Raw genomic sequence first — 72,089 nt, 5'->3', positions numbered from 1 at the left:
ATATTGGAGAACTATCGAGAACTAACAAAGAACTAACGATTGGTATATAGATATAGTCATTTATAGTAAAAAAACTGTGCCCGCTGGAAATTCTATAACTGTGAAGTTGGCGTACCCACTTTTTATACTTCGTAACTTTTTTATTTTTTGAGAACTAACGTTAATTTTGGAGAACTATCGAGAACTAACGAAGAACTAACGATTGGTATATAGATATAGGCATTTATAGTAAAAAAAACTGTTCCCGCTGGAAATTGTACAATTGTGAAGTTAGCGTACCCACTTACAATCGGCTATAACTTTTTTATTTTTTGAGAACTAACGAAAAAATTTGGGAACTATCGAGAACTAACGATGAACTAACGATTGGTATGATCAAAAGTGGATACGCTAATATGGGTACGCCAACTTCACGGACCTAATAATTATAACTGTTTAATTTTACTCAAAAAGAAACACAGATTTTTTTAAACGCCAATGACTGAGAAGTCAAATAATGAATATTGACGAATAACACTTATTTACCTTAGTGAAGATACAATGTGTATGATCCTTTGTACATTCTTGCCACTAAGGCATGTTATAGAAGTTAAATATTGTATTACTATGTCTGCCTTCATTCCTTTGGAAGATCAATAAGATAATAGGCAGACAGGGTATGGTATTCTTAATTTTGTTTCAACAAAAACCCGTTTTTGACTCTGACGTATTTCTAAGACTGGGACGGGTGGCGTCGTCCTGTAATCCGGCTACTAGGAGGTCACGAATTGTGGATATTTATAGGCATGCATGTGGGTGCGATACTCTCTGGTGTGGATTAACGTCCGCACGAGTGAGTACTACGACTATCCGCAGTACTATCCTGATAATTAGACCAATTCGTATAAAAAACATGTGTTTCGGATTCTACTAGGTCCCTTAGTTGCCATTAGCTGTATGGGCTATTAATTAACAGCTGTGTCTAAGGAATATGTCGGCCTTAGTCAATAACAAGACTACAAGATCGCGACACTCATCCTACACTCATCTCTATTCATACTTGGCTTAAAATACCTACTACGTATGGCCGTAATTTCATCGAAAAGAATAAAGTAAGTATAAAGTATAAGTTAAATAGGGGCCTAGATAGATAAAACTCATTAGTACCTTTATAACTAACGTGTAATTTGTTTGTCTGTACAGAGTCCAGTTGTAAATTCTCTAGGGATAACTGTATCTCCAGACATGTGTCATATAACACCCTAGGGAGGAATTCTGTAACCTGCCTTTTTTCATCAAACATACAAATCCCTTTTGGCTTGATATTAGTATCGAATTCCTTTTTATATATTTTTCATGTAGGTTTTGAATAAGAAATATGTTTTTTTTTCAAATATTATTGAAACTATCAGTTAAGATCCAAAAGATTGGTACTACAATACACCTATCGTTGGTACAATTCATAGGATTTTTTACTGTCCCACCTTCAACGTCCTAGGACGCTATTTTCAAGCATGGAACTGTTTTACAGATTACTTAAGGCTAGAGGATCGTGACATTATGACATAGATGCAATCCATTGGTGATTGGTGGGATTTGAACCAGAAACCTCGGGTTCTGAACCCCGACTACCACTAGACGAGCTCACTACCCAATTCATAAGGGTAGAAGGCAGACGAGCTTACATTTCAACACATCCACACAAATAAATATTTATACATGCTAAGAATATGATTATGTAGATAAAAGTGTTGATTCTGTTTTGCAATGTTAGTTTTTTAAGTGTTCAAAATTTGTTCACCTTTACTGGCATATTTTAGTACGTTTGATGTTCATATTTATAACGGATAAAAGGTTAAAAACGATATCAAAAGCTATTACAGTACAAGAAGGTTCACCAGACCTTCTACAGGATCAAAAGATCAAACATATCATTATATCAAGGGATGATATCCTTTGGCAAATATCAACATATAATGCTCAATGGGATTTACTTTGGGAGAATGTTCTTAATTTACTTTTACGTTAGAGATATACTGGTATAGTATACTATAAACAAGTATAGTTATTATGTTACTTATCGCATTATAGTAAAGGTCTATTTTCTGGGAGAAAGTAAAATTATTCGTAGATACATTAATGTATTTTAAAATCATATTGTTAGTTTTACGTAAGCTATGTGATGTTTAGTTATAAAATCATTAGCAAAATGTATTAAACATGACAATAAATAGGAAAATGGAATGAAAAAAATATGGGGAAAGTCAAGATGATGGTAATGATAAATTATTACATTTAAGAAAACTACAGTTCTAATCTTGTAAAGCGGCTTAAGTAAAATAAAAGGAATCACATTAAAATACAAACTAAATATTTAAATCAGGGAACGTAAATAGTCCGACAAATGTTCTACAATGTAATCTCACTTTCATCACAGTAGTAACCAATCAGATTTATTAAAATTAAAAACTTAAAACTAAAAAAAAAACACTATAAAACTACGTCTACATTCTTTAGCAACGTCCAAACTTGTAACATACATACCCTCAAGATATCAACCAGATATTAAAAATGTTTACTCACTAATATTTACAAACGGCACTTACTAAATTTAATGCTGTAAATACGAGTAGTATAAAAGAGAATTGAACGATTTGCAACTAATTGAGGACAGCGAAAGAGAGTTATAAGAGAGATTATGTAAATTACCTTGAAGTAAAAATATGCACCTTATTATTTTAGAGGCAAACCTCCAACACAAATGTAGGTGTTTTACACTTTAACTTCTATACCGACAGCAGAACGTCACAAATTGGTTCAGCTTGTAAAGTTAGCAACGATCCATCGTAAACGTGACCTGTGCAGTAGAGTAGAGTAAATGGCTGAGGGAAATGTTGTAAGACATTCGAGGAAATGCTGCACATGGGTGTGTTTGTAAAATGGTGGATACAGTTTATAAAGCGGTTGTAGCTTGTAATACAACTTATAAAATACATTTTCACCACACTATGATGTTTTTGGCTGTATTACATACGTTAATTGGTGGCTGAAAGTTACGTTTTGCTGGCCATTCAGCTGTCATCGTAATTTGGGGACCGAGCAGGTTTTTACAGCCCGGGGCCGCAAAATCAGCTGTCTGCTTCCTTACTTAAAACATGAATGCATTTTAAATACACAATCAAAATCCATAGCATTGCAATAGAATTTTGTTATTGTCACCGTTGCCTAGCAACAATTTATTTTTATTTTTGCTGATTCCTCAAATTATTTCTTTACATAACCTTAAAGTTGTAGTTGTGTTGACTATCAGTGTGCATTATTATAGTGGTGAATAGTGGTAATAGGGTACAGTGTGGTGAAAAATAGCGTTCGTACCACGGACCGAAATAGTTTTGCAGCTCTCGATCGATTTAAGTTCTCGACTTCGTCTCGAACTTAAAAACTATCTCGAGCCGGCAAAACCTCATTTTCGGCCCTAGGTACGAAATATACTATTATGTCCTTAAATCAATTAAAATTCTACAAAAAATGTTAAAAAACATTGATTTTTACTGATTGAACTCTGTTATACACATTAAGAAGAACGTCTTTCATTTCGGAGCACAATGTTTGTATGGAGAAATTAAATAATATTCATAATTGTAATGAGGATTTAAGAGTTTTCATAAAAAAGATTCAAAATATGATAATATACCTTAAAATCAGACAAGCAGCTATATTTGAGTTTTTCTTTATTATTTTCATGACATTATAACCCAATTTACGTTAAACCAATAAAAGTGGTACCTTTCATTACCTAGAAAAAAGTGCTTATAGCGCTCTTGTATCTTTATGAAATACAGTCAATCTTATTTACAATATATTCTTATTTAAATACAGACTAAACTTTACATACCTCGTCTTGCAGTTCAAATATAGACGACGTACGTAAAGTTTAGTCTATACTACGCATTTCAGGGGCTACAAAATGGAATTTAAATAGCAGAGAATTGTTTCAATCATGATAAATTTGTTGGTTGTCTTATCGGAGATAGGTTCCCTATATTGCTCAAACGTTTGGACATTTAATTAAACTTGTCCCGTTCTAAATCAGACTGACATGACATGAATAATCACACCTTGTGCCCTTGTACTCTTGAGTTTAATACTTCCTAGCAAGACCCACCAGTGATGTAGAAGTGTGATATCACGAGCAGATTATATCAGTTTAACCCCTAATTTCGTTATCATGGCGCTCCCGCCAGTCACCCAACCAGATAATATTGGATATGAGGCTTAGAGCATGTGTCTTTTTACATGGATGTATTTTTAAAATATTGTGGTAAAGAGTTTCGTGTAGGATGTTTTAATATTAGAATTTGGTTGGGATACAGAATAATGAGAGGCAAAAGTTTCGGGATTATTGTAATGATAACTCAATTTCGTATAGTGCTGTAACGTATCGTTTGCAACTAACTACTGTAGAATAATTTGAGTAATAATAACGGTAATTTAATTTTTAATAGCCATTGGGAGATGAGCATAAACAATCGTATGTCTTAGATGGAATGGTAAGAGATCTACAATCCACTATTTTCTTTAAGAGATATCGTCATGTTCAAGCGGGTTTTTCAACTTTTAATAACCAATCTTATTCCGTGATAGAATGAAAGTCTAATATTGTAGTCAATACGATATGGCAATTATATTTTAGCAGGTAAAGGAATTCGATCCCTGGATGTTATGCCTGACTTCTTACGTTCAATTAACTGCTAAACCATCTTGCCCACCTTTTAAAGAGACTTAGCAAAACCGTCTCTTATTAACCCATTATACCCAGGATAGTTTTAATATTTCAACAATTTGCAATCATTTTTTCGGGTTTTCTTTTCGAATACGCATACTGTTGTTTTCAAACCGTTACAGGTCACAACCTTACAAAACCTTTTCGTGTTGAGGTTCCCAGAAATAAAATCCTCATTTAAAAAATAGTACATTGTCTTGGCGAATAGTATAGTATTGTGTGGCGAATAAAAAAGATTTTATTTGTTAAAGATCTACAAGTTTCTAAATCTAATTTTAATAAAAATGGCAAAACTAATTACGGTGAGTGATGTAACATTTGTCTCATGACGTCACAGAGCTCCAGGCAATTACTGGACTTGACATTGACTAATTACTGACTTGTCTTGTAACTACCCTGAGCTGAGGAATTTGTGTAACGGAATTAATTACTTACTAATCGTCTACAAGCGGTACTTTGAATGGAATCTGCTTGTTGAAAATTAAGTGTATTGTGCTGTAAAATGGCTGAGATCCTCGAGTAAATTAAATCGTTTTACTTACAGAAGTAGGTAGAGTTCTACTGGACAAATGTTATTAATTAATGGGTCGTTAGAAAGCTTAATTCGTATAGATTTGCAAATAATTATGAAAGTTTGGCTTTTTTATGATTTGTGGTAAAATATTTAAAAAACATATTTTCCATAAGAAATACGGGGGTTTTCACATTTTTTTATTTTGGTGCAGCTTTTGGCTGACTTTTGGAGTATATTCCAGAAATGCATTTCATAAATTTTTAGGAAATTCCAGAATATTACCTTCCAATTTCGTCGATATCCTTACCATAAAAAATGCATTTGCAAAAGAGCTAAGCACCCTCCGAATTTACAGTAGTAAGAGATATTTTTGTTAAACTTTGTACAACTAAATCTAAACTTGTTCTAAAGAATATCTTCCTTTACTGTTCTGTGATGAAAGCCGATCCGTCCATACTACACCGAGGCTAGCATTCAAACCCATACATTAGTTTTCTGACACTCTTTGTACTAACTATTACAATAAAATACAAAGACATGAGAAAGTAATTACTTAAAATTAGTTTATCATCTAAAGGGTGTATATTTACGAAGTTTCCCATCAGTAAGAAATAAAAAAGGCAAACAAGTTCGTAAACTAGACAGATGATTAGATTGAAAGTATAAAGCTGTTGTCAATTCCCACAAGTCCCCAGTGTCATCAAGTTGAGGATTCCACTGAGAGAATCGGTTTAAACAATGTACAGAATATACGAGACGAGTTTGATTAAATGTCCAAACGTATAAACTAAATTATTTTAAAGCGTTTGAATAACACTGTAAGGTAGCTCATTTTTGGTGATGATATGTTTATGTTTGTTTATGAAAGTCATGTTTTGAAAAGGCTTACGCTATGGACGACATATTCCATAACGATTAATAAATACCCCTGCCGCAGTAAATCTGCAGACTAAGCGAATTACCATTTGCCTGATTGGATTTACACTAAAATGTCTACTTAAAAATATAACATTTATTTTCTATTTAAATTAGTTTAACAAGTACTTAGGTTTGCTGCATCAGGGAGGGTAAAACTTGTTTTTTGTAGCCTAAAATGTTAATAGTTAGTAAGAAATAAAAACATTTTCCAAATTTGATCAAAATATGATTCATAAACAAACAAACTACTACAGTTTACTTGTTCTCCATCATAAGAATTACATGGGCATTTTTTATTTACCGTTTTTTGGAATTTTCTCCGTAACCATTAGGCGCATAATAACGCTTCAATATACTAAATTATTTGTTTTTAAGCTCTACAAAATGGTTTGGAAATAAATTGCTAAATTTTATTTTTTTTGGGTCAAAAATGGGAAAACCCAAGTTTTACCCCATAAAACCCCCCGTAAACCCCCGTTCCTATAGTCCGATCATGCTGGTTTGCGAACTCGTTCGAATAAATGTAGGTTTACACCTTTATACCAAATTTCATCAAAATCGGATCATTTTTGCTCGAGTTATCGTGCTAACCTAAATGGATACTATACAACAAAATGTTGTTTTCAGAGAGATTTTGTTATAGAATTAGGATTTTACAATTTGGAGGATGACATTATCTCTATGTGTTTTATTTGAGTGAATTGCAGACATCAAAATGCATTATACAGGTATGTAATAACTGTTATAGATATTGTAATATACAAACATGTTTTAAACGGTAATTCAAGGTAGGGTATCCCATTAGACTAATAAATTGTACAAAATAATAACTAGAATATATAAATATTGGCTATTGCCCCTACAAGCAACTAGTATATATATATCTCTATATATATGAATTTCAACGGATGGTGTTTTTGGCCTCTAGGGACCTCAAAACGAAAAAAATCTGTCCCGCGTCCAAGTCTTACCATGAGTACTACACGGTAATAGCTTATTCCCTATAGGCTATGGGAAATTCGCTAAAAAGGCGTTTCAGGATCTGATTGCTTCTCTATATGTGCCTAACACCTTAGTACCGGTACACAAAACGATCCAAAATTATAATTTTGTTGAGCTCTAAAAAATTACCATATCACGCTTCAGAAGCTTTATTAATTATAAAATACAGCTTAGCTGTGCTATTTTAAATATATAGAAAATATATTTCAACATGGAGTAAATCTCTACACGCTTTTGTCTAAAATATTTTGCCGTAAAAACTTTCGTATACATCTCACCCATTGCCTAATACTGCAAACTCCATTGAAATACAAGTACACGATCCATGAAAACAAAAACAAAATAACTTGGCTTAAAAACACTGGTAACCGATGATTTGATGGCCATATACAAGGATCAGTAGTGTTAGCTGATAGTGATGGTCTTAGGGTTACTGTCACTCATGTTGAAGATTAAGATATATGATTTGTCGACCAAGTACACTGTCAGGTAAATACAAATCCTTACACGAACTAATCTATTTTCCACATGAAGGTTTAGGAAGCAGTTCACTGTACACCAGTAATATTATTCTACACATGGTAAAAATTTGATCCAACATTAGTTTTATGATATTGCAAATAGAAAACTACGATTTAAAAAAAGGTCCGATATGTGGTACATCGTGTCAGCTTATAAATGTAAAAATCCGATTGTAATGGACGCAAACATAATAATAATAATGGATACACATTTACCGTTTTTCACATAGTAATAATTTTAATTATTCTGAAACGTATAAAATAAATAATTTTGAAAACTTCGTTATTCTACAACTATTGTTTTTTTACAAGACTAGTGCTCATTTTATTGTTCTCCAAAAAGTAGTTTCATCTCGCAACGTCTCATACAATTTACTAGAAAAGCAAACCACGACTTTCAGACAATAGCTTCAAGGGAACGCATTTTAGTGAGAAGGGATGGCATGCTTTCATCTTCTTCTCTCAAAATAAGTTGTGTGTTATGTTTTCATTGAAATTGTTAATAAAATAGTTAATAGAAATAAAAAGGTTTATTTTAAATGATCATTATATTCTAATCAGTTTCAGTTAAAGGAGCGCTCTGTAAATATAGTTTAAGCTTAGTGATGTTCTATGTTATTTTGACATAACCAACCAATGTATGTAAATATTGTAATTACCATTTTTTTACGTGTAGGTAAGTGGAATATATATTTTTTAAATTCAAGCAGGCGCTAGGGCCCCTCTGTTAGTATAGCAATATTTTCTCGTGGCAGGATATCTTATATTTGGTATACAAGTTTTTTTTTTTAATCACCGTAACTACATGGGCATTATTGTGCGTGGAGTGAAAATGTTGAAGGAACAAAATTTACGTATAAATAAAGCTTTGACCAAAACTCATTCTAGATGAAAGACAGGTTTGTGATGTAGGGGGGTGTAATCCTTTGTTGCTGGAAAGTCTGATTTATAACTCTATCGTACCAGCTAGATACGTTAACGGAAAATATACATCAACATCACCCTGGAAAAAGTTTGGGAAATCTATATAATGGTAATTACAAATATTATAACAGAAATGGTATGTATCATGACATAACTAAACGACGTCATTGGACCAATTCTTGTACTAATAACTTCAAAACGTTTGACTTGGACGTTTTTTCATGGTCCCATTTAAATAATAAAACATGTTTACTTTAGAGCCAGTAACATAATTTTTTTTTGTTAATGGTATTGTCCATACTATTTCTGCTCGTCCCTGTTAGTAAATATAAAATCTACATTCATTAAATTGCTAATATAACATCTCTTAAAGCTGCACTTTAAATTTTAAAAACCAATACAAGGTTCACAATGCAGCTGCTACTTCACAACAGTTCACTTGTAAACTCGACCAACATCAGGCGATCTGATGTGTTCTTTCAGACAAACTTGGAGCCTTTATTGCATTACAAAGTCACAAACATCACCTCCTGGACGTTCTTGGACTTTAAATCAGTTGATTCTCCGATATTTAATATGGTTTGTGACTAGCCCTAGTGTATTAGCTCAAAACAAAATCGTAAAATATTTGTTGATTAGGTTTTGTTTGGTGCCTACTGTTTTTTCTAATTGTTTTTTGATTACCGGCCACAAACTCTGGTCTTAGGAATATTTAATGTCGAATTACGTCAGGAAAAATTTAGAGTATTTTTTAAATAAATAAATAAATTATAATTTCTGTTTGAATGTTAGATTTGCTTCTTCAACCACACAAATAGAAAGGTTTTCGCCTAAATCTGTGTTTATTATGATAACCTAACAAAAGGTTTATTAGCTTAGCAACGAACACCAGCTTATTACTAATATAAGCCTACCTTTCGTGGATTCTGTAAGCCCACCCCTCTCTAAGCTGATTTATTTCTCAGGGGATGTAAAAACCCTTTTGTAGAAAGGGGTTGAGATCGTTACGGGTGTTGTGATGACGGAAATATGGTTTGGCTATGGTAAATTTAGAATAATAATTTGGATTGAGATGCGTCATTAGGTAATAAGTATGATCCTAAGTATGATATAATAATAAAAAGCATGATAATAGGTTAAATGCAGAAGTACAATATACCTCAATTAATGGATTGAGAAAACGAGAAAGAATAATCTTTCAAGCTTAGCTATGAGACTTTAAAAGCGTAAATATAAAATAAAATCGTTTACATTAGTAGTTTTAATTTTTAAATATTTTTAATGGAAGCTATATTTTATGCAATTTAAAATCGAAGAATGAAAATACTTTAACCTAAATAATAAGTTAAGTTTTCTATTTATTTGAAAAGTATTCATTACATGTTTTATTTTGAATGCTACTATCTCCGTATAATATTCTATAAGCAAACAAATATATTTACCTATATATAATTTATTACGTTTAAATAACAATATGTAAGGGAAACTTTAATTTATTCGTAAAACAATTAATGTAACATCAGCAAAGAAGAGCATCTTAAATATCATGAAACCAGTTCTACTTGGCACCAGGCTTCACAAAAATAAAACCGTTTACAATATAAATTATTCTAACCACATTTGTTTAATTAATTCACAAACTAAATTGACAACTTTTGTTTTATATAATGTCATCATCATGGCCCCCACATTCGAATGTGGGCCCTGTATCTTTGTTTTAAACATTTAATTCGCTGTTAGATTGTTGGATAATCAAATTCCACGTTTCGTTGATTGTGTTTGTAAGTTAATAATCAAACCCAACAGTTACAACCAACAACTAATCCAGCTGATTGTTGGACGTCATCTGATTGGGAAACTACAATCATCTGTCACGTAATGCTCTTTGTTGTGCAATTCCCACCAATTATTGTTTGGTATTGTTTATAGAAACGAATTGCATTAAAAGCTTCAACGACGAATATCTAGAGATTTATTATCGAACATTTTCTTCTATTTTAGACCTCATTACAGCATTGTTCCAAACAGTATGTAACGGTAAATATAAAGTGTGAATATAAAGTTTTGGAAACTGACGTATTTTTACTCTGTGGGATGCATTAGAAATAAGTAAAAAGACCAGATAATAGTTAAATAACATTGCCTAAGACCTGCAGAGTGCAGATGTTACCAAAATGTATCTAATGGAGCAATGAAAAGGCTGACAAATTTATATTTACAATAATATGTGTTATTTATTTTTACTTTCTGGTTTATGAGGTTGATATGTATTTGTTTTACAAACCAATCAATCCATAAGTTGGTTATTAATGTGGAATATAATAAATTAGGTATAAAATTATTAACTATATCAAAACATATGCTGCAATTATTACTTTTTATACTAAGAATCTGTTAAACTGAGATTTATATCGAATCACTATAAAATAATTTCGTTCATATCTTTAATACCTAATTTTCCTTAGAGAGTATTGTGTTTATTTTAGTGGATTCTTTTTAACGTTTATTGTTGATATTTTGCAACATGCATAACTTATAAGACCTAAAAGTCTTCGAATATCTATACTATTATAAAGAAGAGGTGGTGTCTGTGTGTGTGTGTGTGTGTGTGTGTTTGTATGAGCTAATCTCAAAAACTACTGAACCTATTGGGCTCAAATTGCACACACATGAAGCTACAGTTCCGAGGATACATATAGAACTATTCCCGCTTCAATATTGTCCTAGGGCTATGCCCCGTGGGCTTTCAAAAATCGGAGGTGAGATTTTGAAAATGTAAACAAGAAGTACTAACTGTCAAATTAATTTTGATTTCACAATTCCATACAGCTGGTTCAAACATTCATTTAAATACTGCATGAATATTAGAACAGAGAGGGTAAGGATCATATTTAAAATAATGATGTCACTATCCTGAATGTAAACATTATTTAACATTACTTAAATGGAGCTGTCAAACCACACGCTAATGTCACTTTATACTTACATGCCAACCCCGTACGGAGGACGGGTACTCTGCTAGTATTTAAATAAAGTTTAAGTCGTATTCATGGTATAATAAAACACTGTAGTTTTAATTTTAAAGTAAGATTATTTGCTGTTTACAGCTTGATTAAGATTTATCTTTATAATATATATATATATATTGAGTAAAAAATTAAAACCCATTTATACTGTAGACACCGTAAACATGTAATTTGCTTTCTGCAATATTGACAACATGATTTCATAGAGTAAGTCGGAGATTTTAAAAATGAACATCTAGTAACACTTAAAACACTACAAATGTTGAATATTTAGTACTTAATGTAGTTTACTTTCAAGGTAGTCAATACAAAGATATGCAAAAGCTTCTGAAAAATTAAAGATATAAGTGGAGATAGATTTCGAACAAACTCTCTAAGAAATTGACTTAGAAACCTTACTCAGAAATACCAGACCCAATAAAACAAGAATACTGTAATAAGAATATACGCTTTATGTACATAGTCAATAAATGTTAATGTTAATGTATACCTTCTATAAGCCTGATAGTGTTTACATTTGCCTTTCACAGTCCGTGGGTTGAATATACAACATTGGATTTGGTTAACAACGCTAGCGCTGTGTTGGTGTTTTGAGGAATTAATCTGGAAATCAAACTAAAGACTCTAGTAGTGAAAAGGAAACTTGCTTCAAAATGACTAGGATATTTAAAAAAATAAATCCATACACACCTAAATAAAATAATTTAATTATTTTAAGTTTGATTGGAATTTGGATTTTCTGCCTACAAGTTTCAAGTTTCAAGTTAGTGATAATACTAATCGAGTGTGTTGTGTATCCTATCGTCTGCATATACCCAGTGGATCGTCTCGTGGTCATAGGAACACAGCTTCTGCTTGATTAACCATGTGTTCTTTAGTCACCAAAGGAACTTATTTAAGGAAATGTGTTTTTGTAACCACACTAAGTGATCGGCTTTGATAAAAATTAGGAGAATGAATAACCTCAGGGTAAAAATGTAACATACAAGAATGTCTCAGAATTATCTTTACTTGAAGTTTTCTTAAATGAAAAACGTAAGTTAAGACTATCTATCTAGCAATTATTTTGACATTCTATAGACTGTGATTTACTTCTAATTTTACCACATTGTTGCAAATCCTTGACATCTTGGGGATGTTTGTTCAGCTTTATTGCTTAATCAAACATTCATCGCTTCTTTGAATTCCGCTTCAAGACTTTCAGCCATGTTAAACCCCGTTGTGAATCCAAAGTTTGAAGGATTTACTTTGCTTCAATCTTATTATTCAGCTTTGAGAAGTTTGCCTTTTACGATGTATTATATCGTTGTTTTTTTTATTTTAACCTCAACATACAATGTATTTGTAATATAATCAAATCCCATGCTCAGTCTTTGTAAATCACCAATCAAACATTTCAAAAAGTTTTCAACAACAACAAAATTCACCTGTTTGGACGTATTTTAGATATTTATTTCTCTCGATAAAATTTCACTAAATGCTATTTGCTACATTCCCTAATAATTTTGTTACATTAGTTAAATAAAAAAGTATAATTTTTGGAATTAAATGCCTCAATAAACTGAACATTTTACCGATACCTACAATTTCCAAGTTTTCCAACAAGAATGGAGAATTTAATTTAGAGTTAATAGCATTTGAAGTGGTCTTGAAGGAAATTAGAAAGGGGTGTATTGATTGGGTTACTGTTAAATTAAACAAAAAAGCAGTCTAGAGTTTAATCAAATGTTTTTTTTGTGGAGAGAAACGTTCTTAATTCAAAATGTTAATGTACAATCAAGCTTATTACTCACATTTTAAAGGTCAAATAAAAAACAAAAACTCTAAGCTTAAATTAACAAACTTAAATAAAAGTGACTAAATAATTTATTTTTATTTTTATAATTAATTATTATACATGTTTATGATTTAGTTTCAATATAGTCTCTAAGTTGTATCACAGAAAAAATGTCTCTTTTTAAGTTAGGTCTTTAAACCATGTGTTAATTAACATTAATATGTAGGCTACAAATTACAATTTATTTTCTGAAAATCTTAACACATTGTATTATTTAAAATCTAAGATGGCCATACGTTTTTATTTACTTCAAAGTTAAAAATTGTTGACACAATTCTCAAAGTATAAGCGCTAAAGGCACCAATCAACTACTTAATAGAGCAAAGTATTGGAATAACAAACTATGATTACCAATCTTTGCTTACAGCGAGTAAAAGTAATTAACTTTGTCATGAACTTCCCTGAGTAAGTCATCATTGGATGTAACGCCGTGATGTAGCACAACATCCAGATTGTAAAGTAATTAACTTTTATGACATTATATAATCTCCGAAAATACAGATCCAGTAAATGTGAAGTGATCAGATGTACAGTTATAACATTATGCTTTTTGTTTCTTTAACAATCCCTTTCAAAACATATCTATGTTCTTTTAACTAACAGGACCATTTTACTGCTAGAAATCCTTTACAGTCATTTTACTTGCTTTTTATTAATATTTTAAGTTTAACTCGGAACACTAAAATACAATGCTGACTTTGTATGTTATGAGGGATATTATAAAGATGTTTGTACTAATTGTATGTTCGTTGATATAGATTCAAGTATGGAAGAAAATTTTAGTACTTTATAAAACTTATTAAATCTAAAGCATATGTTGTTTTATTTTACAGTTATAATAATTTAGAATCGTCTAGCGTTAGGTAAGATCAACGTATTTAGTTTGATTCTTTTAAATATTTATATTTTTTAAGTTCTTCGCTGCTAATACATTCTTCTTTCTTAGAAATTTACATTATAACCAAGCGAAAATATTTTGGGAACATCCACAAAATTGTAAAATATTACTAGTATTGAAATATATTATCACAGCTTGGCATACCGTACACTTGCCGTTGGTACAGCTTCAGTTTATTGATCAATACAAAACCTGGTTTGTTATATTTTTCTTGTCAAAACTTAAAGTTACAAATATATTTTAAGGGTTTATACAATTAAAATCTTTCAACAGTGAGTCATTTGACCCAGGTGGAGTAAGCAATTTTTCAAAGCTGTGTGCTGTGTTTTTAGCGAATTTCCCATATAGGGAATAAGCTATTACCGTAGGTCTAATGGTAAGACCTAGACCCGGGACCGATTTACTTTTTCGTTTTGAGGTCCCCAGAGACCAAAAACACCATCGGTTCAAATTCATATATATATTTATATATGTGTCTGTTAGCGCGATAACTCGAGCAAAAATGATCCGATTTTGATGAAATTTGGTACAAACGTGTAAACCTACGTTTATTTGAACGAGTTCGCGAACCAGCATAATCGGACCATGGGAACAGGGGTTTATGGGGGGTTTTATGGGGTAAAAATGGGTTTTTCCCATTTTTTACCCTAAAAACAAAACAATTTGCAATTTCTTTCTGAACCATTTTGTAGAGCTTAAAAAAAGAAATAATTTAGTATATTGAAGCGCTGTTGTATGCCTAACGGTCACGGAGAAAATAAAAAAAAGTGTAATTTAAAATTCCCATGTTATTCTTATGGAGAAAATGAAAACTGTTGTAGTTTACTTGTTTATGGATATATAGGCCTATTGATAAAATTTGGCAAATTTATTTATTTCATCCTATTCTATTGACATATGGTCAAAAAACACTTTTTACCTTCCCCGTAGCAGCAACCCTAAGCACTTGTTAAATCTAATGTTATTCAAATTGGGAATAAATATGTCTTATTTATGGAAACATTTTAGTAAAAATGTAATCAGACAAGTTGAAATTCGCTTAGTCTGCAGGTTTGCTGCGGCGGGGGTATTACATGTTAACATAACAAGGAAGTGTAGCAATGTAAATAAAGCTTAGCAAAACTGGACAGGAAACCAGCAATAATACCACAACACATGAGACTGGTCAGGGGCGAGGGTAATCCATTTGTTTTAGTGAAAAGGAAGATTCATAAGCGTTTCATTTTAGTAAAGGTTTATAAGGCCCTTTACAGTGTATTATAAATGTACCAGTGACATAGCGTAGAGAAAAATATTTCATTTTACTGTAAAAATGACAAATGTAATGTAAAAGTATACAAGTAGTAACAATTCAGATGATAACCGTTTGATACAATTCTTGAATATTGGTTATTGTTAAAGTTTTACCAAAATAGCACCAGTAAAAATAAATGAACACATTTTTCTGTTCGACAAGATAGTTTACTTCTTTCGTAAGCTAAATCCTTTTTGGTTTGTAATCTATATATTAATGGGCAAGCATGTTTCTTTAAAACCTTTTTTCTCAGCTAGTGTGCATCGCAGGGAAAATCTACGCATACTGTTAGAAAGATGTTTTCCTGTTGATGTGCAGAATCCCTATATAAATTAAAATATGCTCAAAAATATCCACGACAAATTAATTTCAAACGAGCTGTTTGCCCGTTCTATGTACGGGAATCGAGTATTCCATTAAACTGTATATAGTTATATGAATATTTCTATTCATAACTCAAGCATAGTTTAAGCAGGTCAAAATTTATTGTAAAGAAAAAGCTGCCAAGATGAATTAAAACATGTGATCATTGTTATTTCCCAGCCTTTCCTCAAAAAGTTGAGTAGCAAAAATAAATTTTCATAAGCTTTCTTTTAAAAGCTTGTGAGCTTCGATTCGTATACAGCAATGGTTATAGAATCTTACTTATTTTCTATAATCAATGACGAAATCGCAGAGTAAATAAACTAACCTCATAGTTCTATAGAATATGGAATATTTTAATATTCAACCAGCTGTACGTTATAACAAATTATATTGCACTAAAACAAACTAAAGATTTTAAAGACTGCTCAAAAAAATAAATTAGAACATCTAGGTAGTATTTTACTATGTATATTTAAATAATCTGCCATCCTCTTACCAAATAAATGAACGTATCAATAATTATAGCATTACATATACTATAAATAAGTCAACCCTGCGTATGTAATTTCATTTTTATCCAAATGTTGAATTTGGTTCACAAACGCTAAATGTTTACAGCTGTTACGTTAAAGCGAATGGTATTTTACTAAAAGCTAGTTTAGAATGTTAGCGTCGGCTGCTAGACTTTTTGAAAATTTAATTTAATTTCTAAAAAACTAAAACCCTAAACTAAAATTATAGCTTCGACATTCCCTAGTTCTCAAAATTATCTTTCTTTCAACACAAAAATCGTAAAAATCCGTCGAGTGGTTGATTCAGAATCGTGAAGTAAAAAAAACCTGTCACGTTTTAATATATACAAGCTGTTGGCCCGTCCTACGTACGGGAATCGAGTAGTCCATTAAACTATATATAGTGTGTCTATTACTAATTCAGGCAGCAAAAATTTAAAAATTTAATTTAATTTAATTTAAGCAGTTCAAAATTGATGGTAAAGAAAAAGCTTCCAAGATAAGTTAAAACATGTGATCATTGTTATTTCCTAAACCTTTCCTCAAAAAGTCGAATAGTAAAATAATTTTCATAAGCTTTCTTTTGAAGATTCGTGAGTTTCGATTCATATACAGCAATGGTTATAGAATCTTACTTATTTCCTATAATCAACGACAAAATCTCAGAGTAAATAAACAAACCTCATAAATCTATAGAATATTTTTTATTCAACCAGCTGTTAGTTATAACAAATTAAATTTCACTAAAACAAACTAAATATTTTAAAGACTGCTCAAAAAAATAAATTAAAACATCTATTATTTTACTATGTATATTACATAAACTCTCATCCTCTTACCGATTAAATAAACGTATCAATGGTTATAGCATTACACATAGTATAAATAAGTCAATTCTACGTATGTCATTTCATTTTGATCCAAATGCTAAATTTGTATCGAAAACGATGAATGTTTACAGCTGTTACGTTAAGCAAATTTTACTATACCAAAAGCTGGAGTAGAATGTAAGCGTCGGCTGCTTGACTTTTTAAAATTTAAAACTTAATTTCCAAAAAACTGAAACCCTAAACTAAAATTATAGCTTCGACATTCCCTAGTTCCCAAAATTATCTTTCTTTCAACACAAAAATCGTGAAAATCCGTCTAGTGGTTGATTCAGAATCGTGAAATAAAAAACCCTGATAAAAATCGTGATAATTTAAAAAAATTACATGGGCCTTATGGGTTGCCATTCTGGTGACGAAATAACAACAAAATATAAACATCAAATCAAAAGAAATCTAAGATATTACAATCATATGTTTTATTTACAGCGAGAGGTTGAATAGAGAAGCCTATAATATTTCTTCATTACAATCTAACAAAGATCTGATTCCCACTTATGTGGGAATTAAATAATAAATAATTAATAATTATAACTAATTATATAACTATAATATAACTATAATTATTATAACTAATTATACTTATTATTATTACCATACTCTATAAAACCTTTCCTAAGCTATCATTGTTTAGTTTTTATAAATCTATGTGTATGTGTATGTACAACAAAAATCTAACCGTCCTTACTATTTGTAGATAAACTATTGACAAGAATCAAACAAAAATTAATAACAAGGCAATTCTACTTAGGAGTAGCATTAGCTCAGTTGAAACCAGCTCATTACGTTTATTATCATTATATTGTTAAAAACGGTTAAAATGTAAATAGAAATAGTCAGGCCACATATTTATTGTGACAACTCTATGTTATTATTGAACTAAAATTACGTAAATATATGAATAACATTGTGATTTTAAAAAGAGAGAGAGATATGTCTTATGAAATGTTGGTGATGAAAAACCCCTGCTAGCAGATGGATTTAAGAGAGAAGTATTTCCAAAGGCTCTTCTGAGGTTAATGAGAAAAACGACACACCTACTTATTGTTCCAAACTGGACTGTTTTTTTTGTTTTTTTTTACATTTCATATTGCTTTTATTTACATATATCTTAACACTTTTCTCTATTCAACTTTTTATGCCAGAATTTGTTTATATTATTAGATTTTTAAATTTGTATCTGTAAAAATGTTCGTTTTAGATATAGCCTAATAATTCAGTTTTATGTTAGTTAATCGTTAAGAGAAGGGTTATTACGTCCGACAGTCTTATTATGCTGCATTAAATATAAATGACTAGACACGAAATAATTTATGATAGTTTTCTTTGTGATCTTTTCTTGCAGGATTGTAGGTTTTATGATTATAAACCTGTAAATATTGGTAATTCTATGGGCCTTGTTTGAATTTTGAACCCAAATTCATGCTTCAGCTTCGTTTATTAACGTTGATTCTTATCAACATAATGTTAAAAAAGTATGAGTTACTCTTGTTTATATCATTTACATGTTTTACCATTCATTGTTAGCCCAGTTAAGGTGTTTTAGTCATAAACATGTATTATATCCTATTCCTTAAAATAATATTTCTTTTTACTAATTTTGTTTATTTCTACGGTTATTACTACCGGCTTGGATGTAGTAGATGTTATCATAAATGTAGTTAGGATCGCGTAGCACATCCAGACATTACATTTGCATACATATTGGAGTCTGAGGCATCAATGTATTTTCTTAACGTCCATATTGTTAATTGAATGTTTTCGTGTTCATCCTGGTCATAAAATTAATACATTGGTTTCCTTTATTTATTTTTATGTAAAAAATCTTATTTTAACGACTATACAGGACAAGTAAAAGTGCCTTTAAAGCAGACCCAGTGTCGCTGAAAACATGAGACTACGTCAGTTCACTAGCTTAGGAATATAAGTAAACTAGCTGTACCCGCGGGCTTTGCCCCGTTTAACTTCATATGAGCTCGTTCGCATGGCTCAATCACGTCCTGGTTGAAGTTCGTTCGCTACGCTCACTCACTTTTGGGTTGGAGCTCGTTCGCTGCGCTCACTTGCCTTGAGGTTAGCTCGTTCGCTACGCTAACTCGCCTCAAGGTTGAAGTTCGTTCGCTACGCTCACTCACCTTTTGGTTGCAAATTAGCTGTTGTCATATGTAAAAGAAATAATAGTGCTGCACCCTGTTGGTAATCCTTGTAACTTTAATGCTATTGAACATCATAGAACAGAACCAACTTGTTTAATTGAAACAGCTGTTAAGATTCATTAATTCCATTTAAATATGAGTACTCATAAGGTTATAATGGGAAACTCTAGAGCCACTGGGGCGGAGCCCGAGAGTCCGATCAGAATAAAAACAGCTTAGTTTTCCTATTTAATGCCTAAAGAATCAGTGTACCAAATTTCAGCCTCCTAGGTAAATGGGAAGTAAGAGAATTAGTGATGAGTGAGTGAGTGAGTGAGTCAGTCAGTGAGGGCTTTGCCTTTTATATATATAGAAGATTAAGATAAACTAACTTATCACCAAAGCCCAAGTGTTATAACGTCCTAAAAATACGCTTTTAATTAAACCCCATAAATTGATATCTAGTCGAATACTGTATCCAAAATTGTTGGTAAAAGTAGATGGTGGAGGTCAAAGACACTATAATGTCTTGACAACTCCGCTCAATTTCATGAATAATTTATTTTTTTTGCTTCTAAACTGTATTTGAGTGCCAACAACAAATTTGAAATAGAGTTCCAAAAACTGTAGAGGACTGACAGGATTGCGATGGAGGGAGATGTAATCCTTTGTTGCTGTGTAAAGTCTGATTTATAACTCTCTCATACAAGTGAAGCATTTCAAGCTTAAATATTATCACTGAGAGAAAACAGCAAAGGGAAAAATGATTTTAATTTTTGTAAGGATATTTTGTTGACAGATTCTTTTACTTTTGATGGACACTTATTGTGATCATAGATATGGAAATAGATAGATATGGATAAAGAAATTTTATGGACGTAGCATTTTTAGATAAATAGGCTACCCAATTTACCTTTACTTGATTTTCCACTTATAATTTAAATTGCAAATAATTTGTTTGGTATTTTTATTTATGTTTGAATGGTTTAATTTTACCTAATAAGGAACGTAATTGATTATTCTTTGGTTGAGTATAAAAAAAGGGTCATCGAAGCATTTAAATTTGGCTGTTTTTAACATAATATGTTTGACCCTTGAAATCATCGTTAAACGTAAACAAATCAAAGAATTACCGTTAGTAAATTATTCCTCCATTACTTAATGAGTTATTGTTCACAACAGCAGTAAATTTAAAAATTACCAATATACTTTAAGTGAAATCAATTAAAAATAGCTTGTGACCAAGTAAGCGAGTGTAAGCCGATCAGATCATTAAATAAGAGTTTAAACAGACGGAATTTCCCACGGGGATGCCTTCAGTAATCTGAGCTGGTAATATCTACTTGGCTTAACTCGTAATCACTGTTTGGAAATGGTATTCAATTTTGTAATAATTTACATTTATTTCAAAATTATTAAAAAACCATATTCTCCAAAGGAATATTTATAATATATGTTATTGTCGATTGAAAAATATTATTTGACAGCAAGCTTTGTTGCCAGTTTTCTTATAAACATTGTACCACAACGTTATACAACTTCGTTGTGTTGTTTTACAAAATTGTTTTTTATTTGTTTTACAACATTGTTGTGTTGTTTTAAAGCATTGTTCAGTCAAACAGTTGCACAAAATAGAACCAACACACTTTCTTTTTCTGACGAAATAATTGAAAAAAATTGACAAAAAAGAATAACATCTTCCCGTTGTTGAAAGGTTTTTTAAACCTCGCATGACCATGATTGGAAAACACGTAATGAAATTTTAACTACAACTTGGACTTGGAACTACTTATTATCAACACAGAATAATTAATGTTATTAAAAATCATTATGTAGTATCATAGACAAATGCATGGTGATACTACTTTTGAAATAGCAGCGTAAGTTGTAAATATGATTTTAGTAAATACGAAAAATATTAAGTATAAAAACGGACCGAAGGAAAACTTGTTAAGATTTACTAAGGTAAAATGATGATGAACAAATTGCAGCCCAAAGAATTTACCTTCGATGACCAAAACGGTTAGATTTTAGGAAGGGTCAAATTAACTTTTTAGATACCATCTTCATTGATCCAATAATATGATTAATGTAATAGGTAGCTGTGAAATTACTTGTATTACAACAATATTGAGTTTTCCAAAGTTATTCTCCTGAATTAACATTGTGCTTTGACGTTATTGTGTTTTATCTTGATTTAATTTAGTAAACAAGTATTAGGTACTTTCAGGAGGTTAATATATACAAAACATGCGTATATGTTTTAAACATAGGTACCAGGAAATATTGAATGATGTGTCACAGTCCTTGTGTGGTATGAAATCAAGAAGTAAAATTATATAGCAGTCAATAATCATATAAACTTGTTAACGCCAAAGGCTTATTTATTTACGCTCATTTATTTTTTTAATAATATATGGAATTTCTCTTTAAGAGATTTTTGAAATGTTTTTTCCTACGTGTTGGAGACTTAAATTCACTAAATCGAGGTCAAAACCAATGTTAAGAAGTTAGAATAAAGGAGATAACTTAAAACCGGGGTAGGAAAACGAGCGTTATTGTGTTGTTTAGAAATAAATATATTATATATAATAGACTGAAGTGCGTAATTAGTTTTATGTTAATAATATTTATTTGAGAAGTGCATTTACAGTTTGTGGTACAAACAAGGAATGTGGTAATTCAGGAACAAGTACAACAATGTGTAAGGTCCAATATCGGGTCAAGTAGTTCTAAACAAGCACCCATATCCTAGTTATTAGCCTTGTTCTGTCTTCCTTCGAGTACTAAATTACTTTCCCGGACAGTTGAAGAAAATGCAGTTTTGTTGTGTAAGCTATTTTATGTACCAGTTACAGATAAGTCGTATGATAAGAAACAGAAGCGTTTTAATCCATATATTTTCATCATTGATGGTTACCGAATGAAGCAAATTTATATTGTGAAGTGTAGTAAAAAACAAAATTTTTATTTTTATTTTATATTTAATTTATTTTTAATTAATTTTATTGTTTTTTATTTGGGGAGTCACATTTTTTATCTTGGGAAGTTAAAAATGCTCTATTATTATAGACACATAATAGACATTTATAAATTGAAAAAATGTTATAAGAAACTAAAAAATTATAGGAATGTGTATGTCAAAATGTCGTGAGGAATTTGTAACAGGAATTTTTATGACATACTGACCAAAATTAGTTGACGCGACGATACTTGGTGCTTCTGAAGAGTCATCAGACATGAGGAAATATGTGGTGTACAGACAATCTGCTTCAACCAACAACTAAAATTGCCTTAAAAATTGGATAAAAGTATATATATTACTCATGAATTCAATTTTAACTCAAATAAGTTACGGTTTAAACTACAAAAGTAAAAACCTACAAGGGCTAATTGTGAGACACTTAATTATACAATAAAGAATTGCGAAATAAACGTTTGTCCAAAATAAAACTAGTATCATGTTAGTTGAGCTTTAACCTCATAACATTTATTTTTTTACGCCACACTACATTATTTTTATGAACTTTCCATGCAAGGATTTAGTCCAGAAAACAGCTGTTTGCCGCCAGCTTATTCAAATGGGGTTTCATTGCGTAATACTGTTCTGCAATGAGTTTTACCGGACACCAATCAGCTGATTATACTGTATTTTCGTGGCAATTAGTGGTTATAAACAAAAACATAACCTCTCATGACTAGTGATTTTTAGTCCTTTAGTTGGTGGAAATATATAAGGATTTGTACGGATTAAGTAGTATGGCGTAAACTATCGTACGTAACTCGTCCAAAATGTGTGTACCGGACTCGTATGGTAATCCCGTACTCGACTTCGTCTCGCACGGGAACGACCACACTCGTCCGGTAAACACTTATTTTCAGGACTAGTAACGTAATATACTATTCCAACTGCATTGAAAAGCGTTTATATTAACATAGTATGTTTTAAAAGTATTTTTTACCGTCCGAATCGGTAACTGTATGTGTTATATGAATGTTAAAACTACTTTAACCTTAAATCCGAATTACCTTCAAATGGATTGTTCATTTGCAAAAAACAACATTGCCTTTGAAAGCTTTGTTATTTTGACAGAAAACACATTCTTTATTCGTTGTTTTTGGCTTTGAATATTTTCGAGTGTTTCTTTATCCCTGAATAAAAGGTTCCCTTATTATTTTAGCAGAATTATTGTTGATATTATTTCAGTTCACATTGAAAAATTAAATATTTTGAATAATAAATTATTAGTTAGTAAACCGTAAAACTGTAATCATTAAAAAAGTTATGTTCTCCCAGCATATTGAGTATAAAATCCATATTATCTCATATGAAAATGTTGATATAAATTTTTTTATCTTTCCTAGAAAATCTTTACTCTTAGTGGAAAAGAATATTGCACTCAAGTCTAAAGCATACTTTTTCCTGACACATCAAGCTCAGACCAAGATGTTCCCATCATCCTTAGCCAGAGTGACACAAATCCTACGTATTTTTAGTTTTTCACGCTTTTCCTCTACAATTTTTCTTTGTAAAACTGATTATGTGGGTATATTTTAGCATTCTTAAAAGATATATGAGTTAAATATTTCTGATCAATTTTAAACTCAAGAGATAGTCTGTATGTTAAAAAATAAAACTTGATAAAAACTTGGATAAATTTGATGGTGAAACATTACAAAAACATTTATTTCTGCTCTTAGAATTTAATTTATTGTTATTCTTGTAATGATGGTTTGCACATTTTGTGACAGCTATTTATAGGTCTGTTTTATGGTTTTCTAAATTCTAAAACTTTTCCAGATATGGTAAAGTGAATCCTAAAGATGCTGTGTTCTAAATGTAATCGCGATTCGTTCATATGTTTTAGTAAAATGGCTCAAATTGACAATAAACTCGTCATCTAACTTTTGAAACAGTATTAATTGATCTACGAAAAAAGGTAATTCTGTAACCAACATGCTATAAATATACAGTTATAAGTCTACGATATATTATTTATAATGTATATGAAACTTTTGATACCATGGATCTGAGAGAAGGTAGTTGACATATGGAGAATAAGGGCCAACATGGAACTCAAAGCTCTGTATCAAGATCCAGACATAATAGCTTTAATCAAAAGTACAAGATTGAAGTTAGTAGATTGATAGGGCTGGCCATGCAAATAGAAGAATGCTGAGCTCCACACCGAGAATGGCAGCGGAAAATCTTCCACGAGGCAGACGACCATTGGGGCGCCCAAGACTGTGATGGAAAGATCAGGTGCAGAAGGACATGCAGAGGCTCAACCTAACACCAGATCTCATGCAGGACCGAATTGAATAGCGAGCGACTGTTGGTGTTTGAGTGGCTTTGTAGTTAAGGTAAGATAATGTAGTTATCATATACGAGAAAAGTGTTCGTCCACTAAGATATCTATATGTTTTAAAAAGGTTGACCTTAATCCTGTATACATGGTTTTTATCTTTAGTTTTAACTACCAAAATCTATTTCTTTTGCCTACTTTCTAAAGAATGATTACGTTAGAGAAGGAGAACATTTTCCGCGTTATACAACTGCATTCGTAACACATACTATAAAAAGTAAAAATTCAAATGACTTTGTTAAGTTCTTTTAATCTATTTATTACAATCTTGTTAACTGGTAGCAGTCCTGAATACACAGTGGCATTGAAAGTTAAAGTTACCTAAATGTCAAGGGAGGAAACACACGTCTAAGTACCGCAACAACATTACAATGCAAATGTGTTCAGTAAGCCGTTTAGTTGTAAGGGATCCTCTTTGAGGGTTGTGATTCTGTTTTGCGTATCAACTACCTGAAATAGCTTTCGAAGAGAGGAGATGTGAGTACAACAACATACTTTGTACACATGAATTGTGTAAAACACTCAGGAATAATATGCAGATGTACGTCTCAGCACTTTAATACATTAGGTAATCAAATTCAAGGAAATTATGTTCTGTTCTTAATTGTAACACTTTTTAGAAGGTTTAATGCTAAAACCACTGTACAATAGTTGCAGCAATCAGTTAATCTTCTAATTTTTACTTTCAACCATTATAGTGGGGGAGCTAAAGTAAAAAAACCATAAGAAAACTGCAAATTGTGATAAGAGAATGCCCTTTGGTGGGAATGTAGTTTAAGGTTAGGCGATGCAAATGAGATGGGGAGGCACCGACCAAAGTTGCTATAATCCAAAATGGCGGCGATTTTTCAAAATGGCTGCCCGTATTTTGGGTTTTATATATTTTATTTTAATATACATCATGCAAAATGGTGTTTCTGATAATTTTTTAAGTTTTTAGGTATAAGCTAAGTAAATAAGTTGAGTAATAATGTAATAAACGTAAATTTATTTACAGAACATTTGTATCACCAAATAAAAAACACGCTATATTTTATAAGTTGCAGAATATTTCTACGAACACCATTTTTAGCTAACTTTCCTATAGCTATTACCGGTATATCAGGTAGCTATTACCGTAGTTGGCATGGTAGGATCTAGGCCCGGGACCGATTTACTTTTTCATTTTAATGTCCCCAGAGGCCAAAAACACCTTTGGTTGAAATTTTTATATATGTATATATTTTGTGTGTGTGTGTGTGTGTGTGTAACGCGATAAATTGAGTAATTTTTGACCGATTTTGATGAAATTTGGTTTGAAGGTGTAAGGCGGGATAAACTTGAATGAGTCCGCGAACCAGCATGATCGGACCGTGGGAACGGGGGTTTACGGGGGGTTTTATGGGGTAAAAATTGGTTTTTCTAATTTTTAACCACCTAAACACAAAATTTCCCAATTTCTCTCCAGACCTTTTTAAAGAGCTTGAAAAAAAAAATTCGTATTTCAAAGTGTTTTTGTACAATTATTGGTTACGGAGAAAATTCCAAAAATTGTTATTTTAAAATTCCCATGTTCTTATGGAGAATGTTCTAAAATGTTGTAGTTTGCTTGTTTATGTACAGTATACATTTTGATCGAACTTGGTAAATTTATTTATTTTATAAATAAATAAATAAAAACGTCTTTATTAGCCAGCGTTTCTCTGATACATGTCAGTTTTTCAGAACAACTTTTGTCATTAACCTATTGCACTTACAACTAAACATTCATATCTTTTAAAAACTTTTTAATCTTAATCTTAAAGGTATTGTTGGATGCAACGGTTTTTAGGCTCTCGGGTAATCCGTTGTACAATGTGGGTCCGAAATATGAGAAACTTTTTTTTCCCAATTCCAAGGTGACCCTTGGAAAGTGAAGCCTCCCACCATGACGTGTCCTACGTTGTATGACCTCATCCCGGACAGAAAGCCTCTCGCAAAGATAGTCGGGCTCACGGAGAGTCAGTTCCCTGTGAGTCATGCAGCACGTCAAAAACCTGCACATGGCTTCCATGGGCAACATCCCGGCTGCTTCACGGAAAGGGGAAACATGATCAAATTTTTTAAGGCAGAATACAAATCTGATTGCTGAGCTTTGGATTCGCTGTATTCTGCACATGTCTTCCTTAGTGATACTATTGCCATATGCAGGGAAGCAGTAGTAGACTACTGACAATATCAGTGACTGCATGAGTTGAAGCTTTGCAGCCTCAGGCAGCATACCTCTGAACCTGTACAGACCTCTCAGTCTTCCTATTGCTCGTTGGGAGACATGCGTGATGTGATCTTTAAAATTCAAATTTCTGTCAATAATGACGCCAAGAGTTTTGGCTTTGTCACAGACTGCCAGACTCCTGCCATCAAGATTGATGCTCAAGCCATTATCTCTCAGTGTCTGTACTAGGTTCACAGGGGCAGTATGAAGTACAGTGCACTTGTCTGGATTTAGCCTAAGCCCATTAATGCTAGACCATTTGGAAATGTTCTCCAGATCAGTGTTGATCTTGTCGATGGCCTCACTCATGTAACCAGGCTCATAAGACAAGTGCAACTGGGAATCATCTGCATACAAGTGTGCAGTACAATGTTTTACACAGCTGGGAAAGTCAGCTGTGTAAAGCGTGTAAAGTACAGGCCCCAAACAGCTACCTTGAGGAACGCCCCGTTTTTTGACGAGGGGATACGATGTTTCACTACCCAATCTGGTAACCTGCATTCGGTCGATAAGGTAAGAGCGAATCCAGGTAGTGATTCTATCACTAAAACCCATATATTTCATTTTTGCAATCAGCATACTATGGTCCATAGAATCAAATGCTTTGGAGTAATCAAGCATGACAAGTGAGCTATGTTTCCCTTTGTCCTTGGCATCAATCATGTCACAGAATAAATTGGTCAAAGCTGTACATGTGCTGTGGTTTTTTCTAAAACCTGACCTTCTAATTGGGATATCTGGTCAATCACTATTTTCTCTAATATTTTAGATATTGCTGGAAGTATTGATATTGGTCTAAGATCTTCTACCTTAGTTGGTGCAGCTGTTTTTGGCAATGGCCTGACAATACTTTGCTTCCATGCATTCGGGAATACTCCACTGATGAGTGACTCATTTACAAGATGTGTGATTGCTTCAATAGCAAACGGACTCACAGCTTTTAACATGTCTATTGATATCTCATCACTGCCTACAGCTTTAGACTTTATTTGATTCATCACTAGTTTTACAGTTGCTTCGGTGACAGCACTAAATCGACATTCGTTTCTTGTTTCATCTTGTTTATTAGTCATATAAAATTTAATAATTTCTTCATCAGCCTTGATACCAGACCCCATTTTTGTAAAATATTCATTAATGTCATTAGCTTCAAAACCGTCAATAGTTTCTATACAATTGTTCTTATAAACTTCGCAATTCTTTATACATTTCCAGAAATCTTTGCTGTTGTTTGTTGTCGACAGTTTGTTGGTAAAAAACCTTTTTTTCGCATGCCAGACCATTGAATTCAATCTGTTTCTTATTTCCTTATACTTATGCCAATCAGGATCACTTCTTGACTTCCAATATCTATTCCTTAATTTATTTTTTTCCCTCGTCAGTTTCTTAATTATATCATTTCTCCACGGAGCTACTTTCTTGGTTACCCTTTTACACACTATAGGTGCGTGGTTATCATATACTTTTCTAATTTCATTGGTCAATGCATTTTCAATATTATTTACTCCTTGTAAGATCGTTATCTTTTTCCAATCTATTTCAGAAATTTCTCTTATCGCTTGGTCAACATTGAATTTTGAAAAATCCCTATATCTGATCATCTTTGGTTTCTTATGTTCTTTTCTTAGGATCAATTCACAAAAAATAAGCTTGTGGTCCGTAATTGACTTCCCTCTGTGATCTAATATGCTAGGTGCATTTATAACGCCGATCCTCTTGACTTCAACCGACCTGTCCACGAATATGTGGTCTAACAAGGTGGCTGAAGTTGCTGTCACCCTCGTAGGCTCGTTTATTAACTGGATTGTATTTGATTCTCTCAAGAGTCGGCATAAATATTTAGAATCACTACTTGTTTTTGACATAAGATCAACGTTTGTGTCACCCAGACAGATCACAGAGTCGACTTCAACTGCTAAGTCAACAAATAGGGAGTGAAACAAAGAATCAAGGTTAGTGTATCGTACATTGGGAGGCCTGTATACTACACACAGACCCAGTCTCTGGCTTTTTAGCCTGAGGACAACAGAAAGTGTTTCTATACCAGGTGGAAGGTTGGCTGGAAAAATATGTTGGTCATACATAATTCCTTCCCTGATGTATAAAGCAATGCCCCCACCGGCTTCCTCCTCCTCAAATAAGCCAGAAATGTGGTGGCGATCAGAGCGCAACAAACTGTATCCTGGTATATTGAAGTTGTCTGAGGGAGTGTCAGGGTGAAGCCAGGTCTCTGTCACACCAAAAATGTCAAAATTCGAATCAAGGACAAGTTCACACATTTCAGTGAATCCAGTGTTCAAAGAGCGTATGTTTAGGTGACCAATTCTGACATTGCCCACACCTCCCCCTCCGACTAGTTTTCCGACACAGTGACAACACTCTGACTGCTGCCATGGCCACAGTCAGTTGCAGCCACCGCGTCATGGCCCAGTACAGGAGAAAGCGGGGTAGGCATTAAGTTGACATCACCCTGACCAGAGATATGTGGGTCATTCTGAGACTGCAAAAGGGTCCCAATCACATCCATGAGCAAATGCCCGAGGCGAGAAACAGCTCGTCGGCTGAAGTGCACTCCATCACGGGCCAGATCCCCTTTGCCAACACACGTGTTAGCCTCCACGAATGTAACACCGAAGTTGTTACACATCAGCTCAACCTGGGTGTTAAAGTCGTGGAGTGCTCTATAACTAACGTCTCGCCTAATCAGAACACTGTTTAGAACTAATTTTGAATTTGGAAAGTGTGTTCTGGCAGAGTACAAAAGGTCAGCCATGCTGTGGAGAGCCTCACGTTTCCCATGACCCCCATTGTACCCCGGGCCCCCCCGATAGCCACGTCTGAGATTGTTGCATCCAACATGAAAATATATCACAGACAAACTTACACCTAAATAACCTAACAATACATTCTTAATGTCTAAAATCTTTCCCCCTGGACAGCATTCAACATATGCCCCCTTCTCTTTGCACATATTTGTTGAGTACCTTAATTACATTAGCCCCCAATTACAAGTACATTTCTTAATGTCTTGTGTTGTCCGTCCGGCTTCTCCTCCGACCTAGGTGCAGGTGAAGTGTCACAGTGTGGAGTCGTAGGCCGAGGAGGTGTGCAGGGAGCAGCAGAGCAAGCAGGGGTAACAGTGCGGAGTGAAGCTGGGGTAACAGTGTGGAGTGAAGGCTCTTGTTTCTCCGCAGCTGATAGCTCCGCTAGCAGGCTCATGTCGGATGAAGATCTTCTCTGCCTTGCACGACTCTCAGCTCTTCTCAGTTCTCCCCTCAAGCATTTTATCTCTGCCTCCAACACTTCTATTGAAGTCATCAAGCGCTGGCGGTCAGCGGTCAGGTCAGCTACTTTCTGTTGACTTTCCAGCAAGATGCCTTCATGGTCCACATTTGACTCTGCCCTCTTCTTCAGCTGTTTATTTTCGGCCTTGACCTTCTCCAGGTCAGCGGTCAGACTACCGATGTCAGCATCAAGTTGATCCTCCAACTCACAACAAACCATGGATTTTTCTTTAAAACTTTTGTTTAAGTCCATACAACGATTTTCAGCCATGCTCAGTTGATCTTGTAGCTGATTAATTTCTCTGAGAGCTTCTTCGTTGGACTTACACACGTTGTTGAGTTTTTCCATTAAGCTGGTCACATGCGGAATCAATTTTTCTACCGAGTCCTCACCAAAAGTAGCAATGGTTGATCTCAGCTCAGCATAAAAACCTGAAGCAAGGTCAATAACTTCCTGATCGATAAAAAATAACCCATCTGTGAGATTCAACAAGTCTTTAGAACGTGTGATTACAGGCATTTTACTTTTGGTTTTGTTTTTAAATTAGAATACTAAGTTATTATACTAAGTTATTAATATTTTACTAAAAAACCCACTTTTTTACCCTCCCTGTAGCAGCAAGCCTAGGTACTCATAAACCCTAATGTTGATTAAATATACATTTAATTGAAAATAATTTCAGGCAAATGGAAATTCGCTTACTCTGCAGGTTTGCTGCGGCGGGAGTATTTCTGATTCATTTCATTCCACACGAATTTTCATTGAAAACATTTATATCAATATCGGCGGGTAAACCATTTATATCATCATGAAGTTCTGAAAGTTTTTTACAAGCGTTACATATCCAGTGCTACACGCATTTACATTTTTATTATTTGCAGAACAAAGCAAACTATCATTATCTGTCTTTTCGCTCAGTATAAAAATGGTCCAATCAACAGCTTTTGGTTAATATCTACCCAAGTCACTCTGAGGAACTAAGTGTAACGGCTTCGCCATTTTTAGAGTCCAATGTTCATTCACTCGAATCAGAAAAAAATCAAACCGTTAGACCTGGCACCGTGTGACGGCCAAATTTGTACAGGTTTTCATAATAAAACTAAACTCAGAACGTGAGCGACACATAATAATAAACACCAAAATGACCAGTAGAATCAGCTGTCTGGCAATATTTGTCTATTTAGCATTGCCACCAGGTAAAGAAAAATAATTGAAAGTGTCATAATTTTGTTGACTTTTTATCCTCTTATATTTTATGGAAAAAATATCTCAAGGAAGAAGAAGAAACTCTCTTTCCAGTGATTTCGCATTATTTTTATTTCCTTATGTCTCAAAATGGATGTAGGCAAAGGTGAAAAACACGTTGTAAATAACACGTTGTAGGTGAAAAACTTAACTCTTAAAATAAACAGCTTTTTGGTGACCTTCAGAATTGGCTGAAAACGCGTACATTTTCAGCCTTAAATTATAGAGATGATATAATTGTAATGTATTACAAACTTGGTATTAAATTAAAGGCCGGAATCTCCAGATTAAGATTATACCAATATTTAATAGTGTTAATGCCATTTTCAAGCTTTTATCAGTGAATAACTAAGTAAACACAAAATACAGGCAGCCATTTTGAAAAATGGCCGCCATTTTGGATTATAACAACTTTAGGCAATGCCTCCCCATCTTATTTTAGTTGTCGGACCATAACCTACATTTATACCAAAAGGGGTTTTCTTATCACAATTTGCAGTTTTGATATACGTAGCTCTCCAAGAAGTGCAACAAAATTAAATGTCATATATCATAAAAGAAGAAAATCATGTTTGGTTAGAAAATGTGTAATATAAAAATTATAAAAATCTGGAACCTGATGAAAATCTTTGGGAACATTTTGCATCGTTGCTGTATTTTAAAAGTTTAAACCAGTTTAAGAATTGGAAGTATGCTACTTTGATGGATTTAGTTAAAAAAACTCATATACATACATAAATATGTTAACAATTTTGCTTATAAATTACAAAAAATATTGTTAACTGCTTTATGTTTAACATTTAGCTTATAAATTACAACGAATATTGTTTATATCCACTCTAACAATACTTCAAAAACAATTAATTGTGTTTAACCATATTATGTCCTTAGTGTAACGTTCTTTAACAGCAAGTACAATTTAACATCCAATCACTCAAAAAATAAACTCAATCTAATACTGTAACAGTTTTATATTTTCCTTTCGTATCTTGTATTTTTCAAATGCCAATCCACCAGCTATTCATGGCAAAACTATTCTCTAGAGGATACAATAATAATTTAAATGTTCAATATAATATTTTAAGATTTGATTTTAAGCAACGCACGATTCAATCGTATGGGGATGTAAGCACATAAGGGAAATACATATGTAAAGGTGTAACTATTTATGCAACACAATCAAGTGATCTTACAGCAAAGAAACCACACAAACCAACCACAGACTTGGTTCTTGATTAAAGCAGACCTCATCATAGCCACAGATTCTACCGAACTCTCATTACCCTTGGTATTTACTCCTAAGATGCAGGAATATTGTACCTTTTCTACTACCAATTACAATTATAAGTTTTAACCATCAATATACAGCCATATATTTATTTAAATGTTTTATACATATCAAACTGGTTTCTAAGCCTTTCTCCCAGGATATTTCAAGCTATGAAATCCTTTAATTTAAGGTGGTTGGCTTTAAATAGAACATTGTAAAATGATATTATTTTTCAGGCATAGAGGAGGATTTCATTATTTAATTTTGTATGCCTTTACGGTTAGAAAATTTACTTTTCCTGTAACAAAAAGTGTCAACAGGTGGTGTTTATTCATAGTAGGGATTCATAGTTGTGAAGTAATAACCAGTTACTTAAAACACTGTATGCAATATGTTGAATTGATTGAACACAAACACATTAGAAATGGTAAATTTAAGTAGATAATAGCAAATAATATGAGAATTATCTTTAAAATAATTAATCAGTACAAACATACAGTGAACAATTTTTAGTTAGAAATAAAGAAATATATTTGTGGTTCTGTATTGATACATTATGCACGTCAGTTTCATACTTGATACAATACCAAGTTAATAACACCTGACTCTTAGTTATGAAGCCATCGTTGATTAAAAACACCCACCTCACCTTCAGCTTAAAGTCTGTTCCTTCAAAACCCATGTTTATGACTGTATAAACAGCTGCAAGTCAAATTTAAACACTTTCCATATCTGCAAACGTTTGAATGTTTGCGTCAGTGAAGTTTTTAATATTTCCTAATTTAAATAATCTGCTGAAGTAAATCAATAACTCTCGTTGGAACTTATTTGTTTGTAAAGTGTTTTGCCCGCGGGATCACTTTGACGTCCCAACACCCAAACTCTTTCATCTCCGCCATTTGTATGCTAGGAGTTGAATTATAAATGCCTAACTATACATATATCATCAATCTAGTTTGAAATTAAAATAAAACACGCGGTTTTATAATTTATAGCATAATGGTGATTAATCTCAATTTGTTCAGATTACCTACAGATCAATTTTAAAACCGTGTTAAATTAATTAGAAGTACCGATAACGCACTGCTAAGTTAAAAGAAACTCTGGTTTATAAACATATTGAATGGAATTTCACCTATTGATAAATTACATATAGGATCGACCTTTTTTTCTATTGATTCAGATTATATTTGTATGTAAAACCATATTTTCCAGAAGATGACAATGAACCTGATCGTCATTCATTCACCATATAACATGTGGTTATTTGTGCGAGACAGAGTGTTGTGGTCAGATTGTGGTTTTGATGGAGTTCCAACGTCAAAACTACAAAGCTTAAACTTTATGATCTTGCATCATTCTATATAGTTTAGTTAATTGTACTCCCAATGTAAATATGAGCGTATTGGTTTTTTATTGTTATTGATGTCAACACCTCTCTTCCTATTCGTTTTTTATAATTTGAAGTATAAAATGGATTTTGTCTGGAAGTAAACAAGTAACTTGAAAACGAAAAATAAGTGTTAAATCTTCATAAAGTTACTCTACAGATTTTTTACAATATTATTTTTAAATCATTGGTAACTAAAGTTTATGTATTCCTGGTTAAAGGACATATTACAACTAATTGAGTCAACGTATTCAGGCTATAAAACGTTAACATTAATCTTAAATCTGTTTTATACTCATTAATAATAGACATTGAAAATGGTTTGAAATTATATATGCATATATGAGTGTAAGATAATTGTTAAAAATGTATATACAATTTGGAAATGAAGATGAGACATTGATGTCCCAGACTCCAATATGTATGCAAATGTAATGTCTGGATGTGCTACGCGACCTAACATTAAGGTGATAATCCGGGGTATTAATAATAACGAATGCGAGTCAGACTAACGAATAACAATGTGGTATGTATCTATATGTTTGCTATTGTAGTTTTTGTTTTACAAAGATTACATGCTATTTTTTTGTTGATTTGTGGTAATCTTTAAATCGGCACTACACTTTCTTAGGTATCAAATATTTAATCAATATGTGAAACATTTATGGATTACGTTTGAAAATTATACTGAAATAAAAGTATGATTAGCAGTTTTTAGTATGCTAATTCTAGAAAATTAATATCTTCCCCCAATGTGCTGGTTTAAAGCTATTCAAATGTTGTTATGAAATAATTGAAAACTTAAGAATGATGCTATTTTACAAGTCATAGAAATGTTTGCCAATTTTTTTTATGTATAAGGCAATTATATTATTAAAATAGATAACTTCTTGATCAGCATCGTACGTGTTATTAAATTTACGGAAAGTAAATAAAGAAAAGTCTTATAACACTTAAAACATACATTTACGCTTATTCTGTTACTCACAAGACGGTAAATATACCATAATATGCCATTATTAGGGGCAAACATTCGCCTATTGGGTCTGATGATGATTGGAGTGTCCAATCGAAATCGATCACCACTTACTACCTTTTTTGTATATTTAACGTCTTATGAGTAACAACAGTATAAGCGTAAATATATGTTTTAAGTGTTATAAGACGTGTCTTTATTTACTTTCCGTATTAAAATAGACGAGGTATAATTTAGTTTCAAGTTTGATTCTCCTCGCATATTATTCAAATGTATTTTACAGGGCTTTTAAATAGTAATATTTATTATAGTTTGGTTGTATTTAAATATATATTGTTAATTAAAATATTTAAACATTCAGCACCCATTAATTTCTTAAAACAAACGAACACGTTTTAGCATTTAGGTCATTATCACAGTATATGATCAATACACAATACAATGACAATACAGTATATTTAGACAATTAAGCTATTCTAACATAAGTGTAAGAATATTGTCTCGATCTTTTTATGGTAGCTATGTTAAATTCTTTCTTAATAAGCATTTATTTTTTTAGTTCAGTTACTGATATATTTTATTATTTATGTTCGGTTTTTAATCAATATTGCATGTACACGGGAAGTTGGACAAGGAGAACTTCAAAGGAAGAAGCAATATCCGGAGCGGAAGTCTTGTAAAGTGTTAGAGTGAACTCCTCTGTAGATCAGAGTGTGGAGTTGATATACGTGATTTACACTAAAATGCATCCTTATACTCGCAACATTTCAATAGTTGTTTGTGTAACTAGTGAGCGAAGTGGCACTTTGCGCTCGCATTACACTTTATATTTTTCCTACATTAAAGCATAAAATGTCTTTAAAACACTATAGGCCTACAACACGTTTTTAGGTTAGGCTAAATCCAAGGCTTGAACGATGATCGTAGTCTTATCTTTAAGTGTTACCAACTTATCTACAAGCGTACACGTATTACGTGTCTAATAAAAGCACACTGTTTTGTGTTGTTTTGTTGAAATACTGGAGTGCGACAAGAAATATGAGTGCTGCAAAAGTAAAATGAGTGCGGCAAAAGTAAGTAAATGCAGTAATTAGGTACTTTACGTGCTACAATCACTGCAAGGAAGCCCACATTGTAAGGTAACTGTAGGAAAAAATACATTCTATAATGAAAACTACCCATACGATGGTGAAAGTCCCATTTTCGTCATGTGGTATGTTTTTGTCACACTTGTTTATCATTTTACTTTTAAAAATGTGATATACAGTACCACTGTGGACATAGTATTACATAATAATAGTACGAGACATGCAAAATGAAGTACACTGTGTAGTAATATGAAAGTAAAATGACAGTCCAGGAAGGAAAAGGCTCTTGGGCTGTGTACTCGAAAAGTTGTTTAAAACTAATTCTTTTTTTTTAATTGTATATAATTGTAAAATTTGAAAGACGATTCATAAAAAAGAGTATCCATGTATAAAAGTAGCAATATAGAAAAAAAACGTGCACTGTAATTTAAAATTGTATATACTATTTTTACATTAAAATATTGTAGCCTATTTGTGGTGTGGGTAACAAAAATATCACGAGCCAAAAACTCGATTTTAAATAAGTTTTATAAAAAACAAATAAAATACAAAGAAAGTAAAAATGTTCCCATCCATTAAGGGTTGGTTATAAATAAATTAGCCAGACTTAAAAGTTGTTCACAAAAAGGAATGTATGTCTTGTTTGTCCTCATTAAGCACTACTTTTCTCCATACCACATCACTGAAAAATTATTCTTTTAAAAAAACAAGAAAACCCACTCTATAACCTACGCAAAATGTTCCAATAGTTTATACACATTCATCGTGTATAAACGACGACGAGGGGTTTTAGCGGGTCCGAAGGATTTATTAGTGCTTTATTTTTTATTTTCTTATCAGGCTAATATAGTATTGTGATAGAATAAAAAATATATATATTCTTTATAAACACAGGGCGTAAAACTCCCTGAAAAGATTTAGTGTATACGTTCCTCAATAAACATGCGTCCAAAATGTGTTCAATTCAGTAATGGGAATCAAGTAAAACAAAATAAAATGTAAATCAGTCTATATGAATGGGATTTTTTTTTTTATGAATCCACAACTTTCAAATCCTTTTAAGCGATTTACGTTAAGCTTAGTACATAACTAAAAACAATAATAGGTCTAATGTTTACAAAAAAAAAAAAAAAACATCTTAATTTTACCAGTTCTAAATGGTGGTGATGTGCACTTTTAAATATTAAACATCTTTATAGCCTAACTACTGATTCATAAAATAATTTTTTTTTAATGCCATTATAATTATTAAGAAATGTTAGTAGCAACCCAACAAAACTTTAATCGTAAAAATCCGTTCATATAAAACTAGAATAAATTATTCAATATTTCTGAATCCTAGCTTCGCCTACAACACAACCGCTTGGGCTGTGGTACCTCAACAACGCAAACCATGGTGGGAAATAATTGTAAAATGTATATATACGGTTACAGGAAAACTACAATATTTTAGTTATTCATTGAACAATTTTTACAATTTAGTACCTAAGTATTTAAGTGTTCATGTTTGATTATAAGTTTAAACAAGTCCAAATGTTGATCAAAAGTAAAACTAATTACTTTTGTTTTTTTTCTGTATAGGTTCTCCCGTTATACCTTCTCTTGATTTGGTGTAAATCGTCAAGCAACTAACAACGTATATTATTATATTTTTTATATAAACATCGCGTTATAAAAAGAAAATATTAACTTCTAAAATGTTGTATTATTGTAAAATGTGAAATTTTCAGCTTATTTAGTTGTTTAAGTAGTTCTGAAATAGTTTGTTTTAAATGTCGATAAATTTTATTTTTAATTAGCCTATAAACCATAGCTAACAAATTAAATACTTATGTTATCGAATTCCCCGCCACGCAAAATATGCTGCTAGGTCGGAGTCGAGTATTTTCTATTATCATTGTTCGGATTCTGCTGAGATTGAGCCGGAGTTATCCGATAATGTTATTGCATTATTGTTGATTTTATAAGCTTTTTATAAGATATCGAGGAGTTTCTATATTTATCTTACTTTAGCTTATCTCAGCAGCTTACCGACTTATATTTTAGTTAAACTATATCGGCACCATATAATTATGAAATATTGATAGATTTTATTTTGTATTTATGAACAAAACGGGGGTTTTAATACGTGGAAAACGCCATTGATTTATAAATAGCAATACGCAAATATGAAAGTCAACCTTTTTTTATTAGTAAAAGTGGGTTGTCATCTAATCGCTTAAAAAGATTAAACATGTCATTTTTTCAAACAATTAAGGGTTTTTTTTCAAACCCGGTTTAACCCTCAATACTTGGTTTATATAAAACAAACCTTTTAAAAGAGTTACCTTACACATTCCTGACTATTGTAAAATATTTTAATTACTTATTGAAATACTATAATGAACAGTTTAGTAATTACCAAAAGTCATTAAAAAGTCTTTAAAAGTCTTTCCATTTTTTACGCCATTTTTAGGGACCAAAACTTAACACTCCTTGGGCCAAAGAATATATTCTAATGCTTGGTCAAATTAAAACGAGATAAAATTAATTTTTGTACAACATTAAAGTATGATTGTAAAATAAAGAAAGTTACACAGCATGTTCGCTTCTTTATGTGCACTTAACTTGCTATTACAAGCGAAAATAACGTATTTTGTACTAATTTATTTTTCAAGTACAAAATTATTGATACAAATAATATTTCACTCTCCGATCTTGTTAACATAACAATTTCAGGAATCTTAACTTCTTTAAAACAAAAAATCCAGTATGCATAATGGGTTTAAATAATAATTTTGCGGCGTATAAAAGAAGTTTGACTTTACTTATGAATAAATACCTATAGCCTTCCTTGTTCTCGGCAAATTTAGTTTTTAAAGCACTACCAAGTAAAAGTACAGAAATAAATTACACTGAGTAAGGTTTTGAAACGCTTAAAAGGTAACCTCATCTCAGAAGGCAATATGTATGATAATGATGGCTTGACAATGATGGAACGTTTTCCTTGTAAAAGGTGAATATAAATAGTGTACGTAAATCTTCATAACTTTTTTTAGAAAGATTTTATTAATGTAATATGTTTATTTATTTTATTCGCACCAATATACCGCCTGGTCCAAAAAATATATTTGGTCCATGTCGAAGAGCTTTTTACCTCAGACAAAAGGGAAATTATTATATTAAGCTACACAACTGATTGAAATTGACCAAAAAGCGATACTATGGTGCAATGGAGATTATTTTATGATCAATGCTGGGTCTGCAAGAGTTTTCTACTGTCAAATAAAGAATCATATTCCTATATCCTGCCGGGTAAAATAACTTGTGAAATACATGTTATTCACAAATATGTAATATCGGTTAAAAAGCCTATCTGAATTGCCTTAACTAGAAAAAATGTTTGGGAAAAGTAATTATGATTCAACCATCAATAATTACTCCTACTTAATGTTTAAACTTGACTACACTCACGTAACACCTTCCCTCTCAGTCAAGTGTTGGTAGTTGATCAAAGCAGACCTCTGAGCCACGGATCCTAACTTTGATTACACTTTGTGATGCTCCAAGTGTTACACAGTCTAACAACTTGACTACACTCACGTAACACCTTCCCTCTCAGTCAAGTGTTGGTAGTTGATCAAAGCAGACCTCTGAGCCACGGATCCTAACTTTGATTACACTTTGTGAAGCTCCAAGTGTTACACAGTCTAACAACTTGACTACACTCACGTAACACCTTCCCTCTCAGTCGAGTGTTGGTTGTTGATCAAAGCAGACCTCTGAGCCACGGATCCTAACTTTGATTACACTTGTGAAGCTCCAAGTGTTACACAGTCTAACAACTTGACTACACTCACGTAACACCTTCCCTCTCAGTCGAGTGTTGGTTGTTGATCAAAGCAGACCTCTGAGCCACAGATCCTAACTTTGATTACACTTTGTGAAGCTCCAAGTGTTACACAGTCTAACAACTTGACTACACTCGCGTAACACCTTCCCTCTCAGTCGAGTGTTGGTTGTTGATCAAAGCAGACCTCTGAGCCACAGATCCTAACTTTGATTACACTTTGTGAAGCTCCAAGTGTTACACAGTCTAACAACTTGACTACACTCGCGTAACACCTTCCCTCTCAGTCGAGTGTTGGTTGTTGATCAAAGCAGACCTCTGAGCCACAGATCCTAACTTTGATTACACTTTGTGAAGCTCCAAGTGTTACACAGTCTAACAACTTGACTACACTCGCGTAACACCTTCCCTCTCAGTCGAGTGTTGGTTGTTGATCAAAGCAGACCTCTGAGCCACAGATCCTAACTTTGATTACACTTTGTGAAGCTCCAAGTGTTACACAGTCTAACAACTTGACTACACTCGCGTAACACCTTCCCTCTCAGTCGAGTGTTGGTTGTTGATCAAAGCAGACCTCTGAGCCACGGATCCTAACTTTGATTACACTTTGTGATGCTCCAAGTGTTACACAGTCTAACAACTTGACTACACTCACGTAACACCTTCCCTCTCAGTCAAGTGTTGGTAGTTGATCAAAGCAGACCTCTGAGCCACGGATCCTAACTTTGATTACACTTTGTGAAGCTCCAAGTGTTACACAGTCTAACAACTTGACTACACTCACGTAACACCTTCCCTCTCAGTCGAGTGTTGGTTGTTGATCAAAGCAGACCTCTGAGCCACGGATCCTAACTTTGATTACACTTGTGAAGCTCCAAGTGTTACACAGTCTAACAACTTGACTACACTCACGTAACACCTTCCCTCTCAGTCGAGTGTTGGTTGTTGATCAAAGCAGACCTCTGAGCCACAGATCCTAACTTTGATTACACTTTGTGAAGCTCCAAGTGTTACACAGTCTAACAACTTGACTACACTCGCGTAACACCTTCCCTCTCAGTCGAGTGTTGGTTGTTGATCAAAGCAGACCTCTGAGCCACAGATCCTAACTTTGATTACACTTTGTGAAGCTCCAAGTGTTACACAGTCTAACAACTTGACTACACTCGCGTAACACCTTCCCTCTCAGTCGAGTGTTGGTTGTTGATCAAAGCAGACCTCTGAGCCACAGATCCTAACTTTGATTACACTTTGTGAAGCTCCAAGTGTTACACAGTCTAACAACTTGACTACACTCGCGTAACACCTTCCCTCTCAGTCGAGTGTTGGTTGTTGATCAAAGCAGACCTCTGAGCCACAGATCCTAACTTTGATTACACTTTGTGAAGCTCCAAGTGTTACACAGTCTAACAACTTGACTACACTCGCGTAACACCTTCCCTCTCAGTCGAGTGTTGGTTGTTGATCAAAGCAGACCTCTGAGCCACGGATCCTAACTTTGATTACACTTTGTGAAGCTCCAAGTGTTACACAGTCTAACAACTTGACTACACTCACGTAACACCTTCCCTCTCAGTCAAGTGTTGGTAGTTGATCAAAGCAGACCTCTGAGCCACGGATCCTAACTTTGATTACACTTTGTGATGCTCCAAGTGTTACACAGTCTAACACCGTTAGTATCCATGTTGGTTATTAAAATACATCATGTAAAGGTTGACTTTTATACTGTTGGTTTTAACTATTTTGGACTCTGATTAATTGTTCGAAAATTAAATTTAAAAACTTATTCGTCTATTTTTTTGGACTGCTAGATTTTGCGACAGCAGTTCCTGAAACAAATAAACAACACTGAATAAACAAATCTGAATGATTCATTGTTGGATCATCTTTTTCAATGGTTTTAATAAGTTAAGATTCCTGGAATTATTAAAATAACTTAAGTGAAAAACCAGTTCGTACAAGTTTGAAGATAATCTAATTATATTATGCAATGAACAAAGCAGAAGGACGACTTAACTTTACACTCATTGAGCCAAAGAATGTATTTTAATGCTTGTTCAAATTGAAACGAGTTAAAGTAGATTGTAAAAAAAGAAAGTTACACAACATATGTTCTCTTCTTTATGTGCATTTAACAAGCTATTACAAGTAAAGTTAACGTATTATGTACTCATTTCTTTTTCGTAAAAGATTTTCATTAAAGACTAAGTAGGTATTATCCTACATCATGGATACGATTTCCTTTTCACTTTTCGATCCTGTTAACATACCATAACTCTTAACCTCTCTTCAAGTATATTTCTACTTTGGCAAAAACAACATTTACTCGGCGGGCTGTGTTATTTTGTGTTTAGTTTATTCTTTGTGTGTTGGTTTATCCCTTGAATGTATTCAATGCTTGACTCCATCACTGAATGAAACCTTATATTTATTTATGAGTCTGCGAGTCTCGTTTTAAGTTTATTTTAACCGTATTTTGCGTAACGATGATTAACTATGTTCAATGAAATGCGTGTAAGGCCAAGGACATACGAATGTGATACATATTAAACCGCAAAACCATTATATTTCTTCAGTAGGGTAAAGAATAGCCACTTTAAAAGTTAAATATACCGCAGCTAGCAACGAATGTATAAAAAACAATTTTCGCTGCATTATGACGATAACACTATTATATTACTACTCCCTTGTAACTAGGTCCCAATTGAGGTAGAGCTCAAGTTACTTTATGACAGGACGGAACACAACTAAGCACCGCAACAACATTACAATGCAAATGTGTTCAGTAAGCCGTTTAGTTGTAAGGGATCCCCTTTGAGGGTTGTGATTCTGTTTTGCATATCAACTACCTGAAATGTTGCAAGGAGTGGGGAAGATAAAATTTAATACTGAAAGGATTTTGTGTACCGTAAATTCATTGTGAAAAGGCTAAAAAAATAGTATATAGATGAAGATAACAATGGAATAAACTTTGAAATAACAACTGTTAGTTTTTGCTGATTACTTTAACTCCTTGTAATATTGTTTACCAGATTTATTTATTTCTGTAATAACCTCAAAACATTTCTAGAGATAAGCCCCAGTACAAAGGGTATCTAATAATGAATCTAGTATTTATAAAAACCAACCAATCGTAACAAAGTTGCCATTTCTATATGTTACCTCTCTTAGCATTGGGTTATACATGTAAATATGAGTATTTCACATTTTAATTAAACAGTCTAATCATAATTGACTCAACTTTTTCGTTTGATAACAGTTACAAATTTACAATTCCCTATGGTAGCCTATTTTTTGCCTGAATAACGCTAGAGAATTACTATCAATTGATTGTTTTAATCGTAATGCTGCTAAAATGTATTATAAATTAGCCGTACAGTTTAAATACTAGTAGGCTATACATTTTGTAAAGTAAATGACAAATGCATGGTTGAAAATGATGAAATCTTTGGAAATAGTTGACATTGAGCAAAATGTTTTTACGTTTTAAGCAGTTTGGAAGTTGGACGGAGTTAGTTGAGTTGAGACGATTTGTAAACTTCATTTTTATATTCACCTCCAGTTTCGTTTACCTTGTCGAGAGATTTAAAACCATATGCTTTACAGGAGATGCATGGTTTTGTACTATATTTACAAGTTGCATTATATAAAAAAAATAGTAGGCCAATATTGAATTGAGCTACATCATCTACGATGAATTTTAATGAGGTAAGTCAATTTACCTGGGAAATAAGGTATAACTGTGTTCCACTAAACTTTATGCTTGATTAAAAAAAACAGCATATTTCATCCATCAGATGAACAACAACGAGAGATTAAGTTTTAATGTGGGATTTGCTTCAAATTCCTCGTTAAAAGAAGGTGTTCAAGGATGATCAGTTAAAGAAATAGGTGACACATTTACTATATATTTCTGTATTAGCTGTAAATAATTATGTAATACAATCAAGTGATCTTGCAGCAGAGAAACCACGGGCAAACAAACCACAGACTTGGTTCTTGATTAAAGCAGACCGCATCATAGCCACAGATTCTACCGAACTTTCATTACCCTTGGTTTGAAAACTCCCGAAGGTGATTGTAAGTAGAAGGAAAAATCGCAAATTTTGGACTTATTAAATACAATCACAAGCTATTCTTCAACTATTAAATAATATATAAACGAAGCATAATACAATGTTTCGTTAATTAACAAAAATACAACCAGGATAGTATTTATGGACTTAGAGCATGTAATGAAACAAAAAAATACTATAATTATTGTGTCGTTACAGTGTTGCCAATAAATTCTAGACGAAACTTAAAACATTTCATATTCCGACAAAGATTTTGATAAGATAATGCTAGGCTAATGCTCACCTGACTCCTGTGTTGATTCAAAACCTCTTCTAGACCAGACTGCTTGAAAGTCCAATGTTTCTTTTCATCATCCTTTGAAACGGAATTTCACTTAGTATTTGTAAAACCAAAACGTTTGAATATTTACATACTTGCCTACGTAATAAGACCAAAAATTTTATATTGCTTAACGATGGGAAGTAGTTGAACAAAAAATATTTTGATGGATATAGAACTATACTGTCGAAGTAAAAGTTAGTTTTAGCCATAAGCTACAATTCAAACCTGAACAGAGAATAAAACGCTACATTTTACAATTATTCAACCGGTTCTGTTATTCCATCATGCTAATTAATTATTTACTTTGGACAAATCAATAAACTAGTTGCTATTACACACTGGTATGAATATAATCATTGTAAAAGACCCACACTGGATATTTAAAGAAGTAAATCAATAACTCGTCTACTAAAACGCGTGAGTTATGAGTTATGAGTCACTAAAACGCATGAGTGTGTAAAGTAGCTCAGCACGTGGGACCATCATCCAAACAATTTTATTTCCATCATCGGTATTGGTCTTCTGTTATATTCTGGAGTCTGTTCTCAATATCTAGTTCTATAAATAGCTCTTATATGGTTGCTAAACGAATGGCACTAATTTTAAATCCACGTCACCTCTCGTCTTAATAAAGTTAGTATTTCAAGGACAATTTTTTACTTAAATACTCTTCATCATATTTTTTTAATAAACATTTCTCTTTTATTTAAAAATCTCTAAATTCAATTTTAACTATATTTTAAGTGTTGCTGGCAAAAATATGACACTTAACGTCTAATTTTTCCAAGCTATAACATTCAAGGAAACCCATATTGATTTACACTACTGAGGAAAACATAAGGGAACTTATGTAGCACAGATTACCTAACTAGCAGGTGAAGAGTTGGTAAAATCTCAGTGAAATCACCTAACAAATTTTAGTTCATTCTTAAAGTGAAAATTACGATAAAGGTTTTATGACCATCAAAGGAGTGTTTACAGTTACTATTGCTTCTAGTTTTACACTAAAATCAGTACAATTTAGAAAATAGTTATAGCTCTAATCACGTGTCACAATTTATGACGGAAAAAGTTTACAGTCTTTAGATTAATGTGCACACATAATAGATAATAGTATTTGTTAATTATTTAGAACTGCTCACCATACACAATCACAAGGATTCTGTAAATATTTTTGGTTTTAATATGTTTGAAACATACACAAATTGATTAGTTGAAATCCTAATTCAAAATTGTATACTAATTCAATACACTAACATTATAAGTAGTACAGTATAAGGTTTAACAAACCTTAAAAGAGATCATTTTATTTGGGAATTAAAATGTTTATAGGACGTTTCTAAGGGAAAATTGCTGAATTGTTACCACGTAGGGGCAAGAGGTAACGATGTAGTCAAAGGCTAACAGAAATGTTTGATGTAAACTGTTATGAACAGAACAGAAATTATTTTATGCTTGACACGACGCGACGGTAAGAAGACTTTTAATCGATTTTAATTACACCTAGGTTGTGCTCGCCTGTTAATCAAAAGGTCGGTGGTTCTATTCTGAGAAAATCGAGTTGTTTGATGGTTTAAACCTGGACCTAACTGTCCTTGATGACTAAGCTTATAATAATTGTTCCTAATTAGGAAACAAGTGGCCTTGTTCAATATCAAAGCTACACAGATTATATCATTTAATTATATACTTACGTTTAATTAATATTTGGGTTAAAATACGTACCATAGTGACGCTGCCTTAAAAAAACGATTGAATTCTAGAATTAATTATAATCTTGATTTAAAATCCCAACAAAAAATAGAAATAATGCTGTAAACATTAGTGCAAGTTAATGATAATACCCCCGCCGCAGCAAACCTGCCGACTAAGCGAATTTCCATTTGTCTGAATTGATTTTCAGTTAAATATATTTTAATAACATTAGGTTTAACGAGTACCTAGGTTTGCTGCTTCAAGGAAACTAATAAAGTGTGTTTTTGAGTAAAATATTGATAGCTTAGTACAAAATAAATAAATTTGTCAAGTTTGATCAAAATATATCCATAAACAAGCAAACTACAACATTTGACAATATTCTCCATAAGAATAACATGGGAATTTTAAATTTACAATTTTTTTAATTTTCTCCGTTACTAATAATCGAACAAAAATACTTTTATATACTAAATTATTTGTTTTTTTAAGCTCTTTAAAGAGGTCTAAAGAGAAATCGGGAAATTTTGTGTTTTGAGGGTCAAAAGTGAGAAAAACCAATTTTTACCCCATTAAACCCCCCGTAAAGCCCCGTTCCCATGGTCCGATCGTGCTGGTTCGCGAACTCATTCAAGTTTATCCCGCTTTACACCTTTAAACCAAATTTCATCAAAATCTGACAAAAATTACTCAAGTTATCGCGTTCACGGACGTATATATATATATATATATATATATATATATATATATATATATATAAGTCTATATATATATATATATAAGTCTATATATATATATATACATATATAAAAATTTGAACGAATGGTGTTTTTGGCCTCTGGGGACATCAAAATGAAAAAGTAAATCGGTCCCGGGTCTAGGTCTTACCGTGCCACCTACGGTAATAGCTACTTCCCTATAGGGAAATTCGCTAAAAATCTACTGTTCAAAAGCATCCAATTTTTAAAATTTACTGTTTATATTTGTTAAGGACTCTCATCAGGCTTTCATAAAAACATAGGCATTATTGCTGCTATTTATAAATTAAAATACAATTTATTTAATCATACATGCATAATACTGTATAGTAATTGCAAAATGCTTAACAGTGATATTAGATGGAGGGTGTAACGTTTAAACAGATTACTTAATGTACAATATATAACCCCTCTAAATCATCATTAATTAGATAAATTACAGTTAAGTTATTAGTGCAATTAGGATGTATTATGAGTCTTTTCAACTTATTTACGTAGGCCTTGTAAAGCTATCGGCTGTTTGTGCTATTCATTTGACAAATATCGGGATCCATTCAATCGTTCCAATAAACCTTATCATTAAATCAAACCTTTTGATCATTTGAAACAGAGATGGATGGATGAACATTTACTTTTTTCATCAGGTTAAAAAAGTTTTACAAATACAATGTCGTTGTTCATTAAAATGAATCTCATAAGACTATTGGTAGGGGTTAAGGTGTAAATGTTATCAATGTAAATAAAAGATCTTTCGGATATTAAATATTTTTGGAAATATTCAAACATGAAAATTTAAATATATACCTGCAAACAAAACCATTGCATTAGAACGTTTATCTAAGATATATTTTAGGGTTCTAAATTCATACAATATTTATTTCCCAAATCTTAAAACATTTTTCAAAAGCTTTTATGTTTGTGTTTGTAAGGTTTAGTACAATAACACCGAATCTACAGCTGACATTTTTCATGAGAATCGTTTTAGCTACGAGGTTTTACAACATGTATTAAATACGTAAACTCAACCAAAGCTTAATCTTTCATGCCAGGTTAAAACCTTTATCCAAAACAAGTTTAGCAACTTGTTTAGGTTTCGTTGACTTTCTTCTTTATCTGTTGAGCACACTCATACTGCTTAATGGAGTTGGGTTAAGGCATGATTAATTACTCAATTATAAACTTAAACACTGACAAGAGATGCAATTAAATTATTCAGCTCTTATAACAGGATTGATCATTTTCTTTCAATCATGCAAGCCGTTGAACTTTTTACTATGAATAAATTACATTTGTTGGAAAATTTGTTTGATAAGTTCGATATTTATATCACTATACTAGCTGAGTAAATTCCCTTCCAGCTCAGATTAACGGGGAATCCCTTCTGGGAAATGTACTTGCTTACCGTGTCACCAATGATTGATTTGCTGTTTGATTGTTAAAATGAATACTGAGTTCAATAAAAAAAAACAATGAATTCAATTTAAAACCTTCTTTTAAATCCTGAAAAATCTAATTTTGTATCATTTTCTACAAAACAAAACAAAAACAAATTAAATCCAGACATAATTTTAGAAGATTATAAATTACAGCAGGTAGAACATACAAAATATCTTGGTTTAATAATTGATAAAAATTTAACCTGAGACAAACATGTTGATCATGTTATCAAAAAAATGTCTTCAGGAGTATCTGCTTTAAGACAAATGTATAAAGGTTGCAGCTTAAAAACATTAATATCAATATATTATGCCTTAGTTCATTCTAATTTAGCTTATGGAATCAGTATATATGGAGCAGCTACATCAAAAAACTTAAAACGGATTTTATCGTACCAGAAAAGGGCAATTAGGGCAATGTTTAATTATTTGAAAAGGAAAGTTTCTGTAAAACATATTTTTACCGATCTTGGAATACTAACTGTTCATGGACTATATATCTTGAAAACTATTATTTATGCGAAAATATTACAAAAACTCAGGCATCAAACAAAATTAGTCATAATTATAACACTCGTTCTCAATTTCAAATTGATAGACACAATCTAGAATTTTATAAAAAGAAAACGAAATTCACAGGAAATAAATTTATGTCTCATCTTCCAAAAACACTTCTAACTGAAAATGATAAAAAAAGTTTAAAGATTCTCTGAAACAGTATTATTAAAATTGCCCCTTATTCTCTTGAAGAGTTTTGGGAGAACAAATGTTGTACTTAAATGAATAAAGGATAATTTGATTTGATTTGATTTGAATAATGGAAACAAAAATAAAAACCTTATTTAAATACTTGATCAATTTAAATTGTATAATGTTTATTTGACGGTTTAGATCCGTCTAATGTAATGGTATAATTTATAAATCAGTGTTTGAAGCAGCTAAGGGTGGTAAAATATTTTCACAATAAATTATTTATCTTTAGGCTAAATATTTTTATTTTCTACCCTATGCATAGCACTGTATAAAAAATACTGTTATGTCCATTTTGTGATTTTCCCTATAAAATATCATAGTTACTCTCCCCGTTTAACCGTGAAAGTTTGTAGACAAGCTGATGGGATTTTACTTACTAAGAACAGATTGTAAATACATATTTGTTAGAAAACATTTCAAGTTATTACCTGTTTGGTGAAAATTTAAATTGACTTTTAATTAGTGAAATTTTAAAATTAACATGACAGGAAAAATTGTGTTGACTATAAGCTCAAAAAGAAATGCAGTACTAGTTTCCTTTTCAAAAGACTCATAACGCAGATGAAGAATTATTTAGAAAAATATAAGTTAATAATTGACTTTTTCAGAAAGTTTTAAAATCTTATATCCTAACCAAAATGTAAATACAAATGCTTAGTGTGTTCAAACTTTTAATATTAAGTCCTTAGAATAAAATACAACAAATTGTTAACTTAAAGTAAAAACTTATAGTTCAGAAGCTCTAGTTAATTTTCACAGAGGTTGAGAATAACTTAAATCATCCAATGTAGTTAAAACTTTCTCCATAATTCAACAGTAAATTGCGTTTCCTCTTCACAAACTTTAATCATATCACCCTTCAGGGGTGCTTTATATCACAAATAATTAAATTTGTTTTATGGTTTTAACACCCTGATAACAAACTAGATTGAACGTTTACGTTTATTCTGGAATGCCAATACTTTATATTAACACCTTAATTTTTAAATATAGTTATATTATTGGTATTGCACCTAATACCACAAACTACTGCAAATATAAAAGCTATCCTTTCTCCTTGAATAAAAAGTATGACTCAAAGAATATATATTGACAAATTGTGCTAATTTGTTTGTTCAAAAAAACGTACAATTAATGCAGAACCGTAGGCTTATAAACACTGATCATCAAAATTTTCTCTCGGTAAAACTTTTAAAAACAGGGGTTTAGCTTGACTATACTCAAACTATGCAAAAGGAATCTTCATCTAAAATATTACTGTATCGTGTATGTACCTTATAATGTTGTAATGAGTATAAATAATTTCCCCGATATCTTTCCTCATTCCTCTAGGTTCTAGCCTGGGATTGTTTCAACACAACTTCAGGCTAGGTTAAGGGGGTTAAGGCATTATTACTTTGATCAAATGCATTAGTCTTTGGTAGGACATGAACCCACGACCTCAGAGACCGAAGTCCCGCACTCTACTACTAGACCAGCTTGCTCTCAAATGTCCACGATGCACGGTGCGGTTGAAACCTTATAAAGTAATTACGTAATAAGATTGCTCGCTTTGAAGATACCAGAAATTAAAAAAGACACTAAATATTTAGTGTATTTCAAAATGAGTTTGTAATACAATAATCATATTATTGTAAGTTTTGTTCAAATTTTGTATTTTTCCCAAAGTAAAAAGGGGGTTGGAAACGGGAGCAAATTTTGAGAAGGAAAACGCGATCACTAATCAAGTCCCATATAATATTCAAAGATTCAAATTCATATTAAGTTGTAATATAACATTAGCTTGGCCTCACCAAGCTTACAAGACTCGTTTGGCGAGTTCCATTTAATTTAAAGTAAAAAACAATATATTACAGCATGTTTCTTTTCTTTTTTAAGTACAAAAAAATATATAATTAATCGTTGTAAGGTGGTTTGTGGGTAGGCACTTATAAACATTTAGGAACCTAAACACACTTCTTAAAATACTTTTTACTGTTCACGTAAAAAGTTTTTTTTTTTACAGATTGCAAAAACATAATAACATACAGTATCAATTATTCAACGAATAACATTTTGTTATTTGGGAAGGACAGATGGTTTGTGGTTAGTGATTGTGGTTTCGTGCTATATTATTTTCAGTGGTAGTGTTGCAAAAACATAGAAGCGTTAATATGTATTTATAACTGCTTTAATGATATCAACCAATATAAACTCTATGGGAAGGAATGTTAATGTTTTGACCACTAATTTAACAAATTACTCACTTCTTGTGTCAGTAATAATTTACCCTGACCAAAAATAATAATATTTTACGCAAGTAGTACTTGATTTTATAAGTGTGGTAGTAATGTTACCACCAGACATACGAAAATATAATATACTTAAATTACAAAACATATCCATTCATAGCAGAGGATGTATACAACTCTTTTAACATTAGGAAGACACATTGATGCCCCCAGAGTCCAATATGTATGCAAATGTAATGTCTGGATGGGCTACGCGATTCAACCCACCTTTATAGTGATAATCCTGGTATTAAATGTGAATTGCTACGAATTTACTTAATTTAAAACAATGTGCTATCTGTCTTTATTTTCTAAAATGTTCCTAATACAACAATTACCTAAGATAGATGGTTTCATGGTTTTGTTTTATCAGTGGTATGTATTGGAAAAAAGTTAAACTAATTTAGCTATACAAAAGATATGTAAATGACTAATTTATTTATTAACTTACTTGTAAATTTTCATTTTAAACGTATTCTTCCAAAAAATTTATTTTAAGTGTGCAATACAACTTAAGAGAATAAATTGTACACAAATAAGAAGTAAGAGATGGGCAGGACATTTTGTACTAAGGGAAGAGGAATTAGAGGAATTAATCAAGACAATAACGTCAAATATTTCCATTAAGTTTATAGACTTATGCTAAGATGGCAAGACCAGATCTTAGAAGACTTCAGAAAACGGTGAAGAAAAGAAGGCAGCGTGCTGGCGTACAATCAGTACTATCTGGGGTACCGAAACCCACAGAAGGAAAGGTAAGATATTAAGTGGGTTCTAGGCTGAATTTAAATTCAATATGGCGTATTATATGCATTGAAATACATTTTGGGATTAAACATGCTTCTATTGAACAAGCTCTCAACATTCTAAAACTAATTTGTTTGGATGGGGAACAATAAAGTTTTGACTATTAAGTTAAAATCACCGGTGAAAAACTAATTTACATATTTACAAAATGATAATAATGCCACGAGGTTATTTTTGTAGGACCATATTTACATGGTAACCACCCGGCGGGTGGAGCCTTCTAATGATTTTGCCCTAAAATGATTTTATTTTAATTTGTATCAAATTATTAGTAAATGTGAATGGCCTAATTCATGTTTCAACATACGTAGCGAAAAATAAAATGTGAGTTTTTACTGTCAAGTCATTTCATTGTCAGTATCTAACATTTTAGAGATTCATTTGTAGGTTTTCAAATCAATTATCTATTGCAGACGATTGTATTTAATTTGTTCAGTCTTTGAACTGTTTAGGGAGTAAGTGTTCTTCAGCTCAGTCTTTTTTACTTTTTTTAAAAAAGAATGTTCTTCTTGGTTTTACTCACAATTAGCTTTCACTAGTTGTAAATTAAAGCTACAAGACATAAACATCGGAGCAGCCGGACCTGGAAGAACTTTCCCGGAAGTGGCAATCTCCGGACCGGAAGTCGTGCAAAGTGTAGAAGCGAACTGCTTTGCTCTGGAGATCGTAGCTCTCAGTTGAGCTATTTCAATTGTAAAAATTTGTAAAAGATAGAAAGCTTTGTAATTGTCTTCAGCCATTGCAAAACTAAACTTCATCCAAAGAGATTCTTGTAATAAACCTATTTAAGTAAATTAGTAGTTTAATAGATGTTTTGGATTCGTATAAATAATTCATTTGTGTTGTTTAAACTTTAATTAACCCAAACTATTATTTGAATTTATTCTTAAAACTTAAAACCAGGTTTGTAGCAGTATAAATCACCCTTTGGATTGTGCAATAATGTTCAGTTATAAGTTTAGTTATGTTTTTCCTTTTTAGCATATTTTTAAATTATCTAGGTAGGCTATATATTACAAGTTTTTTGGGTTTTCTTTTCTGAGTCGATTCGTCTCTTCTACTAAACCTATTTCCATAATCTTTTGTTTTAATTAAACGTGTGCACACACAGATTTGCCACCAAGCATCATCTTTCATTTATCTACTGTATTACTTTACCGAAAAACATAAATTTGATTTTCTCCGAATTCTTACTTTAAATAAAGATGTAGGCTAGTTCAACAGTTCTAATTACCTACATATCCAATATATTTTGGTCTAATAACCTTCAGTGAAATGCCGGCTTTAAGCTATTGATTATTAAGACTGAAGAACGCTGATGAATCACGAATCAACAATAACTATAATTATTTTAGGACTTATCTGCAATCAACGATACGAAATTCCATTGTTTATTATATTATGTCTTGGTCTTAAAACACTCCTAGAAATAAAGGCTCTCATTTGAGATATTGATAGTTTGAATCATCAATTATCAATTCAATCAATTAGCAATTACCAATTATTTAAGATGGGGACGCCACTATGTGCGTATTTTAGCCCAAAAGATGAGTGAAGGATGAGTGTAGGGTGAATGGCGCGATCTTTTAGTCTTGTTAGTGACAATGGCCGGTATGTTCCTTAGACACATCTCTTTACAGCCAACGACAACTAGGGACCTACAGTTTATAGTGGAATTCGAACCACATTTTTCCTTGTAATTAACTAATTGTTCTAATTATCTGTATAGTACTGCGGATATGCGTAGTACCATATTTAATTCTTTTAGTCTATGGTAGTACTCACCAGTTCGGACGTTAATCCACATCAGTGAGCATCGCATCCACAGTGCATGCCAATAAATATCCACAATTCTGTTAAAACTGTAGGAGGAGCTATGTTCACGAAATCACCCTTTCAAATTAATTATATATATACTTGTTATATAATAGTTTATTTTTATAGTTATATAGATTAATTTTCATGGCAGGAGTTATATACAATCTTTAAAGTAATAGGTATTTCATTACATTAATATGACCGTTAATATTTGACCAATAATATTTTTGAAAGCATCCAAACTTAACTAAAAAGACATAACCATGTTAGTAGCATATTTAAGATATTAGTAGTTTTAAATGATATTAAAGTGTTATAGTGATGAGATATTACAGCTTTAAAAACATTTTTTTATTGATTGAGCAGAGTTGTGTAAACTCACCTCACAATATTCATTTTAGGCTAGGCCTATTCTATAAATGCTTAAAGTTAATAACAAAGAGATACGAATTACAAAAGATATTTTATTGAAACAAAAGAACAAACATGCAACGAAATTTAAAAGGCTAAGTTACGTTGTAATGAAAGGTTTGACAATGGAGTGTGGACTGAAGTTATAATAAAATAGAAGATTAATTTTTAAATAAAGGTTCAAATTTAAAATAGTATAATTATGGGCTTTATCTCAGGGTAGGGTGTCGTGCTGGCTTGAATGCTAAAATTAATAAATTAAATAGTGTCCAAATAATTAATGTGTTAAGCTTACAAAATCCCAACAATGAAAAATCTTATTTTGAGGTTGTCCAAAAGGTAAGTCTAATGTTCACTGAATTCAAAAGAGTTTAAAAGAAAAGTTTATACTTAATTTTGAAAATGATGTTGAAGTTAGTCCTCTTGAGGTTGACTGTAATATACTTGAATCTAAAAATTGGATTTTCTTGATGAATTTAATTAATTTAACTTAGAAAAAAATCTGGACTCCTTCTTTTAACAGTTTCAATTTTCAACTATGGCTGCCCTGCTCTTCTCAATCTCAATGTTCACCAAGGTTTATTGTTGAACACATGGATCACTGCTTCATTGCTTCTAGAATTTTGATTCCTTAAGGACTAATTTTGAAATTATATTATAAGAAATTGTGATGTACAGTATAGCAATTCTCTTACATATTTAATAAATAACTAAGTTGTGGGCTTTGTAAAAAAATATATAGGCTATGGAATGAATATTATTAATGATTAACTGAACAGATTAATGAAATTGTATAAATTAGGAAAATGAATACTAGGCCAGCCTTTCTGAGGAGTGATTAATAACAAAGATGTATGAACAAAAGTTAACATTTTAAGAAACTTTAATGCAAAAAAAATGAATGAATGAAATGAAATATTACAGTTGGCATATATTATTTAATAATGAATGTACAAAATTCACCTATACCAAACCCCTGTGTCAAACGAAAATGAAATATTAGTAAAAAACAATTACATTTACTTCTGGTTATTGAGTTTCTTTTATCGTATTAAAGAAACAGTAATGTCAAAGCCACATTGACATATTTTTAAAAAGTGTACAGGCCTTGGTAAAGCTTACTACTACACAAGACCACTTTTTATGTCTCAAACAGGTTTTACAGTACATATAAAACACCGCCCAAAGCTGGAAATCCTTTGTTGTTTACTGCAAACTCGTATTTCCCTGCTGCAGACTTGAACGTTAGTTACTCTTGTAGGAAATAACATTCCTTATTTAAATACGAGTACTTAGATTTAGTAGCAAGATTTAGCGTAGCAGTTGCAAAAACAACGAGTAAAAACAATGAATACATTATATTTTTCTTACATTATTTATTTACCTTGTAATGTATTTCTTAATCCTTTCCACTGTTAAAATTATTAATATCGCTCAAGATTTGGAGTCTTACAAAGGTTATGAGGATGACTGCAACATTAAATGTATTTTCCCTGTATAGCCTAAAGTAGGAAAGTAATCAAACAAGAATAGATCCCTAAAATAGTTTAAGTATGGTGCAACAATGTACAAAATCTGTAGCGTACAGTCTCTGAAATCATATAAACTAATCTAACTTATTTAGCTAACTCTCTAAACCTGTGCTAAAGTTATAATTGCCTTGCAAATAGTCGGAGATGTTCTAGTTGGCAAACATCAGTTTAACAGGGATAAGTATATCACATTGCTTTGTCCTTGTATGATTGTATTGTTACGGTGACTCAAAACAGCTTAATTGTTCCGAATCCGAGTGAAATACATATAATAGAGTGAGTTCGATTTAACGTGTTTCTTTGTCCATCCTTTTTTTAAGAATAGATTATTCGTTTTAATAATTAAATTTCACAATAATAAATCACAACACAATTACTTGAAACAAATAATAACAATTTAAAATAAAAAAAAACAACTAACTTAACCGATGTTACATCTTTACATGTTTGCACCCTTACAACTCTTTGATCAATTAAATCACTTTCTCTGACGAATACCACCTATATCAGCTGCAGCTTGTAGACGTTTAGTAAGTAATTAATTCCGTGACACAAATTCCTCAGCTCAGAGTAGTTACAAGACAAGTCAGTAATTAGTCAATGTCAAGTCCAGTAATTGCCTGGAGCTCTGTGACGTCATGAGACAACTGTTACGCCACTCACTGTGACGTTTACGGTTCTTTAACTATAACTAGATGAAAAATCGTGTCACCCGTGTCAACTATGTAATGTATTTTACCTACGACCGTTTTTTTTTAAGTAGCCGTTTCAGTACAGTTCTTAGAATTGAAAAGTATCTCATAACAGCATTGTTTACTTTCATAACAGCATAGTTTTACTCATAACAACACGGGTAACGGACCAATAAGGTTCAAGGATTGAGAGAGGAGAAGTAAAATTATAATGATTTGAAATTCAACTAATCAGCTGTTTAGGCCAATTTAATTGTTGATTGGTGCAATTAGTGTTTGATACAATGTTTCGTTGCATCACTGTCAGTGGCAATGAGAGGTCATAAACGAAAAAATACCCTTTTTTAGAAGTTATGAGTAGTGATTTTTAGCAATTAAAACAATGACATAGGTAAAGTATGGTACGCAACTCGTGTAAATAATGTTAACGACACTCGTAGAAGTTTTTAAGGCACTCGCCAAGGCTCGTACCTTAAATTTTCTACTCGTGTCGTTAACACTAACTTTACGCAATCGTTGCGTAAACTACTATTTCACCACACTATGATGTTATTAGCTGTTTTACATACGTTAATTAGAGGCTGAAAGTTACGTTTTGCTGGCCATGCCAGCTGTCATCGTCATTTGGGGACCGAGCAGGTTTTTACATCCCTAGGGCCGCAAAATCAGCTGCCCCCATGCATATTAAATACACAATCAGGATCCATAGCATTGCAATAGAATTGATCTATTTTCACCGTTGCCTAGCAACTGTTTATTATTATTTTTGCTGGGGTGCTGAAATTACTTCTTCGCATAACCTTAAAGTTGCGTTGACTATCAGTGTGCATTAATTATTATTGTGAATAGTAGTAGTGTGGTGAAAAATAGAGTTCGTACCACGGACCGAAATGGTTTTGCAGCTATCGATCGTTTAAGTTACAAACGTTTAAAGTTTAAAAACTATCTCGAGCCGGCAAAACCTCATTTCCGGCCCTAGGTACGAAATATACTATTGTTTACCTCTTATATTTTTTCAAATTTATTTCGTCTGTTTAACTACTTTTACACATTAAGCTGATTTTATAATTTATATATTTTTGGACGATTTTGTTATATTTTAACAGATCACCAGTTTGAGAAAACATTAATCGTCATTTATTTTTGTCGCTTTTGAGTAAGATTATTTTTTTGTGCATTTCCCTATAGGGCAATGCACAAGTAGCTTTTACACGTAGGTCTCGTGGTAACACGATAGCTCGGAGTAATTTGGGTCTGATTTTGATGACATTTTGCATAAATGTGTTGGGTTTGCATAAGTGTGTTGGGATTGCATAAACTTGGATGAATTTGCGAACCAGTAAGATCGGGTCATGAGAACGGGGTGTTTTGGGGGTTTGGAAAATTCCCAACTTTAATTAAGGCCATTCTGGAGATTTCAAGAGTGACCATTTCGTCTCAATTCATCAAAGAGAGAAACTAGTAAGCTATACGTATGAATAAAGACGTTTTAAATATCTAAAGTCATTTCAGAATTGAGATTTCGATACTACATTCTTATGATAGTGTTATTGGTTTCAATAAGGGATAGATACAGGCAAGTTACAGAAGTTCTCCCTAGGGTGTTATAAGGCACGTGTCTGGACACACTGTTGTCCCTAGGGAAATTACTACTGGACACTGTATATGTTTGCAGCTGACAAGTTTGCAGTATTTAAGTTTTAAGTTATCTATTTAATGTTTTATACTGACAATATAGTTAAAATGTGTGATGCTGGATTCACCCGCCGGAAACTATTTTTATGATTACCTTTTAAGGACAGTACTTTAGCCAAGAACAGCTTAAATAAAGCTTTTGCTTGCTCTAGAGCTTGTCATCCAAAGTGACTTTATTCTACTGGAAAAAACAGTAACGTTTTATAATATTCAGTCATAGTTTATTTAGCTGACAGGTGCATTATTGGAAAATGTCAGTTAAAGCTGTTCAAGCCGTGTGATGACATCGGGTAGTTTTTAGGATGGATGGGTATTGTCCATAGAATGTGCAAAATCGTTCTAAATATTTTTACATTCTTACACGGCACAGTCTTTTTGTAAGTTGAGACCATGTAACATGTACATCAAGATTATTTAGTACTGGTCACATATAGTTAAAATTATTTTACAAGGTCGAAGTATAACAAACGTTTTATTAGTCGTATCCAATCGACTATCGATCAAAAACGCGATAAGTCGATCAATCTATACCAGTAAGCAATAACGGGGATATTTATTGATTACATTTACGGCATCCAAAGGTTTCAACAAAGATTTAATATAAAAAGTAAAATATTTCCTTGTGTAATTGCAACCCCGCTAAGTGTCCCATCAGGCTTCATTACACTGTCTTAAATCACGTCTTTGTCCCCAACATTAAACACTCGTTAACTTGGCTGGCCTAATGTTGATGTTGTCTGTGTTGTTATTTACCTTTAAACAGTTAAACAGTGTTGGCAGGTTTTTTTAAACAGTATTTGTGCATTGTTATGTCAATATTTATGTCAATTAAAAGTCAAAATCTTTTATTTAACGGCCACAGTACACAATGCAAAATTATCTTCATCTACTGACAAAAGGTTTGTAAACGATAGTTTTTATACACGAAAATTGTATTCACACCCTGCAGTAAAACAACATCAGGCTCTGGGTTATTTCTCTTTTTTGCTATTATTAGTTCACCATGTAGCCAATTCAATAGGAATACAATTTTAGCTATCTTTGTTCAGTATCTAGAGCAGAATCCGTGAAATTAGAAGGCATGATAGTATCAATATGGAATTGTATATTATTGATTTCGCGAAAACATATTCAAACAAAATGAAGTTTTAGAGAGACCTAAATGCAGTATCTCGAATATTAACGTTTGATATTAATATCATAAGTTACTTATGGTAGATATACTTTTAGAATTGCAAGCAAAAATAAGTTATAATCTCTTTATTTTTTAGTTTTAGTCCAGTTAAATGACTAATCAGGCGAAATAATTACCGGAGGGTTGAAAAATTTGTTTAAACGTTTGTTTATTAGATTAAAAGAAATAAAAAGTTCTGATAGGTGGGGTCAAGCTTGACTAAGGGAAGGGCTCTTTATGTGACTTATTTTAGTTGTCCGCTTACATATCGGAATCTGTAAGTCGTATTGAAAAGTGTTAAGTACAAAAGTTAAAGCTGACAAAATTCCCTACAAAAAAACGGCTTAAGCCAGGTTTTCCTAGACGCGGAAGAGGAGCGTGGAGAGCGGTGGGCGGAGAGCGGAAAAGCGATTAACATGGCGTTCCGCTCCGCTTCTAGGAAAACAATAACATTAAAATTACCTAAGACAAGAGGAGTCCGCTCTCCGCGTTCCTCTCTCCGCTCTCCGCTTTCGCCCCAAGGAAAACCCAGCTGTGTTTTGTGCCAGGTGAATTCCGCACTGTTGTGTTTACTCAGATACTGTCAACAGCACAAAACATGCCAAACAACAACGACAAACCACCACCAAGACCGTAACAGTCGACATTGATTTCACTGAAGAAATGGCAGTGACAGTAAAGCAAGAAAACTTTCTTTGTAATGACAAAAATGAGGCCAGCTTCGTCAATATGCTCTCTCAGAAAATGATCTCCGAGAGTATTGAAGTCAGACAAGCTGATGCTGATAGAACAATTGCGCGGTGTGCAGTGGGAAAAATAGCCACACTGTATAAATATGTAAGGTAAATTAATACCAACAATCTTGGAATAGTTTCAAAGGGTAACAAAAAAAACATAAATCATTAATAATTTTTTTTTTACGACTCGTAATGAGATATCTGCCATTTGGTTTTTGTGTTTTAAATTTACATTTTAAAAGCTATTAAGGTATCTTTATGAAATTTAATATTCATATTTGAAGATGCTATTTTAGATAAAGCAAAAATTAAGAAATGTTTTTATGTCAAATAATTGGACAGTTGTACTTTTGAATAGAAATTGTTGAATGAACATTTGCTCGAGTAGTTTGAGTGTGCCATAATTTCGTTCAAAATAAATCATTTGAATATTGCGACTGCTAGGTGTAAGCCCTTCTTTTCGTATACTTTGAGTCAACACACGCCGATATATATCAATATATATCAGTATATTGGATGGCTGCAAATTTTCTGAGGCTCACTGCAGTGGTTAAAATTCTGCTATTTATGGTAGAAAAATATTTAGTCTGGCAGAAAAAAAAACTAGATATTATTCGGTTAACAAATGCTGCTCTTTGATGTTGAGTTGGACAGCTTAGTACTGTATTTGATTAGTAGATCCAAAAGGTTATGGAAAATATGATAGTGTCTTTTAAAAAACATAAGAAAAATGATATACAAATAATTTATAACATCTCAACTTATTTGTCAATTTTTGTTTGATTTTAACCTCGTTTTATTTTTTTCCATTTGATATGTCGTTGTTGTTTACTTATTCAAGACCAAACATAATAACATCAACATATACTGCTGCAAAACGGAAATTATACAGGAAAGTTAAGTACTGTGTACAGTTGATTACTTTTCTTTGAATAAAATTTTATTTTCTAACAGGCTGAATCTTTCCATATTAACTAGCATTTATGATAATCTTGAATATTCTTTATTTAACACCATGGCAGTTGTTTTATACTCTCACTTTGGCTAAATCGAGAAGATTAGAGTAACAGTATATTGGTTCCATAAACTATTTCATAAATTATGCAGTATAGTTTGTCCACATAGAATTTCTTAGTGCATAAAAGTACAACGTTCAACAAAATATATCTTCTTTACATCATTACAGGGAAGGTATAATTTTTGTTTAAGAGGATTTAAACTTTCCCCTTGAAATAAATCTGCTGTTTAAGGTAGGTTTTAATGAATATGAGAGAGGAAGGCTTAACTTTGCTAGGGTGGTGTTCGTTAATAATCTTACGTCCTTTTGTCCTCGGCGATGCGACAAAACAAAACCTTTCTTCATTGGTATAACATACATTTTGTCAAGACCAAAACTTACTATCTAAAACTACGGGGAGTGAGCTGGTCTAGTGGTAGAGCGTGGGGCTTAAGATCCTAGGTTCAAATCCCACCAAACGCCAACGGATTTTATCCATGTGATGATGCCAAAACCCTCTACGACTAGCTTTAGTAATGTGTAAAGCTGTTCCGGGCTAGAAACCTAGCGTCCTAGGATGTAAAATATGGTAAATAAAAAAATAAACTATCTAGAACAAAATGTTTTAGGTTAGTACTGGTTGTGAAAATCCCAGTTCAAGGGTCACCTCATTTGAAACCTAGAAGCATAGGATAGGATCGGTAATGCTAGTTTAGTGATATAGTGCAGGGCTCAGTCCACGAGGTCCAGGGTTTAAATCCCACCAATCACCAATGGATTTAACTTTGTGATGAACCCACAATTCTCTGGGCCAAGGTTGAAGAAATGATAAAAACAATTTTGGGATGGAACTTAGGTTCTGAGATAGAAAAGTAGGAAATTAAAAAACAACTTAAGACTTTGAATTATTAGAAGCACATAAAGCTAAAAAGCGCCTTTGCCTCAAGCCAAGTGACAGTAATCCTACTTCTTAATGAGTTGTAGCTCTCCTTTCTGATCCTGATATGTTGAACTAATATTGTAGAATTTGGAGGAGGTATTAAATGTTTTCGCTATCACACACCTAACAGTAGAATAAAAGGGTGGTACTAATGATAACTTTATACATCTTAAGTAAAATTGTTTTATTTAAAAACACTGCTTCCTAAAATCCGTACCATTTTTTATGATACTGCGATACATATATTTATTTATAAGCGCATTTATTTCAGTATATAAACGCGCGTAGGCTATGTTGTGTGAGCTTACTAAAAGAAGTTCTATTCTAACGAACATTGGAAATACTTTCTGCTTATGAATCAGAAATTAATAATTTTGAATTTACTTTTACCGTAACGAAATCCTAACTCTGCACATTAATGAAGCTCGGCTAAAATAACATATTTCACTGATCTTCGTGCATCCATTGTGGTTTTCGGTGTCAACCGTGACGTCAGTTTTAGATGTATGGATGGATTCATTTCACTGGTTCTAGAATTCCACCGTTAAGGATGCGCTCTACCTCAGCTCAGAAATCTCAGCTCGGGCTTCAGTAGCTATGTTGCGCCATTGAACAGCCCCGCGAGAAGTGCTTGCAGACGTTAACGGCAACTGCCTTTGTAAACTACCCATACATGCCAGTAAATAACAACGAGTGGGGTTTTACAGAACATAGAACAATCTATGCGACCCTGGTTTTAGAATTTTAAAGTAATAATTCTATAATGAGTTAAAGCAGTTTAAAATTACCGTTTTTGTCTACATTCAAAAACGATTTTCAGGCTCTTGGTACGTTGTTAAACATATTGAAACCAAACCAATTTAGATAAATTATTCCTATTCAAAATGCCACCCTAACTTTGATTCTAAGTTAAGTGTAGCCTTTGGAAACACGGTTGCCCCAGACCCTTGCGTTTACACAAAACGGCAGGGGTAGAGCGCACCCGTAGTGTTAAACAACATAGATAGTCTTTTCCCTTAATTTATTTGAACCTATAGAAACCAAAAATGTTTTATTATTCAACCACTTAGCATATATAACATTTAATTCTCTAAAAATTATATGTAAGATATTCCACAGAAACGAAGGGAAACAAAATCTCATTTTCACTTTAATTGTTATTTTGGTAAAACGTTTTAAAACTTAACACTCGGTGCGACTAAAAATATTGAATTACAACAAAAATAAATATTTGTCAACCTTTTAAATGACTCAGGAACAGTGAATGACGAAGAAAGTGTTGTGAAAGTTTGAAACTGTTTAGAACTTTAAGGATGTTTCTTGGTTGAATACAGTTGGTAAACTTCGTTCACAATTGTACTCAGGATGGAGTCTATAAGATAATCCATGTTAGCATTTAATTCAAATTAATGCAAACTGTTGTTAAATATTATTAAATCTACTTTGACAAACGCTTTTAAAAGTGGAGATAGTGCGAAAATTCCATATATTTTTCATTCATAATAATTGTGTTATGTAATTCTTAACCAAAAATAAATTCTAGCCAAGAAAACAATTCTAATTAATAATAATGAAATAGTGTATTAGGCCCCACAAGGATTGGTTTAAATAACATTGATCACCAAAAAATGTTTATTTTACGTTATTATTGGTAATACGTACGTTATGTCTGTGACAAAAAGGTCTAATGGTAAATCCCTTAAAGAGGCCCTAGTTCTTATCCCGATAAACTCCAATAACTGTTGGTGTGAAAATGTATGTGTAAATCAGTCAAGTAAAAATATGTGGGTTTACTGTGATGAAAACTGTAAATCTCTTTAAACAAAACTGTAGAAAATAAAAGAGTAAAACGGTTTGTTTTAAAATCAAATCTCATGTTATATGGTTTTCTTTAATTGATATATTTTTATCCTTCACTGAAGCCCAAACATCTAGAAACCGATCTAGATTATTTACGAGGGGTTTTATCTTTTGCAGCGTAAATCAAGCTTTGTGGGCGCTGTTTTTAATTAAATGTGACTGAGACAGGCTTAACATGGCCGAACCGGATATTTACAATTGGCTTTTGTGCTTTTTACGAAACGAGAACGCTAAATTTTCCATACTCTAGATGTAAATAGCTTTAGACAGTCAAATGTCTTATAACGGGAGTTTTTTTAATAGTTGTTACAGAAAAGTACAAATCAAAATTGTAATATTATTACTACTGTAGTTCAGCCAAGATATACAGTTCCCGTCTTTTTATATTTACAATTGGCTTTTGTGCTTGTTCACGAAACGACAACGCTAAATCTTTTCGTACGCTAGATGTATATAGTTTTGGTCAGTGAACGATTTAATGACTAAAGTTTCTGAAATAATTTAAAAAAGTACAATTCAATTTTTTTTTATTAGTACTGCAGTTCAATTAAGATCTAGAGTTCCCGCGTTTTGGATAAATAATGTCTTTCAGTATTTTATAGCATTGAAACTAATAAAAAAAGAAAAAAAACAGTATTCTCTATTCTAATCGAATTTGCTTTGTTGCTTAAAACACTCGAGAAAATAAATCCATCTTGGATGTTAATTATTCTACTATTTAGTTTTTTTTTAGATTAAAGAACACTATTTACCTAACCCACCATTTTAAACTTCCCTATCCCAAGCGTGATGTATACAACTTCTTTACTTCTTGAGTGATGTAAAGTTGAAAAAAAACTCACTCGGTGAGGTAATGAAACCCTTTTAAATAACATTGAGTGCTTAACTTAAAAAATATACCTCTATGGAGCCAACGACGTTCAACGGTAGAAATCAGCTGTGCGCTTGAATTTTATTGTTATGTTTTGAAGAATTTTCCTAACCTAGCTTTTGTTTGTAAATGAACGTTACTGTTAGAAGATGAGTGAAATGGACAATGCAAAATATTGTTCGTAACCTCCTGTATATTGTCGGGTCAGGTAAAATCTTGTACGTTACACGTTACGCAAGAGCGTGTTTACATCACTTAGGTAAATTATGCAGCTCGCTTCCGCTCGTTGCACAACATTCACCTGCGTGATGTAAAAACACTCTTACTACACTTGTAAGGTAAATAGCTATTGTTGAGTTTATAAACTTAGTCAGCTGCCTGCGGACATTTATTGTTTACTGACCCTATTATAACGTCAGGTTTTCTTATTACAAAAGTATGTGAATGCATTTTTTATCATAACTGTACAGTATGAGTTGTATTTTTACGAACTTATTGGATTCTTTAACTTCTGAAGAATTACCAGGGCTGTGGCTTGTTCCTTACACCCATTTTATTCGTTTTTACAGTATTAAACTCAAATCACAATTTGACTAACGCTCACATCATTTTTTAGACGCTAGGCTCTACCACTTGATTGTGTTCCACATTAATTATGGCTAGCCATAGGGCTTGAGGAATTGTCACTTAAAAATCCATTGGTGATCGGGTGGGATTTGAGCCCGAGATCTCAGGGACCGAAGTCCCACGCTTTTCACTAGACCAGCTTGTTCCTCCAAGGCCCACACTTTGCTAACCATCGAATGTACAGTCTACTTCCCTAATTATCATTTTCAATGCACAGACCAATTCGATATTTTAATGTATACAAAAAGTAATTGAAATTACTGATATTGAATGTGGACATCAGTGAACTTTGTCTACTATTGTATCAGAGATACACCAATACACCAGCTGAAACCACGAGTAAACATTTACCTATTTCCTGTTGAATATGCAGATGAGTTTCTCAACTCTGTAATCCTAGCGTCATAACAGCAGAGCTAGAAACTCTAGCAGCACATTAGCATCATAATGGTAGATTAACGTCAGTTTCTACTTTGTTTCAGGAAAGTAATTACAAGGTATAATACTAGTACATTAACCTCTTATTTCTATTATGTATTACTAACTTGCAAACAATTACTACACCCAGTCGACAAACCCTGTACATTATAACTTAGAATATTTTTAAACTTAATATTAGGCTATTATGAGTTTTCGACTTTATAACTTAGATAAATACAATGTCATGGCTAAGAAAGGTCGTGTAAATTATTGCAAATTTGAAATTGATCATGTCAAACTGAAATAAGAGAACTAGTTAAAGATAAGAACTTATATCTAGATCTGAGTTGAAAATAACTGTGTTTCATTCTATTTTATCATTGTTGTTCACTGCTCCAAAGAGTTTAACAATTATTGATAATCAATGAAAAAAGAAGCAATAATAAACATTGCTTCTTTTTTCATTGATTATCAATAATTGTTAAACTCTAACTACTTTAAATTCTCTGATTGGTTTGTTATTTATTTTGGTACTAGCTGTGTGCACGTTATACGGACAGGGCTGTAGTCAGTTGAAACCTTCTTATGTTCAGAACAACAGTTGGTTTCCAGATATGTTTGCAAAACTGGTGAACCTAAAAAATAGGAAACCTTCGCAAATACGTTTACTTACAGAAAAACAGGGGGAACAAAAGACTGATGGAACAAAAAAGCACTGTAAATTAACAAAAGTTTTAATAATTGCTGCAGACAAGTCATAAATGTTTTTTTTTTCAAGTAAATTGTATGAGATTTTTAAATTTGTGGTTTTTTTTATAAATAATAAATAAGTGTAGTATCATTACATGTAGCTTTCATTGGTGAAAGATAAAAGTCATTTTAAACCTTTGATGTTCTAAGTTTCCAACTATCAACGGCCCAACGGCAACTAAGAGCATGTGGTGAAATGAAAATGTACTTTGTATGCAATTTATTCAAAGTACCTGGGGACCGAGCTTTGCTCGGAGAAAATCATTAGTTCACTCTGAAAGCAGTCTTAGTATCGGAGATACATAAATCTGTTCCCAAACTCCTCACGGCTCGCCTTTACAACGTCCTACACCATTTCCTACGTCATGGACCTGTTTCCCTCCATTCCCATAGCACTTTAAGATTGTAGATACCTTAATCTAATCGTTATTAACAGTTCCCACACTCCGGACAGCTCGCCTTGACTACTTCCTTCACCACTTCCAACGTAGCGGACCTGTTTTTCTCCCTTCCCATAGCATTTCAGAATTGCAGATACGTTAATCTAATCGTCATAAACAGTTCCCACACTCCATACTAATCGCCTTGACTACTTCCTTCACCACTTCCTACGTCGCAAACATGTTTCCCTCCCTTCCCATTGCATTTAAAGATTGCAGATACATTAATCTAATCGTCATAAACAGTTCCCACACTCCGGACAACTCGCCTTGACTACTTCCGTCACCACTTCCTACGTCACGGACCTGTTTCCCTCCCTTCCCATAGCATTTTAGGATTGCAGATACCCTAATCTTATCGTCATAAACAGTCCCCACACTCCGGACTGCTCGCATTTACTACTTCCTTCATCACTTCCTACGTCACGGACCTGTTTCCCTCTATTCCCATAGCATTTTATGATTGCCTTTACTACTTCCTTCACTACTTCCTACGTCACGGACCTGTTTCCTTCCCTTCCCATAGCATTTTAGGATTGCAGATACCTTAATGTATTCGTCATAAACAGATCCTAGACTTCGCACTGCTACCCTTGACTACAATGTCTCGAGTAATCTTAAGTATAATCAATCTTTGGTATAATCTTTGCTCAATATTAACAAGTGATGTTTTTCCTTTTGTACTGTATTTGTAATTTGCTAGTATACTGTGGGTAGTTGGTTTATTATGAACACGTGCTACAACTTCAAGTCGTTGTTTACCTTTTCCTTGTTATTTAATTCAACCAACATGGTTACTTAGCAACCCATAAGACTAATGTTAAAAAAAATGTGACTTTCAGTTTCGTTTTTCTACGTAATTAGATTTTTGTTGGCAGTTCTAACTGCATGAAACTTGTTTTTAGGCCAAAAATAAACTATTTACAAGATTTGAAGAAAATCGTCGGAGCCGTTTTCGAGATCTTTCTGCAAGCAAGCAAGCAAGCAAGCATACATACAAGCAAACATTGCTCGTATTAGAGTATAGGATATGCGACTATTAATGATTGATGATGATTTTATTGATAGTTTTCCCACCATTTAAAACCCATTACTACAATTAAGTTTATTTACATCTATATATTTTACTTCAAGAGTTGTTGAAATGTTTGCGCTTTAAATGCGGTTAAGTGTTTATTCCATCATTGAATATACTTTTTACTAAATTACAATAATGATAATGTAATGTGGAGATGTCATTAATGTAAACATTATTATTGTTGGCAATTAATAATATTGTATATTACAGTAAAACCTCGATAAAAGTTCTCTCATGGAGATAATCAAGATGCAGACTTCTTATCGAGGTTTACAGTAACATATAATTCAGGGTAATAAAAGGCTTAACCAACTACTATTAAAAACTACGATTTATCCGGTTTTGAGAGTTCGAATTTATCCTTTGCTTCTTATACCTTTACTTTCTATACCATATAGAACTAAACTAACGTCATTGCTTTGCATAAAATAACACTATGTGGTCGACCCCTTAAAGGTAAATTGGAAAAAATGTTTCGCGATCAGTGAACAACACTTCTCAAGTTAAACCTTTGTAAGGATAATACTGGCAATAACCACGACGGGGGCGTGTTCCGGTCAACTTGGCTGTCTATCAGAACTTACATCGTTTTATAGTATACTCGGGAACTTCCGTTTAAGTTTCGGCAACTGTACATCCGATGTAATATGTGATGCATATTATTTAGGTTTGATTTTGTTTTTATAACACTAGAAAAAGTTTGAGCCAAGAATTTGATAAAAAAATTGATCAACAAGGATTATTTTTTAGTTTCGATATTCAGATTTAACATTAAATGGTACCACATGGTACTTACGTTAATAAGGAGTTGTCATCAACATATGACTTAACACACATGATTTATGTTATTGTTTTTAATGTTTATGTTTGTGTTTATATATTTTTCATTCAGTTAAAATGGTTGAATAAAATAGGTTGTACATTCTCTTGTATCTTGTTTATTATATAATTTAAGGACTTGATAACTGGCGACGAGGAAAACCAAAATGGAGTCAACTGACATTACATTACATTTAAACAGTTACAAAAGGATTAGAACATCAATCAAGGCACAATTGACTAAATTAACAAACAAGCTGAACAATCATGAAATTGATCCTAGGCAAGTTGACGAACGTCTAGAACTTCTGGACTCAACATGGACTAGATTTCTTGAAGTACAAGAGAAAATAGAACAAATAATAAACGACACAGAACTGGATGAAGAAGTGAATTACAAGATGGACATTGAAGAAGTATTCATTACGTTGAAGATTATGTTGAAGCAGTTGAAACCTATTTCACTTTCAAATACAACTCAAGAAATCAATGGTAATGCAAGCAACTCTACTGGCAATACAGCTTCAACATTCCATATTTCATTTGTACCTTTCAGTGAAGATGAATCTTTTGACAATTTTACAAAAAGACTTGAAGTATTTATGCACCTGAAACACGTATCAGACGAAACTACAAAGACATTCACCCTACTTAATGCCCTACCTCCTACGTTACATCAAAAGCTCTACAACATTTGTGCACCTGACACGCCACTTCAGAAAGATTATGATGACCTTATAGCTTTATTAAAGCTATACTTGGATCCTCAACCAAGTGTTTGGGCACGGCAACATAATTTCATAGTACGAGAGCAAATGATAGGTGAATCCGTTACAGATTTTACAGTTGAACTGAAGAAACTTGTTACTCCTTGTGAATTCAAATGTTCTTGTGGAAAATCTACAGCTGAAACTATGCTACGTTTACAGTTCATCAGAGGATTGCGAGATGCTGAGATAAGAACGAAACTACTACAAGTAGAATCAGACAAGACCTTCCAGGAAGTCATAAATACTGCTAAGATAATGGAACTATCTAAAACTGAAAATACAATGATTACATCTTCACAACATAAAGCCGAAATTAATCAAGTGATCTCAAAGCCTACTAATAAACGATTCAATACAAACAGTGAAATGAGAATTAAATCTACAGGACACAACAACAGTTCATTCACATTCCAATCACTTAAGGGAAAGTGTTACAGATGCGGTGACCAAAAGCATAAAGCAAACAAATGTAAATTTACTGAACACTGGTGTAGAAAATGTGGAAAGATGGGTCACATCGCTCGAGTTTGTCTGAGCGAGAATACCATGACAAAATTTAAGAACTTGAGAAACACATGTCAAGCTGATGTCTTAGTTGAAGAAGATGAATCTTATGAAATGAACTTAATAACTTCAAAAAACTCAGATAAGTTTAATTTGAAGGTGAACATTGAGGGGAATGAAATTACAATGGAACTAGATACTGGGGCCGCATTGAGCACCATATCTTACAAGGATTACATGAATCTAGGATTGAACAAATCCATTCACAAAACGAAAGTGGAACTTCGTACTTATACTGGGGAGGTTTTCGAGCCTGTTGGATATGTATTTGTGAAATGCACATACAAAAATCACGATTTCATTGGTAAACTATACGTGATCAACCGGAATGTCGATCCTATCTTTGGACGTGATTGGATAAGGGAAGTTAAACTAGATTGGGCTGACCTTAGGAGTATTACAAGTTCTCACATGCATGCAGATATCGATAGACTGATTGAGAATTACAAGGATGTATTTGATCAAAATATTGGTGTTATTCCCGAGGTAGAAGGTCATATACAACTACTTGAAGATGCCAAACCGGTTTACATGAAACCTCGTTTAGTGCCATATGCTTTAAGACCTAAAGTTGAAGAAGAACTGGACAGATTGGAAAAAAATAGGAATCATCTCGAAGGTTGAACAAAGTGATTGGGGAACTCCAATCGTTCCAGTCGTAAAACCCAGTGGCAAGGTCAGAATCTGTGCAGATTTCAAAGTGACTTTAAATAAACAAATTAAGGACATCAAATACCCTATTCCACGTATTGAGGACATTTTTGCAAAAATGAGTGGTGGTAAGTACTTTTGTACACTAGACATTAGTAACGCTTATTTACACATGGCAATGGACCAAGAAAGTGCGCTACTACAAACAATCAGTACACATAAAGGACAATATAGGGTAAATCGACTCATGTTCGGAATCAAGACTGCTCCGGCTCTATGGCAAGGGTTTATGGACAAAATACTTTCTGGAATTGATGGCGTTCAGTGTTTTTTTGACGATATTATTATTCAAGGTTCGACTGAGTCTGAGGCCCTAACAAGGCTAGAAAGTGTTTTGAAAGTCATAAGGAGACACAACCTCAAACTAAATAAAGACAAATGTAAGTTTTTTCAAACACAAATTCTCTGCCCCCTATCACCCTGCAACCAACGGACAAGCAGAGAGATTTGTTCAGACTGTAAAGAAACAGTTAATAGCAATGGAGAATGATGGAGGAGATTTGCACTTCAAAATAAATCACATCCTAATGTCACTAAGGAATGCCACAAATGCGACAGGGTCCTCGGCATATGAACTTTTGTTTGGGAGACGAATAAGGACAAGGCTGGATCTTATGAAGAGACCACAAGATCACACAGAAATGCCCGACGGATGTACTAAAATCAAAAGAGAGTTTCGGGTGGGGGACAGGGTTCAGGTGCGCAATTTTGGAAAAGACGGAAAGTGGAAATTTGGAAACGTAAGAAGGAGAGAAGGATTGGTGCATTATCAAATCGAGATGGACAAT

The 72,089-nt window shown here is 32.6% G+C and overlaps 1 protein-coding gene across 1 annotated transcript; it reads left to right on the top strand.

Moving 5' to 3' along the window:
* Positions 1 to 53,999: 53,999 nt before the first annotated feature.
* Positions 54,000 to 71,214, top strand: LOC128989100 (uncharacterized). The gene is made up of 3 exons (XM_054410960.1): positions 54,000 to 54,006; positions 60,295 to 60,517; positions 69,540 to 71,214. The coding sequence occupies exons 1-3, from the start codon at positions 54,000 to 54,002 to the stop codon at positions 71,212 to 71,214; spliced, it is 1,905 nt and encodes a 634-aa protein (XP_054266935.1).
* Positions 71,215 to 72,089: the final 875 nt, after the last annotated feature.

The sequence above is a fragment of the Macrosteles quadrilineatus genome, unplaced genomic scaffold (assembly GCF_028750875.1).
Source record: "Macrosteles quadrilineatus isolate MER2022 unplaced genomic scaffold, UCM_ALF_1.0 Scaffold_3__2_contigs__length_128488019, whole genome shotgun sequence".
NCBI classification, from domain to species: Eukaryota; Metazoa; Arthropoda; class Insecta; order Hemiptera; family Cicadellidae; genus Macrosteles; species Macrosteles quadrilineatus.
Note: the sequence above shows the minus strand (reverse complement) of the source record. Positions and strands in the feature narration are given on the sequence as shown.

Bases quoted from the DNA above. Each gene is read 5' to 3' on its own strand.
- LOC128989100 (XM_054410960.1), top strand. The intron at 60,518-69,539 runs GTGTGCAGTGGG...AATTGATCCTAG, and splicing joins GCTGATAGAACAATTGCGCG to GCAAGTTGACGAACGTCTAG.